Here is a 72,089-nt window from a genome sequence, read left to right as displayed (position 1 = left end):
GTTGAAGTTCGTCATACTGGGGGTATTTACACCAAAACAATGGACAAACTACAAATCAGGGCCCTCCCCTGACCCAGCCCTGGTTCAAGAGAGCTGGTGGTTAAGCATTTACTAGCCACTATTGCTTAGCTACTATTTAGCATATTGCAACCACAATATAAATGTTAGCTATTTTTACTCTTACTCTTAAGCCCTCTCAATTCATCTGGGAAAACGACTCTAGATTTTATTCTTCCCTTTCCCAATTGTATATCAATTATTCAGTTTCCATTTCTCCTTAAGACCTGCCATTGACGTCTAAGTGCCCCTACTTTTAACCACTCCCTCCTCTATCTTTCACTCTTCAGTCATATTAATTATTGTATAATGCAAATCTAATCCTGCTACTCCCATATTTAATATTTTGCAATGCCTTGTCATTCCTTATGGTATAAATCTGAACTCCTTCATACAGTATTATGGGCCTTTCAGCCTCATTCCAGAGTACCCTGCAATTCAGAGACCCTCTATTCAGATATCTATACTATATCTATTCTATTGCTCTTGTTACTTTATATTCTCCCTCCTCCCTGTCAAACTAATTTGTGGTATTACTCAATGTTAGGAAAAGCAAACTTTGTCATCATTTTACTGACCCCCTTTTTTTTTTTTTTTTGCATGTCCCTAGACCTTAGCTTTCAAAATCAAAAGCCAACCATTTCAATGTTTTTGTTCTGAAGAGTCACATTTTTTTTTTCTTTTTTTTTTGGCGGTACGCAGGCCTCTCACTGTTGTGGCCTCTCCCGTTGTGGAGCACAGGCCTCCGGACTCACAGGCTCAGCGGCCATGGCTCACGGGCCCAGCCGCTCTGCGGCATGTGGGATCCTCCCGGACCAGGGCACGAACCTGTGTCCCCCGCATCGGCAGGCGGACTCTCAACCACTGCACCACCAGGGAAGCCCCCTAGAGTCACATTTTTTATATGAAAGAAGTGAACACAGAATTTTCCAAATACCTCCTAAATAAAAAGGAAGGTCACAACAGTTAATATGTCAAAATTTCGTTGCCTTGTATGTAGCAATTTGAACATCTTTACATTCTAAATTCTACAATGTGAATTATCTCTACTAAATGCTTTATATAATTTATATTTTTCAAACAGTACATTACAGAAGCCCAATAATTGTTAAGTATAATAATTGGCATAGACAGAAAAATATTGGACAGTGTGTTCATATGAAGCTCAAAATCATTTGGAACAAATTCTATTTAAACTACAGCATTATTATAAAATCTAAATACTTACAGGCATCAGCTAACATACAATTTATTTGCAGCAACATTCAAAAGAAAACAAAGGAAAACATTTCCACTATGACTTTCATAAATGTTATGCCTTATGAATTCCCAGCCATATACTTAAGACTACAAAAATAAAGACAGACTTTTAAAAAGTATTTTCCACCACAGGATTTCACTACTTAAAATTGCTATAATTAAGTGAAGCAGAGGAAGCCATGTGCAGCATTTTTAGTAAATGTATCATTCTCCTCCACTAGAATATTTTTTGAATTAACTTTTTTAACCAAGCACATCAAATTCAAAGCACAACAGGAAACTGTACCCTGACTGGAAACATAAATGTAAGAACTTATGTAGTGGCTATCACATGAAAAAGATACCAAAAGCCTAGCCTGCACTAGCCCCTATCAGGAACTTATGATTTTCAATCATCAAACATTTAATTGAGCATCATAAAATGCCAGGGTGGAAAAATGAATAATACATTGCCTCTGTCCTTGAGGCTATCACAGGCTACAGAAAAGATGTCTTGTAAACTGGAAGAAAAAAAAATGAATGGACAATTTACAGAAGAGAAAACAATAAATGACCAAGAGGATATGCAGTTAGTGGAAAATAAATTAAAAGCACAGTGAGATACTATGTCACATCCATTAAATTATGAAAAATAAAATATCTAGCAACACCGAATGATGGCAAACATATGGAGCCATGGGAACTTTTATGCATTGTTAGTTGGATAAAATTGGAACACCTCCTTGGAAAACAACTTGGCAGTATATAAAAATTAAGGTAAAATATGCATGTCCTAGATGCTAACAATTCCACTTCTTAGTGTGAGGCCTAGAGAAAGTAATGCACATATATGTACAAAGATGTTGGAGCAACAGATTTTGTAACAGCAAAAAAAATTACAGACATCCAAAATGGCTGTTATCAGGATAACAATTAAATAAGTTACATCTATGCCATACAAAGATACCACAAATTTCCTCATAAATATATACACCACAAATTTATTGAACCTCTTTTCCAAAAAAGTCAGTTGTAGAAGAAAGAACACACAAACACACGTACATACACATATATTATATATATTAATACATACATATTAATACATACATAGAGAATATTAATTTAAAACTTTAAGACATGCAAATAATATATATATATATTATATATTTGTATATCTCTATATATTTAAGGATATAAAATGTAATAAAAACATAAAATATCTATAAAAACAACAAATACCAATATTAAGATAATCGTTAACTCTGAGAAGAAGGTGGCCTCTATTTTACTGATAATATTTTGTTTCTTACAATAGCTTGTGTGAGCATGATTCTCTCAAATTATTGTTTATGCTTTTGAATATCAGAAATATTTAATAGTACATGTCAAGTGTGAGTAATACAGTGGGAGCACAGAGAAGGAAATGACAAATTTGTCTGGAAAAGTTAAAGAAGACTTAACAGAGTGCAATTTTGGGCAGTCTATTAAAGAATAAACAATGATTTTTCTAGAGTGGAAGGAAAGGGTGCTGAAAAATCATTGAAGACAAGGAGAGAGGAGAGTTAGCTAAGACTAAGAAGCATAAAGAATGAAATGTTTAGGAACCAATGAATACAAACTTCATTGGGTTATTTACCTAGAGGCCCTGGAACAGGAAATAGTGGTTAATGGTGAACCTGGACAAGAAAGTAGAAAACATATTGATAGACTTCTAGAATAATATTTGACCAGCTATCTAGGTACCTAGCCAAGTTGACATAGAAAATTTGTCATCACACCCAATAATTCAGCTTTTGGATTAGTCATTGCAATTTAAATCGTGAAAATTCATTTTAGTACCATATAGGTATAGTTGACTACTCAAAAGTTTTCCAGGAAATAACAATGTAACACTTACCTGTGATGGACTTTAAACATTAATTTCAAAAAAATTATAGATTTTTATTTGGGCATGTTAATCAATAAGTTTCATGTCTGAAATATCTCATTTTGTAATTTCTATAAAAATCTAATTCATAAAATGAGATGGTAACTATATATATTTTAATTTGTAGCATTTGGAATGCTGTTAAAATATTCAATCTCTGACTCTTAATATTATCCCAATATGTAAATAGTCACAGTGCAGTATACTCTATTATGTTGTTGTCTAATTGAGTTCATTTTTCAAAATGCATAACTTTTGTATTTTTTTTCTAATATTTGTGCCCCAGTGTCATGTTGAAATTTAGAAGAAATGGTATGGCCAATTTTTGTTTGCTTATTTATTTATTATACTACATCAAATAAGTGATTTATATAGTCAGATTTATAGTAGAAAGAAAAATGAATCAGAGAACTAGGTGTGGATTCTAGGTATGACTAAGCAACCACTATATGTTTGACTTTAGAAGAGTGGTTTAATTTCTTGGAGCCTAAATATCCTTATTTGTCCAACTATAGAAAAGATTAGCTTAAATATATTGATAAATATATAAATATCAAAACATTATTTAAAGATATAAATACCTTATTATCAATTAAAATGAGATAATAGAAATCAAAGGATTTATAACCATAGTAGTAAATGATACTTTAGTATATTAACACAATGTCTTTTATGCTTTTGGTAATTACTTTTTGCCCCATAGCCTTTTCCCCAGCCAATTTATCACTACATGCAGGACGGAATTCCACCCTAAAAAAACAGAAGAGAAAATGATTATGCGGGAGTCACCACACCACAGCCAGAGGGGGCTGCAACAGCTGCTGCCCTCTTCCCTGCCGCCAACTCTCTGGTCCCTTCTGTGATTACCTCTCCGGTTGCTGGGAATGGGCGAGAAGGGGAGGAGGGTGAGAAACTCCCACCCACCCAAAGAGGTCCCCAAACTTCACGAAGACAGGAGCTCCTTTGTTCAGGACCCCGCCTTATGTGTCTCTTCATCTGGCTGTTGGAAAACAGCTGTCAGGCAAGGAGTCTCCTCCATTCTACCTTATTATAATTAACCAAAAATCTATTTCATGCAAGCCATCTAAAGACCAGAATCAAATGGTTCCTGGACCAGCATTTGTATCCAGAGTTCAATTCGAATGGCACTGCTTTAGTTGATAATTTCCATCACAGCTCTACATAATTGTCTTTCTCACACTTCAGTTCATGATTCCTGGGAGAGCTGTGAAAAAAAGAGAACCTTGTTTTCATATATACTGCTAATAAAGAAAATTAAGAATATGAATACTTTCTGGGTGGCCTCTCAATATGTTGAGTTTATGAGTTTGAAAACAGCATCAGGTTAAAGATGTGTTGGGACCTCAGCAGTGCCCCTTGGGTTATTAAAAATTCATCTGATGGAGCATGATGCAGCGAGGCTGGTTTCACAGAGACACACAAAGCCAGATCACCCAGGCCAGAACACCTGATTCTCAGATGTTATAGGGAAGGACCTTCAAGTTGGTGGAGGAGTAAGACGTGGAGAACAACTCCCTTCCAATGGACAAATACATCAAAAATACATATATATGTGGAAAATTACAGAACAACACTGAAAGAAGACCTGAGACTTCTCAAAAGACAAGAAACTCCCAACGTACCTGGCCGTGTGGCTGACAGGGCCTTGGTGCTACAGCCAGGGGTCAGGCCTGAGGCTCTGAGGTGGGAGAGCTGAGTTCAAGACATTGGACCACCAGAGACCTCCCGGCCCCATATAATATCAATCAGCAAAAGCTCTCCCAGAGTTCTCCATCTCAAAGTTAAGACCCAACTCCACTCAACATTGGAGTTGGAAAGAACCCATAAGTTTAACAGCTGATCTTTAAGCAGAAACTCTGTATGCCAGAGGGGAGTGGCTGGACATATTTAAAGTGATGAAAGGGAAAAAACTACAACCATGATTATTCTATCCAGCAAGGATCTTATTCAGATTTGAAAGATAAATTAAAATATTTACAGACAAGCAAAAGCTAAGAGAATTCGGCACCACCAAACCAGCTTTACAACAAATGCTAACGGAACTTCTCTAGGTAAGAAACACAAAAGAAGGAAAAGACCTACAAAAATAAACCCAAACAATTAAGAAAATGGTAATAGGAACATAGATATTGATAGTTACCTTAACTGTAAATGGATACAAAAACAAGAACCACATATATATATGCTGTCTACAAGACCACTTCAGACCAAGGGACACATACAGACTGAAAGTGAGGGGATGGAAAAAGATATTCCATGCAAATGGAAGTCAAAAGAAAGCTGGAGAGCCAATTCTCATATCAAACAAAATAGACTAAAATAAAGACTATTACAAGAGGCAAAGAAGGACATTACATAATGATCATTGGATCAATCCAAGAAAATATAACAATTGTAAATATTTATGCATACAACATAGGAGCACCTCAATACATAAGGCAAATGCCAACAGCCATAAAAGGGGAAATCAAGAGTAACACAATAATAGTAGGGGATTTTAACACCCCATTTTCACCAATGGACAGATCATCAAAAATGAAAATACATAAGGAAACACAAGCTTTAAATGACACATTAAACAAGATGGACTTAATTGCTATTTATAGGACATCCCATACAAAAAAACAGAATACACATTCTTCGCAAGTGCTCATGGAACATGCTCCAGGATAGATCATATCTTGGGTAACAAATAAATCCTTGGTAAATTAAAGAAAATTGAAATCATATCAAGTATCATTTCTGACCATAGTGCTACAAGACTAGATATCAATTACAGGAAAAAAAAAACTGTAAAAATTACAAACACATGGAGGCTAAACAATACACTACCAAATAACCAAGAGATCACTGAAGAAATCAAAGAGGAAATCAAAAAAATACCTAGAAACAAATGACAATGAAAACACAACAACCCAAAACCTAAAGGATGCAGCAAAAGCAGTTCTAAGAGGGAAGTTTACAGCAATACAATCTTACCTCAAGAAACAACAAACATCTCAAATAAACAACCTAGCCTTACACCTAAAGCAATTAGAGAAAGAGAGACAAACACACCCCAAAGTTAGCAGCAGGAAAGAAATCATAAAGATCAGATCAGAAATAAATGAAAAAGAAATGAAGGAAATGATAGCAAAGATCAATAAAAATAAAAGCTGGTTCTTTGAGAAGATAAAAAAATTGATAAACCATTAGCCAGTCTCATCAAGAAAAAAGGGAAAAGACTCAAGTCAATAGAATTAGAAAGGAAAAGGAGAAGTAACAACTGACACTGCAGAAATACAAAGGTTCACGAGAGATTACCACAAGCAACTATATGCCAGTAAAATGGACAACATGGGAGAAATAGACAAATTCTTAAAAAGCAGAACCTTCTGAGACTGAACCAGGAAGAAATAGGAAATATAAACAGACCAATCATAAGCACTGAAACTGAAACTGTGATTAAAAATCTTCCAACAAAAACATCCAGGACCAGATGGCTTCACAGGCGATTTCTATCAAACACTAGAGACGAGCTAACACCTATCACTCTCAAACTCTTCCAAAATATAGCAGAGGGAGGAACACTCCCAAACTCATTCTACAAGGCCAACAACACTCTGATACAAAAATCAGACAAAGACGTCACAAAAAAGAAAACTACAGGCCAATATCATTGATGAATATAGATGTAAAAATCCTCGACAAAATACTAGCAAACAGAATCCAACAGCACATTAAAAGGATCATACACCATGATCAAGTGGGGTTTATTTCAGGAATGCAAGGATTCTTAAATATACACAAATCAACCCATGTGATAAACCATATTAAAAAATTGAAGGAGAAACACCATATGATCATCTCAGTGGATGCAGAAAAAGCTTTTGACAAAATTCAATACCAATTTATGATAAAAACCCTCCAGAAAGTGGGCATAGGGGGAACTTACTTCAACATAATAAAGACCATATATGACAAACCCACAGCCAACATCGTTCTCAATGGTGAAAACTGCAACCATTTCCACTAAGATCAGGAACAAGACAAGGTTCCCCACTCTCACCACTATTACTAAACATAGTTTTGGAAGTTTTAGCCACAAGTATCAGAGAAGAAAAAGGAATAAAAGGAATCCAAATCAGAAAAGAAGAAGTAAAACTGTCTCTGTTTTCAGATTACATGATACTATACATAGAGAATCCTAAATATGCTACCAGAAAACTACTAGAGCTAATCAATGAATGTGGTAAAGTAGCAGGTTACAAAATTAATGCACAGAAATCTCGTGCAGTTGTATATGATAATAATGAAAATTCTGAAAGAGAAATGAATGAAACAATCCCATTTACCATTACAGCAAAAAGATTAAATACCCAGGAATAATCCTATGTAAGGAGATGAAAGACCTGTATGCAGAAAACTATAAGACACTGAGGAAAGTAATTAAAGATGATACAAAGGGATGGAGAGATATACCATGTTCTTGAATTGGAAGAATCAACATTGTGAATATGACTATACTTCCCAAAGCAATCTACAGTTCCAGTGCAATCCCTATCAAAATACAAATAGCATTTTTCACAGAACTAGAACAAAAAAAATTCACAGTTTTTATGGAAACACAAAAGACCCAGAATAGCCAAAGCAATCTTGAGAAAGAAATTGGAGCTATACGAATCAGGCTCCCTGGCTTCAGACTATACTACAAAGCTACAGTAATCAAGACAGTATGATGCTGGCACATAAATAGAACTATAGATCAATGGAACAGGATAGAAAACCCAGAGTTAAACCCACACAATATGGTCACCTTATCTTTGATAAAGGATGCAAGAATATACAATGGAGAAAAAACAGCCTCTTCAGTAACTGGTGCGGGGAAAACTGGAAAGCTACATGTAAAAGAATGAAATTAGAACACTCCCTAACACCATATAAAATAATAAACTCAAAATGGATTAAAGACATAAGTGTAAGGCCAGACACTATCAAACTCTTAGAGGAAAATATAGGCAGAACACTCTTTGACATAAATCACAGCAAGATCCTTTTTGACCCACCTCCTAGAGAAATGGAAATAAAAACAAAAATAAACAAATGGGACCTAATGAAACTTAAAAGCTTTTGCACAGCAAAGGAAACCATAAACAAGACCAAAAGACAACCCTCAGAATGGGAGAAAATATTTGCAAATGAAGCAACTGACAAAGGGTTAATCACCAAAATATACAAGCAGCTCATGCAGCTCAATATCAACAAAACAAACAATCCAATCCAAAAAAGTACAGAAGAAATCAATGGACATTTCCCCAAGGAAGATATACAGATTGCCAACAAGCACATGAATGGATGCTCAACATCACTAATCATTAAAGAAATGCAAATCAAAACTACAGTGAGGTATCACCTCACACCAGTCAGAATGACCATCATCAAAAAATCTACAAACAATAAATGCTGGAGAAGGTGTGGAGCAAAGGGAACCATCTTGCACTGTTGGTGGGAATGTAAATTGATACAGCCACTATGGAGAACAGTATGGAGGTTCCTTAAAAAACTGAAAATAGAACTACCATATGACAAAGCAATCCCACTACTGGGCATATACCCTGAGAAAACCATAATTCAAAATGAGTCATGTACCACAATGTTCAGTGCAGCTCTATTTACAATAGCCAGGACATGGAAGCAACATAAGTGTCCAGTGCGAGATGAATGGATAAAGAAGATGTGGCACATATATACAATGGAATATTACTCAGCCATAAAAAGAAACGAAATTGATTTATTTTTAGTAAGGTGGATGGACCTAGAGTCTGTCATACAGAGTGAAGTAAGGTAGAAAGACAAAAACAAGTACTGTATGCTAACACATACATATGGAATCTAAAAAAAAAAATGGTTATGAAGAACCTAGGGGCAGGACAGGAATAAAGATGCAGACATGGAGAATGGACTTGAGGACACGGGGAGGGGGAATGGTAAGCTGAGACAAAGTGAGAGAATGGCATAAATATATATACACTACCAAATGTAAAATAGATAGGTAGTGGGAAGCAGCCACATAGCACAGGGAGTTCAGCTCGGTGCTTTGTGACCACCTAGAGGGGTGGGATAAGGAGGGTGGGAGGTAGATGGAAGAGCCAGGGAATATGGAGATATATGTGTACATATAGCTGATTCACTTTGTTATACAGCAGACTCTAACACAACATTGTAAAGCAGTTAAACTCCAATAAAGATGTTAATAATTAATAAATAAATAAATAAATAAATAAAATCTCCCCAATTAAAAGAAAAAAAAATGATTCTGAGTATGAAATGCCTATGGTTTCATGTTGTTTTGTCCTGCAATGTTACTTTACAATCCTTGAGGGTAGTCGAGCATAAATTATATTCCATGGATACTATGGATATTCAAAAATACACCATGACATAACAGCCAGTTTTTTTGTTTTTTTTTTTTGATACACAGGCCTCTCACTGTTATGGCCTCTCCTATTGTGGAGCACAGGCTCCGGACACGCAGGCTCAGTGGCCATGGCTCAAGGGCCTAGCTGCTCTGAGGCATGTGGGATCCTCCCAGACCTGGGCACAAACCCCTGTCCCTTGCATCGGCAGGCGAACTCTCAACCACTGCACCACCAGGGAAGCCCCCAAGAGCCAGGTTTTTAACTTTCCCTGACACCATAATGGATATTCTCCTCTTGCCTCTCCAGATGCATTCTTCATATTCTTCGCGTGCTGTGTGTCTCTGACTCTGCACAGTATTGAATGTATCAATGACTTCCCCTGCCCTCTGGAAGAGTATCAGAGTCAAGGAAGAGAATACAGCCAGGGTATGTATTCTCCATTCCCCTAGAGACATATTGGTATTGATCAACTTTGGTTGGCTGCATCCAGTATCTGAAGTGCACAGCTCTTGGACCTTCCATCAGGTATCCTTTCCATACAGTTACTTTTTCTTATTTCCAGACGGTATTATTTCCTTGGTTACTCTGACCTAGGGCTGCTAATATTTTACCATTGTTTTTAGTTCTGGGAATAGCAACATCCTGTATTGGTCAAACCAGCCGCCATTTGAAAATGTCTCTTTATTGAAGTCTCCTTAATTGCTGTATTTGAATGTGCCTTCTTTTCCTGCCAGAACACTGGTGCAGTTCCAAATGATTTAAATATTTATAGACTGTTGTTGGAGGATAAAAGGAGAGAAATAATCTAGGTGTAAATATATTTTGGAAGACATTGCTCAAATAAATCCAGGCTCTTCCTTTGTGCTGAGTTTAATTCCACCCTGAAATTGGCCTTCTCTGCTGAATTACCTGCAGGGCACTGAATGCTGATCGAGGCATGAAACATATTGATTAAATAGTGTTGGTTGGTAGCCATAGGTCTATGGAGTTTGGAGATGGTTTGTATCAGCTTGTCAGCATTCTTCTATTGATAACAGTGAGATTGATGATTTGCACCTGCTATCTGTGAGGTTTCTGGGACAATTTGCAGTTGGGTCTGATTAGGTAGAATATGCTTACATAACCATCAGAAACCTCAAGGGAGTCCCCATTTTGGGTTCTGTTTCTGAGGTATTTTGTATACATATAATGGTCCCGATCTGAGAGGGAAAATCTGTTTGATAAACCCTACAGAAGCAGGGCAATTGTGGCTCACACCTGGCTTCTTTGGACACTTTCCTATGAGGCATCCTTCATCTGTGATACATATCCTTACTTTAATGCTGTCATCATATTGTATTTTTTCCTGCAATAGACTATGAGTATGTAAGTATTTTTATTTTGGGTCATATGATTCTTCTTTATCAATCAGACCTTTCTAACTGACACTGTTAATGTAGCCTTGCTTTCTTTATGTTGCCTGAGAAGTTGGCACACCTCATTGCATTTATGGCATCCAGCATAGTTCAGACGTCATAGGATAGAAACACTAGCAAGAGCTCTTTAGTCAGAGGGGCCTGAGAAAGTGTTGTTAGGTTTTTATGTACCAGTATGAGTAACATTATGTTTCAGTTGTGCCCAAGAAAGGTGTGGACATGGTGTTGACAACCAGGTTTAGAGAAGTCTTGTGATTGGGAGAAGGAGGCCTCAACAACACTTTATATGGTCTGACTCTGTGAGACTTGGTGAGGATGGAGATGACTCAGCAGATGCCAGTGAGGTGAGGTGACTATACCCAAAGAACTTATAATCTCACCCTCCAAGTAGGTTACTACCTAAGCCCCAGATAATAGAACTCACTATGGGGTGAAAGAGCCCTGTTTTGACTGGGGAAACACATAATGGGTTGAGATTTTCATTATTGATTGAATAATGTTTCTCTATCATGTAATGTAATAAAGCTCATTTATAAATTAAGTTCTTTAATAGAAAAGTGAAGTTACATTTGTAATACCTGAGGTTATAGCCTGAGATTGATATCCATTTAGAATACTGACTTTTTCCCCCAGGCCACACAGAACACTCATAAATTAACAGCCTCCAGAGAGTCTTACCCAGTACACCATATTTAACAAATATTTATTGAATGTGTGGTAGGAAATGAATAATATTATGAACAAAATCCAAAAAGAGTGTTGTTGAAAATAACATGACAATCAAATCATTACAAATAAATGTATAATTTATTACTTAATAAATCTTCTGAATTATGAATACAAAGGACATGGTCCTAGGTATCTGTTTAAAGCACGGTCCTAGTATTGGAGGGGTGGGCCAATGAAGCTGTCTCTGCTGAAAAGACATTCGTGTTAAAGTGTGAAAGATCAAAAGAAGATAAATAGGCAAGTTTGAGTGTACTAAGACAGGAAGGATATCTGAGAATGAAAAACATTAAATATACATTAAGGTAATAGATGGGTGTTCCTAAATATCTCTGAAAAGAAATCCTGATACTATCTCACCTGCAATTGAGAATCTCTACACTGAGGGTGTGTATGGGAGTGTGTGTATGTGTTTGTGTGTGTGTAAACGTGTGTTTCAAAAACAACTGCAATTATAATATAATTTTTTAACAAGAGTGAAAGAGGCTGTTTTTTGTAAACTTTGACTTTAGCCAAATGTTATAACTTAAATCATACTAGAAAATGGTAAACTGCAGAGCTCATGCTCATCTCGAATGGAGAGTTATTAATAATAGCACTGTTGAATAATCAACCCAGGCTTAGGACGATACCAAGTATGATGTGCTAATAATGGTGCTAAAAACTACAACCGTGCAGGGAGGCGATTAACATCATGTCCCTTCTTTAATGATGAGGAAGCTAAATCTAATAAAGTTAACTCTTTAATATTCATCCAGTTTTTAAAAGTATTGATCTTCCACAATGAAACATATGATACCCATATGCATGTTTATATTTATTGTGCTGTGTAAGTCTGAGATAGGAACATTTATTTACTTTTACTAAACAGGGTAAGGAGTGAGTCTGTTTGGTATCCATGTTGCTTCTTCTCAGTGTATAAATGTTGCTTTCTCCTTTTGTAAGAGAAACCTGATTGATGCACATATGCTTCCTCAAGATCTCAACCCATGTGTTTCAAGGGAAACTGATTGATGTGTTCAAAACAGTCTAATCTAATCCTGGTAAACGCATTCCCCCTTGCAAGTTTCTGACATACAAAAGGGCAAGCCTAAGCAAATTTGGTCAGTTAACCTGAGAAGAATTTGATACAGTCTTCATGGAAAGAAGCTTCCTTACCATTAAAATACAACCCGAGGAAGACAGGTTCCCTTGCTCACAGCTATGCATGAGGAAGCATAGCCCAAATAGCTGTTGCAGTTATGAAGGGTCCAGTCTCAGGATGTAGCAAACATGCTGGGGACAGAGCAAAGCCAGGATTTTAGCAAAACAATTTGTCCTTGCTTTAATCATCTACCTGCCTTCTCTTTAAGACTCTGGTTCTGTAAATTAACGAGTGTATATGTGTGTGTGTATGTGTGTGTGTGTGTGTGTGTTTTAAGTCAATTTAAGTTTTAATTTACTTCATTTATTTAACTAACTTACTAATAATGTAGGCAATGTCAAAAGTTAAAGAAACAGTATTTGGAAGAGAGTTTTCAAGCACACAGGAAAGGAAAAGGGATTTTAGGAAGATGAAAAGGATGGAAAGGAAAGAAAAGCATGTCAAGTGGCCTGGGACCAAAGGAGTTTCAGTATGATTAAAGCGGAAGTTAAAATTAGGATGGAGATATGTTAAAATTTAGAAAAATAGAAATAAAGTAGAAAAAAATACAAAAATCTCAAATTGCTGCTCGGTTAGGGAATTCTAAGGAAAAGCATTTACAAATGTAAATATACATGTACTTTAATAACTATGTACATTTAAAGAGCAAGGAATAAATAAAATCTAAAGAGTTATAGCAGTTATGAAAATAAAAATATACATTCCTATAAACAAACACAACACTAAATATTTTATGAGGATGGATATATACCCAAGGACAGAATTGAAATATATTAGAGTATGTGCATTTGGTGAGAGAGGACAATGATACTGGAGGTCAGGGATAATGTGGAGAAGAATATCTCTTTAGGATGGTGATTTTATTTCATTGGATATATACCCAGAATTGAAATTGTTGAATCATTTGATAGTCTTATTTTTAAGTTTTTGAGGAAACTCCATACTGTTTTCCATACGGCTGTACCAACTTACATTGCCACCAATGGAGTACAAAAGTTCCTTTTTTTCACATCATCACCAATACTTTTTTTTTCACTTTTTGGAAATGACCGTCTACCAGGTGTGAGGTGATATCTCAATGTGGTTCTGATTTGCATTTCTCTGAAATACTAGTATGTTGAGCATCTTTTCATATACCTTTTGGCCCTTTGTATGTGTTTTGGAAAAATGTCTATTTAGGTTCTTGCTGAATTTTTAAGCAGATTGCATTTTTTGGTTTTCTTTTTTTTTTTTTTTTCTGTTGAGTAAATGTGTTCCTTATATATTTTGGATATTAACCCCTTATCTGATACATCATTTGAAAATATTGTCTCCCATACCATAGGTTGCCTCTTCATTTTGTTGATTGCTTCTTTTGCTGTGCAGAAGCTTTATAGTTTGATGCTGTCCCATTTGTCTATTTTTGCTTTTGTTGCCTGTGCTTTCAGTATCAAATTTTTAAAAAATTGCCAAGACCAATGTCAAGGAGTTTGTCCCCTTTGTTTCCTTCTAAAAGTTTTATAGTTTCAGGTCTTACGTTTAAGTCTTTACTTCATTTTAAGTTGGTTTTTGTGTATGATGTAAGATAATGGTACAATGTAATTATTTTCCATGTTGATATCCAGTTTTCCCAGCATCATTTCTGAAGATACTATTCTTTCTTCCCTGGGTCTTCTTGGCTATCTTTGTTGAAGTTTGGTTGGCTGTATATGTGTGGTTTATTTCTGGGCTCTCTATTCTGCTCCATTGATCCATGTGTCTGTTTTTTGCCAATACCATACTATTTTGATTACTATAGTTTTGTAATATAGTTTGAAATCATGACATGTGCTGCCTCCAACTTTGTTCATCTTTTTCAAGATTCTCAAGATTAATTCTCAAGATTAATCTGTATATTCAGGATATTTTTTGGTTCTATATGAATTTTAGAATTGCTTTTTGTACTTCTATGAAATATGCCATTGGAATTTTGATGGGGATTGCTTTTACTTTACAAATCACTTTGGGTAGTATGGGTAATTTCCAATAATTTGTCTTTGAGTTTACAGATTCTTTCTTATGCTTCAAGTCTGCTGTTGACACTCTACATTGCAGTTTTAAATTTTTTCATTCATTTTATTCTTCAACTCCATAATTTCTGTTTGGTTCTTTGTTATGGTTTTAATTATACTTCTTTTAACAATTGTAAATGACTTATGTCTCTCCTTCTTTAAAATAGAATTATCTCATTGTTTTTCATTAGGCATTTATCCAGATGAATTATGCATGTTTATCTACATTAGTATACCCTAATTGAAGATATCATTTTTGAAATAATTGTTGAGCTTTCTTAAACTACAAAAACGATAGTGCTCATAAAATAGATGCATTTGGTTCAGAGTCATACAAGTGCATATTTTTCTGTAGGAAATATGACAATACTTGTGCTTTCATAGTAAAGGTTATTCTCTGAATTTAACAAGGCATTATTAAATATAAATCAACTTTACACTTTTTCAAAAGATGAAAATATGACAAAGTGTTTTGTCCTATTAATCTAAAGAATGAAAATATGTGGAACTTCATTCAGAAGAGACTGAATTTGGGGGGAGAAACAAACATGAAAAATAAATAATTCAAATACAGTTCTCTAACTGATATATTAAAAGCAGGTACAAAATGCTGAGAGATGATATAGGAGATAAGAGATAATAAATGTGCTCATGTATATACATGTTCTTTCATAGGTTCAATTTCTTTCCAAGTTTAATTCTTCCTTAGAATGTAGTGAGTTGTAATCATCAAATCAAATTATTCCCAGTGCCCAAGCAGTTTCATTGATAACAACTCTCAATAGGTCATAAAGGTAATTTTGAAATATAGAATTGGCTTACTATTTTATAATGAAAATAACCTAAAATATGTATAAAAGTACATTATATATTATAGAATCTATAATTTTAGTCAATTACTATATTTAGTTGTCGACTTTAGTATTTTCAGAAGGAAGGGAAAGAAGTAAAGAAGTTGTAGTGGTGGTGGTAGTGAGGGTATTATCATTGTATCTTACAACAAACACAAATCCTAGACATATACCATCTCAGGAAAGCAAAACTATGTTCTGTCCATGTTTGCAGTTTTCAGTCTAATGTTTGTCAACTTCAGTGCCTTTGCTTAAAATCTTTTATCTCCCCTTTTTGTCCCCATATCTATGTGTTCAAGTTTTACTTATTTGTCAAGACCTATTTCTCCTACAAGGCTTGCTAGATTGTACAAGTTAAAATTAATTACTCCTTTATAGCATTCTTAAATCCCAAGTGTGTATTAATACTATTCATTATAATCTGTAATGTGTTTCTTTTACGGTCTTATCACATTCATCTTTGTAGTGCCCCATGGCCAACATGAGTCACAAATGTTCACTATAAATGGCTGTGACTAGGTTTAAGAATTAATTTTGCCTATGGTAAGAGATAATGACAAATTGTGATTAGATTTCAGATAGATTGTAAAAATATTTAAAAATAGAAATCAAATTAAATCAACCTCAGGTAGCATGACATAATGTGTAAAATAACATGGCTTTGGAACCATACAGCTTTACATTATAGACCTAGCTCACTAACTTAGTTCTGTTATATAGGTCAAGCTATTACCCTTGAACTGTAGTGCCCTTCTTATTTGTATAATAGGGATAATATTTTATAACATTCACAATAGGTCTGATAATTATAAATCATAAATGTGAATAGCTGGAATAGCATCTCTTACAAATGTTCAAAAATTGGTGGCTAGTACCAGGAGAAGTAATCACAGTCAGTATTATCGGTCATCTAAAGACTGGCTAGACGAAAGCACCAATAAGTCTATCATATTGGAATTAAGATAACTATCAATCTGGTTAAGTCATCAACACAAAATATTTGTGGTAGTGTACTTATAAATCTAAATTAAGTGTCTGATAGAGCTTATATAATGTTTGTCAAACATTAGATCCTACCAGCACAGAAGAAGCTTCAAATAATAGACAGGTGTAGCTTGATCAGATGTTTTGTGGTTTTGAGGTAATGAAAACGTTAAAATATGTAGTCACAGTTGATATGAAGATGTATGCTATTAACTGACAATATAAGCTTGTTTCTCTTAATTGATAGAGCTAAAATACTTAATTGTTTGGAAGCTATCCATGTTGCTTTGTATAACTGGAAATGCAATTATATAAATATCCCAAATATCAGATACATGAATATATGTATCCAACTCTTTGAGTTCTACCTTATTTCTTTATTTGGGAAAAAATGTTTTATATCTCTATGGTGTGTGTGTGTGTGTGTGTGTGTGTGTGTGTGTGTGTGTGTGTGAAAGAGAGAGAGAGAGAGAGAGAGAAAAGAAAGGAGAGAATGAGAAAGTGTACCAGGTAGAAATATATTTTTTTAAAATAATGAAATAAAATAAAATAAAATGAATTGCAGAGACTACATCAAAAAATTATCACTAAGAAATAGAATATAATACTAATGGAAAACAACTGTTGTCTTTCCCTGAGATTTACATTTTGAGGGGACTTTTATAAAATATTCTCATAGTAATAGTTCTCAAAACATAGTGCATACTTACTTAAAAACTACATAAGTATACTTAAAAATGCTCTGATTTTCATGACTCATTTCTAAAGTAATTGTTTTCTAAAAGCTCCTCTTGTGCTGTCAGAATGGAGTTAGCATTCACACTCTTACATTCAATTCCTCGGAAGCATAAATCCTTCCAAATGCAAGAGGATCCTAAAAATAGTCACTGGCCAGTAAGGATTAATCAGACTCTGCTCACGTTATCGTTATTTATGTACCATTTTCCCAACTGAGCATCCCTACCGCCATAATGACCTGAATGCATGCAGTGCTCAGCTGCCAGAGGAGAGCTTACAAGCAGATTTTATTGCTTTAGACACGTTGAACAAAACAAGAGCCCATCAGCACAGGAACATTAGGATGCCAGAAGTGTGTTCCAATCATTTGCAATAGGAAATCACTCTACAGTATGAATATATATCAAACCTTGTGTATCTTTTTTCAAAATCTATAACACCCAATAAACTATACCTTAGCAGCAGTGATAAATGCATTCTCCTGAATTGCAAATGATATTTCTTTTTTTTAATTGAAGTATAGTTGATGTACAATGTCGTGTTAGTTTTGTAAATGGTATCTTAATTTGATATTTAAGATAAATTATCATCACTCCCCACAAATGGTTTTATAGTTAACCTCTTTGCCTTTTTGGCACTACTGAAATTTGGAGGCATATTGAATTGTCTTCTACCAAATAAAAACAATAATCTTCATATCTATGATACAGAATAGTACTGTTATTTTTTGGGTTGGGTCCCAGACCTTGCATAGAGTATTCCTATTCATATACCATAGTAATTTAATTTGTGTTCACTGTGAGTCATTGAATTAGACAGTTATTTATATCTTATTCATCTGTCCTTGAAAAATAAAAGGGCTTTTAAGTGTGTGTATATATATGTATATATATATATATATATATATATATATATATATATATATATATATATATATATGTATCTGTAGTATATCCATTCCAGAAGTCAAAGTAAAGATGGGATAATTATCTCTACTTCACAGACTTACATCTAAAGATTTTCCTCTTAGAAATTTCACATATGCCAATTTATAGTCAATATGCTTGATGATTGCATATTGTGAGGCCCTTATCTTATGCAAAATATAACATATATTTAATTCCATACCATACTAGGATGCTGATAGAATTAGAAACTGTCAAAAAAAGTATCACTGTAAGCAATTATTTTGATATCACTATGTATTTTCTTACAACATAAAATCTCAGATTGGCAAAATCTAAATTACTTATTCATTGTCATAGCTTCATTGCAGATGATAAAACTATAATAAAATTTTAGTTATTTTGAATCAAGCAGAACACCTATTGTGTTTAATTTTATGTTGATGACCAGCAAGAATCAAAAGCTTTCAAATATTTGACAAAGCAATTACAAATGAGTAAATCAAAAAATAAATTTTAAAAACGTCAACTTTCTTCCATTTTTGCATTGTCATGATGATAAACACCTCTATATATTTAATTCATGAAATTTGTCATTGTCCATAGCTTTTTTTCAGATAATAATGTGAAGTTGTTTATCTGAGCCTATTACCATAACTTTATCAATTTACTAATACAAATGCAAATAGTCTCATTTCTATCTTAATTATTTAATATTAAATTGCAAGAAATAACTGATAGAAATAAATATGGTGAACGGTATGGTCTGTTCAAATGCTTGTTTTCCTAATAAGGAGTGCAGCTCAAATAAACACATTAAGCATAAATCTGAGTGGTTGTAAATGATAGAGCAATACCTAATTGAGAAATACTCTGAGTCATGAATTGTCAGAGCATCTAGCAGAGTTCATGGCTTATAGCATGTGCTTAATAAAATATTCTTGCTGAATTAACAGTACATTATAAACTGATGTTTAGAACACATTAGAGAAAATACTACATAAATACATTTAAGGGTCTTATGGACTTGTCAAATCAATTACAATTATAATAGTTAATTAACATTTAAATATTTAAGTGTGTTTTTTTTAACCTTGGACTTTTAATAGAATTAAACCAATTTAAAATAGTTCAAAATAATTTAGAGTGAAATAATATTTGGAAGTATTCTCTTAGGCAACAAAATTGTACTAGATGCAGAGATGGAAGTGATGGTATGATTTAGGGAATGGGCAACGAATGTCAGGCAAAGTGAAGTTTGGGGGTAGGGTGCCCAAATCAATAGAATTAAAGGGCCAAAGAATAAAATCATTTGTAAAACCCAATATGCAATTGATTTTAACATTCAGTTTAGAGGATGGTGTGACCAAAGGTGGATGGTAGTTAAATATATTTTCTCACTGTGATCTTGTGTCATGTTGACCAGGACTCTTGGGCATTTCTCTTTTAAAAATCTTGGGTGATCCAGGAGAAAGACCTGAATAGCCTATCACTGCAGAAAACATCAACTGTTAATTGGATAAATAACAGAGTAACTATAGTTTAAAAAGAGATTAATGATTTTGTCTAAAAAAAATAAGATGAACTATTGTATGCAAAACCCCTAATGGAAAAAAAATGGTGAAACAATTATATAATCTGTAGGAACTATAAAACAGAGATATTCCCCTGTGGAAACATTAATGAATGTCATTTTGCCATCAGCGTTTGGTGAGTGATAGGTAAAAGAGATAGAATGAAATTATAAAAAATATTCAATTAATCCAAAGAGGTTAGAAAAATGAGGAAAAATGAACTAAAACATATGGGACAAATATAAAGGAAATGTCAAAAGAACAGACCTAAACTGAAAACTATAACATATACATAATAATGTTAAATATAGAGTATCCAAACACCCCAGTAAATGGCAGAAATTGTCAGATTGGAGCAAAAAGGAAGGCACGACTCTGTGCTACCTACTAGAAACCTACTTTAAATATAAATAAACAAATAGATTAAAAGTAAAAGGATATAAAATGACACACATGCTCACACTAATTGAAAGAAAAAGTTGGAGTGACTACATTAATATCAAACAAAGTAGGTTTCAGATGATAAAATAATGATAAAAGCACTAAAGAATCTTATTTCATAATGTTAAAGTATTCAATTTATCAAAACTTATCTTCCTGAATGTATTCTATGTACATAATGGAAATTAAACATTAATAACTTGAATGCATACCTTGCCTCATATATAAATTCAAATGGAAATTCAAAATGGATCATAGACATAAGTCTATACCTAAAAGTATAGAACTCCAACAATAAAATGAGAAAATATCTGTTACTTTCAGTGACCAAGATTTTTTAGTTTCAGTACAAAAAACACAATCCAGAATAGGAAAAAAAATATAAATTTTGAATTTCATCATTGAAAGACATTTTTTATTTTAAATGATGTCAAATGAAAGAAAAGACAAATAATATTCATAGAATGATAGAAAATATTTCCAAATCATTTATCTGATAAAGGACTTTGATCCACAATATGCAAAATTTCTGAAAAAATCAGTAAAGGAACCAGAAAGCTCAAAAATGAGAAAAGTATTTGATATTTAGATGTTAAATCATATCCTATTTGGATGTCAAGTGATATTTGGGTCTCATAAAAGCTCCTTCCGAGATTCTCAACAAATACTTGTAAGGAAAATGCAAAATAAAGCCACAATAGGATACACGAAAACACCTATTAGAATATTTATAATGAAACGGATTGACCATATTAAGTATTGGTTGAGAATTGGAGAAACTGCTCCAATTAGAAAATAAGATCCATGCTTATAAAATGGTGGTAGGAAATGTAAAATTACACATTTTGGAAAACAGTTTGTAGTTTCCTTAAAAGTCCATTATTGTCCACACAAAAAAACTGCTCAAGGGTGTTTATAGCAGTTTTATTCATAATTGCCCAAACTTGAAAACAACCAAATGCCATTCAGTAAGTAGGTAAAGAGATAGCCTGTGGAATATCCATAAAATGGAATATTATTCAGCAGTAAAACGGAATGAGCTATCAAGCATGAAATGACGTGGAGGAAATTTAAATGCACACATGCTAAGTAAAATAAGCCCATCTGAAAAGGCTACATACTGTGTCATTCCAACTCTGTGACATTCTGGAAAAGGCAAATCTATGGAGACAGTAAAAAGATCAGTGGTTGCCAGGGATTAGGGGGAGAAAGAGATGAAGCGGAGCACAGAGGATTTTTAGGGCAGTGAAAATACGCTGTATGATTCTATAATAGTGAGTATATGTCATTATACATTTGTCCAAACCTATAGAATGTGCAACACCAAGAGTGAACCCGAATGTAAACTAAGGGCTTTGGGTGACAAAGATATGTCAATGTAGATTCGTCAGTTGTAGCAAATGTACTGCTTTGGTGGAGACTCTTGATAATAGGGAAGGCTATGTTTGTTTGGGGGCGGGAAGTATATGGAAAATCTCTGTACTTTCTGCTCAGTTTTGCTGTGAATGTGAAATTGCTCTAAATATTAAAAAAAATTTTTTTGCATGTTTTCCTGCCTAAAATGGCTGACTGAAAAAAAAATTTAAAGCCAATGTTAGTGGTAAAATAAACAGATCAGCAATTATCTTTGGAAATTGTCCTGATTCTGGGCAAGTCACTTACTCTTCTCAGATATTGAGGTTTTGTTTTGTTTAGTTTGTTTCCCTTTGTAAAATGAGGGCTTAGGAATCTGTGATCATCAAGAGTTGTTCTTGCTTTAAATTCTAGGACCCCATGGTCTTGTCTCTTTTTGTGTTGTTTTCCTTGCTCATCTGATTCATAACAGATGATAATTCCTATGAAAGCAAGTAGGTATAAAGCTGACTCCTCATTTTAAATCTAAGATTAAAACACGACTAGACACTGAAAAGGAAAGTCAGTCACTCATCTGCTATGAGACCTAGCCATTCCATTTCTAGATATTTATTTATCTGGAAAATTGAATGCTTATATCTACACAAAGACTTTTGCACAGATGTTCATAGAAGCCTATTTTTCTGTTTTAGCCCCAAACTGGAAACAACTCAAATAGCTATAAGTAGTAGGATGGATAAACAAATTGTGGCAAATCTGACAGATGAATTATACTGTTTGGCAATATAGAGGAGGAGACTGTTAATACAACAGTATGGATGAAGCTCAAAACAATTATGGTGAGTGAAAGAATCCAGATGAAAAGAATGCATATTATAGAATTGCACTTATATAAAATCTTATACATGCAAACTAACATATATTAACAGAAAGCAGACCACTTACTACAAGACTTCAACTGTGGAAAAGGTCAGGAAGGAAGGATTAAAATGAGGCATGAGGAATCTTTTGGGGGTGATGGGTATGTTTATTATCTTGATTGAGGTGATAGTTCACAGTTCTATGTATATGTCAAAACATCAAATTTTACACTTTTTCCATGTGGACTTTATAGTATGTCAGTTTTACCTCAATAAAGCTGTTACAAAGTAAGTGTAATTCATTCCAAAAGAAAGAAAGCTGAGACAATTCATTACAACAAATATATTTCTGAGGGTTGAACTACTGGCTAATGCATGGCATAAAAATGAGTAATTTAAATTGGTAGAATCAGTGAAACTCCTGAATAATAAATTATGAGAACATATAGAAGTCAAAGAAATGTGCTACTGATAAAAAATAGATCCAACAACTTAGTGACATTCATAGCCCCAAATAATCCTTAATACACTTACTATGCATATAAAATTAATTTATGACAAGTCGATTTACAAATCAATGAAGAAAGGAAGAATTATCCAACAAATGATGTTCAGATAAGATGCTAACACTTGGATAAATAAATCAATATAGATGCTCAGATCAATTTCAAATTTTATGTAATTAAAATATAATAAATACCAAAAACTGTCTAAAACTAGAAGAAAATAACTTTTATCAAATACACAAAGTCATTAGAAATTGCTGAAGGAAAGAGAAAAGAGGTAAAGAGAAATTCTCTTGTCTACATGAAAATGAAAAACTATTAATCAAAGAAGAAATACCTTAAAAAATGGCCAAAAATGAAACAGGAAAATATATTTGTAATAAATGATTTAAAAGGATATTTCAGTGAATTTGTCTGTATTTTGTGGTGGAGCTTAACCAATGACTTAGGCCTAAGATTGAGGGAATGAGGGCAATCCATCTCTCAGGCCATACGTATCAATTCACAGATGAATATATTTCTCCAGCCAACCCAAGGGATCATCTTCAGGAAGTATGCTACAACGGCTTTCTAAGAAATGGTCTGAGTTTGATGGTATAATTGACTGTGTGGATCATGGAATCCAGAGCTGCTGAGGGCCATTTTTACTACCACAAAGAGAGAGACTGGTTGAAAATGAACAACATAAAAATAAGACTACATTTGAAAGATAAAATGGAAGATTCTTAAAATATCGCTTGAACATTTGAGTCTATGTCTGGAATTTTTAAATGCCTGGCCCTTCTGGCTCTATGAATTGGTAAGTTCCATTTTAGCTTCAGTCGAGAAACTTTTTGTCATTTGAAAATAACAGTTATGAATCATACTAATATCATATTTTAAAAATGAAGAACTCATACAAATCGATGAGTGGAAATCCCCGTAATGAATATATGATGAACAGATAATACATGCACACTCATATACACTTCTATTTATCATCAATTGAAAAACTGTTGAAATTCATTTACAATTGAATCTAGAAAACTACACCAAATTTCTTAATTGAGGTATAATTGAAATACAACATTATATAACTTTCAAGTGTACACTATACTGATTTGATATTTGTATACACTGTGAAATGATCACCAAAATAAGTCTAGTTAACATCCGTTACCATTCATAGTTATAAATTTTCTTTATTTGTTTTGATGAGGACTTTTAAGATCTACTCTCTTAGTAACTTTCAAATATGCAGTGCAGTATTATTAAGTATAATCACCATGCTGTACATTACATTGCCATGACTTATTTATAACTGGAAGTTTGTACATTTGACCTCATTTTGTACATCAAATCTTAACTGATTAAAATAAAATTTGTTTTAGTCGTGATTTGGACTGCAGTTTGGAAAGTCCTTGAAAAGGAAAGCTAGGCTCTGCTGCCCCAGGAGCAGCTGGAAGGCTGCTGCTTGCTGTAATCATCTGATGAGTTGTTTACTCATGTGTCTGGGACCTGGACTAGGAGGCTTTAGAGTTGGGCCTCCTTGACCATTTTCCTCTATCTCTGTTCAGTCTTTCCTTGCGTCTGTCCAACATGGAATCTTTAAGGTAGTGGTTTTGTTTTGTTTTGTTTTGTTTTTTATGCATTAGTTCATCTATCCTGAGGTGAAACTGCATTGCCTTTTAGGACCTAGAACTCAGTAGCTATGCAGTATCGCTTCTGCTCCATTCTATTCATTGTCAGTTTCAAATACAATAGCAGGTTCAAGGGAGAGGAAATGGACTCTACCTTTTGAGAGAGTAACAAGTTTCTGAAAGATCATGTGAGACTACAAATGCTCTTATGGTCATTTTTGGAAAATATAATGTACCACAAGTAGATCAGTGCTAGAAGCTTTCACTATAAAATCCTCCCGGAGATTCTCTCCTCCCAAAACACTTTGATACATTTCCTTTATGACATGGTCTCATCACTGAATGAATGTGATTTTAGTAATTTTGCATGTATCTGTCTCTCCAGATAGACCCTTTGTTTCTTGACAATAAAGACCATATCTCATTCATTTATATGTGCACATGTATGACAATAGTTGGAGATTATATCTGTATCTATATCTATATCTATATCTATCTGCCATATTGTGGCAGTTAGAAAATGTACCTTGTGATGGATTAACTATAATTGAACTAAGGTACTACTAGTGCTATGGGTCTTATTTCATTTCCTCTGGGTGCAAGAGTTAGTAGATTGGTAGAGTTAGTGTGCCATGTTGGGTCCTCTAAGAAGTAGAAGCATGGAGAGAATTAAACATGAATGGGATTTATTAAGGTTAATGTCTAGGAAAGGTGAAGAGGAGAAGGATCAGGGGTTGGCAAGAAAAACTTTCAACGAACATCTGATAGCTGTGAAACAAGAAGGGGAAGAAAAGGAAAGTAGATAGTAGGAAGCACTTTAGACTCCAGCTATAGTACTTCTAGTACATTTGCCATGCTTAGACATTGGCTGGGGGCAGCCCAGAGAGAATGTGGCCTTGGTGCTACAGTGAATTCAAAAGAAATATATAGAAGCTGGAGGCTGTTGTCTATAGTTCTCAGATCAGTCTCTCACTTGAAGGGAGATCTGGGTGGCACACTTATTAGCCTGTATAGCTGACTTCTTACACCTCTTGAGCTGCATCAATCCTCCACATTTTTTTTTAGCACAGAATTCTCCAGGTTTTCTGTAGCCTGTCATCTGAGGAGAAACTTAGAAGAGGGAAGTTAGCTGGACAAATTATAGCTCATGTCACTAGTGATGGTCTTAGGGCTGCAAATGTTAATCATCTTCTTCCCCGCACTATTCATTCTAAATTCCCCTTATTCAGAGCTATCACCTCTGTAGGTCTTTATTAATACTTTCCTGGTAATGTTATCCAAACTTTTATTCACTAATCCTCTGAGCCTTAGATAATATTATGCTTCTAAAGGCCAGGGTTGCTGTATTTGTTTACTCACCGTAGCTATTAGGCAAGAGAGAATCAAATGGCAAACAGGTAAATCACTGGGGTTCTATACTTTCTGGCTCCAACTGTGTCAAAACAGTAGGCTTCTCCTGTTGATAAGAATCAATTATTCCTGCCAAAAGGGTGACTCTTCCCACCCACTAATCAATGGATTCAAAGAATTCAAAGTGCCCAGATAGCAGCTATAATATACATTTCAATAGGATACTTGCTATGTCCCCTGGCAAGAGTGTGGCCTTTATGGAAACCAGCACTCCTAATCATTCAGAGCTTAGACTTTCAGGGACAGGAGGCCAAAGTTCTCTAGTAGGAGGTCATGGGTAGGGATGGTACCAGAGTATTTCCTCTGGTACTTGAGTATATTCTCTGGCTGACGCTACAGTTTTGTCTCCCATAGGTCATTCCAAAGATTTATCAGGCCGATTGCTTCTTGATAGTGTGTCATATGATACAACCAGCAGATCAAAAAGTCATGTTCCCACTCTGTATCTCCACTGTTGTGAATGTCTCCTAGCTGGATGCTAAGGTCTATAAGATTCTATGGCTATGGGTCAAACACATGGTAGGGACCCATTCAGTGTTGCTAGATGAAACTCTGCAAATAAGAAAAGGAAACCCATACCCAGAAAATGTATCAGTCCCTGTGAGGATGAACCCCTGGCTCTTCTAGTAGGGAAGAGGCCCAAAGATATCAACTTGCAACCAAGTGGCTGGTTATTCTCCTTGAGGAATAGTGCCATAGTGGGGAAATCTGTATTAATCTCTGCCAGACTAAACATTCACATGAGGCGGTAGCTAGACTGACCTTGGTAAGGAGTCTATGCTTTGGGGTCCAAATATAGCCTCTATATCTGCCACTGTGATCATTCCATTCCTGTGGCCATCATTCCATTATGGCTAATAACAAAGGCTGGCTGATACTGATTAGCCAGTTCATTTTTGTATTCTTGGTTTTCCAGTGTGTCTTCCATGGTGGATATTATCTGGTGGGCCTTAACATTAATACATAAATGCTCACACTTTTTGTCTAATCCCATATGTACATGTACATGATTCTATTCCACCTCTTTGTCTCAGATCTTCTAGACATTGTTATTCTAGAACCTGACCAGAAGTCTATGTCATGAGCCACTGCCCAGAATTCTGTATCTCATGGAAGTGGATGATCAGTGCACTTCTTGAAACTTTTCATTCATTGAATGAACTTTTTGTTCATTGCTAAGAGTTTATCTCAGTATTACCTCTCAAGGAAAACCCTGAATGCCCCTGTAATGTAGCTGCCATCCTTCAGCTACATGCACCCACTGAGCAGACCTATCAACATAGCTCAAGATTTTCTTCCTCATTCAGCTAGTTGAATGGGAACCAGCCCCCTTCTTTGTAGCCATATATGTAAGCTAAGGACCCTTTTTTATACCATGGAGTTTCATGCAAGTCTGAGCTACTTGCTTGTATTGTTTACTCATGCTCTCTGGTCTTCTTGGGGCTTGACACTATATGTACCATTTCCATCATATGATGGACTAATGCTGAGCTGGTCCATCTTCATGTCTTGGGAGGTCCAATAGAATTTAGCTCATAATGAGCAGTTCCAAATGAATGGGCACTTAGTAACACAGAGTCAAACATTTGTCTCTATCAGAACTACTAACATACTAAAACCTATTTCTTGAAAGGGGTAATACTCCAGTACAGGTAGCATGGCTTTGTTCCAAAGGTCCAGTGGCTCACATTGTGATTCTGCCACTGGGTCTGGCCATCCATTCCATACTGGGTCATATCCCACCAATGATACCTCTAACAACATAAGGTCTCCAATTGTGTAGCCCAAAGGGGTAAGGCTATTTGTATTGTACCCTAACTTAGAGAAGAGCCCTTTCTTACATTTGACTCCACTGAAATCAGGCAGACTTCCATGTCACAGAGAACAGGGGCAGTTGCGTAAAATGTATTACCTCCAAAATGTAAAGAGGCTTATCATGCAGTGTGGCTCCTTTGCAGTAGATGATGCAAAATGCAGCAAAGTGACTTTTACTTTGGAGGGAATTTCTTGCTGTATTCCGTCTGATGTATCCTTAAATATTTTACAGAAGTTGCAGATTCTTCAATCTTCAAAATGTTTATCTGTCACTGTATGGAGTGCATGTAGCTTACAAAAGCCTTCAGCAGGGTAGCTATCTCATGTTTATCCGGCTTGATCAACATGATGTTATTGATAGAATGATTCAGAGTGATATTCTATGGGATTTCCAGATGGTCTAGAGCACTTTGAACAGAGGAAAGGAAATATAACATAGGCCTGGGGCAAAACTGTAAATGAATATTGTTGTACAGTCCAGGGGGTATGGAATGATTTGGAACTTCTTCTCTGTTGAGATAAAAATAAATGTATTTTCCAAATCAACAGCTGTATACCATGAATCTGAGGTCTATTTAATCTATGGCAACAATAAATATGTCCAGAATGGCAGCTGCAACTGTGGCTATTATTTGTTTGAGTTGCAATGGCCACCAAGATCTATCAGATTTTGGCAGAGGACACACTGATAAATTGAATGGAATTACATTAGGACCACAAAGTTTGAATACTTTAGAACTTCAAAGATTGCACCATTATTTACCATTACTCACTCTCTACCCCCATTCCTTCATGAGATGCATTATTGTTTTGACTTACTCTCTTGCCTGAAAGTGAACAATTTCAGAGGTTTTTATTTGGTCTTTCCCTCTATTACACCTTTACCCTGTAGGTGAAGGACTTAAATTGCTAAGGATGTCAGTTCCAATTATAACACTCAGGGGCTGGGGAAATAATAACACAAGTTTAGTTAATATTTCACTTAATACCTGGCCCCTGCATACCTCCACTTAAATATGGGGCCTTTATGCACTTTAGGTTTCTAGGTATAAATCTCAATTATGACCCTATATCCAACAGTCCTCAAATATCTGGGTGTTTGCCTTCATGTGGTTTGCAGTCACCTGGGTAAATATCCATAGGCTCTTTTGGGGAAGAACTGGAGAAATCATTTCAGTACATACTGACTTAAGTCAACAAGTTCTAGATCTGAAAATTGGTTCATGTCTGAGAACTGAGAAAGCGATCATAAGTATTTTTGGGGAAACCACCTTCAAATTCCTACTGTTCCATTCATGCTTTCTTCTGATTATAGATATTGAAGAGCATCTTCATTCCCTGCTTGATTTGCCCCAGTAATGTTGTGTTCTATTAACTAACTTAACTCCTTCTCAGTAAAGTTCTCTTTACCATTCACCAACCTTGAACTTTTCAGCAATCTGTGACTCTCTGGCATCAGGTGGTTAAGCAACAACACCTGGCCTTTATTATTCTGAAGACCCATTCTTTCCTTTTTATTAACACACAAGTTTTGTGGCTACATCTTCTACCGTTAGCTCCAGCCTGTGGAGGAGAGCCTCCTCTCAGTGATGCTAGTGTCCCTTTCACCACTGCAGTTATTAACTCTTTGACTAAATGTGAGTTCTCTGGGCCTTCCTATGGCACATGCTCTTTTGTGGGTCCTCTGGCCTTACATTACATAATTATTTTATACACATGCCCCTTGAGTGTTTTTATTCCTTTATCTAGCATCTGCCAAGGTAACTCAGGCACTTCAACCTCACTAGGGGTCATCACTTTTTCTAGGTTTTATAATTGTCACCCTAGCAGCTCATTTGCATAATCCCTAGGGTCCTTGCCAGGGAGTTAAATATTCTGTTCCATAAAAGTGCCCCTAAGTCAATGAATTCTTGCTTTTTAGTTCCTATTCCAGGTCCCTTGAAATACAGCAGTAGAGGCCAGTGGTGCTACTTAACCACTGTAAAAATCAGCAAGGTCAGAGGAACAGCCAAGAGGGCTTTACTGACAGGAATCGGATGAGTTAGTTAATAAAACATAGTGTTGCTAGGGACAACATCCAATACCGGGAATACTCCCTTGGATCCTGTTGTTACATGCTAGCTAATTTTTACAGCTCCTTTGGGTTGTAATCTTTTTTCTCTATATTGAAGTTAGCATATTGCCAGCTTGGTTATGCCGAGATTTAGCTGCAATTATCATCCTGGGACAGCTCCTGAGGGGAATACCTATTAGTCCACAGTATCTCCTCAAGCAAGGGAAGTGCAAGTTCTTAATACATTAGATGGGCCACCTCTACAAGCACCGAGTGTTCAGAGAAGTCTGAGGAGCCTCGGTGATCAGGGGAACCCATCTTGATGTCTTCATTCCTTGTTTCCATGTCTTAGGTAAGAGACCTTCCTTGGCTGGGAATTTAGTCATCTCTGGATCTCTATGGAGACAACCAAAGATCTGAGTATAACATCTGCATGGCTACCATACTGGATAATAGTATAATAAAAGATTTTTTTCCTGATTCAGGTGCATTAATGTTGAAGAACCAATATCATTTACCTTACAAATTTATATGCCCACAAAAAATGCACTGATCCATGTTTCTAGGGTTTATGCAAACAATCAGAATTGGTAAGCGTTGGTGAATTTAAATTTGCAAACTATTTGCTACAGTAATTTTTTCCCCTTCTCCCCAAAGAAGATCAAGATTCCCCAAGACATATGTTTAATTTATCTACTGACCTTTGATTAGAGGGAAAACAGAATTTAGACTAAAAGTTTAATTTTTCAGAAGACCACATTAATAGATGAAGTGAAATAATACATTCATATTAGAGTTTCATTTTTAAAATTATGTTTTGTCTTCACTTTCCAGTGACATAAGTTTAATTTATTAGAAATGATTTATATGAACTGGTTAACCACTTCTTGGTAGAAATTAGGAGTATTTTGAGATTGAAACTTGGAATGCTTACTGACATTTTGTATGCCAAACTTTCTGAGAGATTAAAGTTTCTATAATTTTCTCCTTTCTTTGGAAGAAAATAAGCTCCCTTTAATTAAAGAAGTTCCCACTGGTTTATTCTTTAATTGTCTATAATATTAATAAATAAACTATATAAATTATTAATATAATTGGATGACACATTTTAAAAGTAGAAAATAAACAAATTTGAAATACTATAGCTAGCAGAGAAAACTGTATTCTTAAATGAACTATTTGATACTTACTATATTATAAATATAATTCAATTTTAAAGATTCAAAAACTGAACATTTCTTAAACAGAATGGTATAAAATGAAAAATATAGGAACCAAGTGAAAAAACGAATCAGAAAACCTGAATGAATTGGGCTCCATTAATCCATCAATTTGATAGCTTTCTCTGGGAGCCTTGGATCTCATTCCCTTATTCTATCACACTAGAGATGGCTAATCAGATTTTAGTAGAGAAAACCTATACATTATCTATTATGAAACAAATATAATATACATATATATTCTTTTATTTCTAAAAATATTTATCTAAAAATTGATCCTATATCTAGTACAAGACATGATAGGGCATGGGAAAACCAGATTTTTACTAATTAAGCCATAACAATTTCCTCCAATAACATGAAGTATAAAATAAATTTCTATTTATTCAATGACACATAAAATCAAACCTCCCCACCTCATCCACATATAGATAACATTTCTTTGTTTAAGATGATTTTCTATAGTGTCATTCACATTCTGGCTAAAGTGAAAAAGACAAGATTTAGATGGATGAAAAACATGACTTTTATATATATTCATCTCTAACATTGCTTTGTGTTTATGTATTATAGTGTTCATTTCTATTCTATATTGACTTATAGACCTATCTATAAGTTTATGAAAATTATGTTATAATCAAAATACAAATTGTGTTATATTTTTGAAATTTTAGGTTAATTTCCAAGATAACACAGGTGAAAACAGAATTTGGTTTGCTGTTACATTGTTCAGCTAATATCAATCTCTGATCCAAAGAAAAAGGATCATAAGAAATAATGGTTGTTGTCATTATAAAAATGTCAAATGCATGTGGGATTACTTCACTTTTTAGAACCTTCTAAATCATTTGCAGAATCTCCCATTTACAAGCCATTTTGCATATACATATATCTCTCTCTTCATGCAAATGTTTCAAGGCTGATGGCTTACCAGAAAAGTCATAGAAAATGAAATGGTAAAACAAAAATAGAAAATCGTAGTCAAAGAAGAAAATAGCAAAGGTACCAAGCATGCATAATTTGTCCTTAAATCACAGGTACAGACATATGAAAGGAGGTGATGGTCCTAATGAAGAGATAGGTACAGCATGAGGAATGAGAAGGATGGAAGGAGTGAAGGATTAAAAATAGGGGAAAAAAGTCAACAAAATAAAGGAAGCGTCAAAATGAATGAAGGTCAAGAAAAAAGAAGTAGATCTTGACAGGAAGAAAAGAGACAAACCTAGTAACATCAAAGAAAGGGACAACATGAAACAGATTTTACTCACCACTGCTGCACTTATAGCATGGGACAAACTCTGAGTAAATTTCATATCCTGAGCTTTCTAATATACCTAATTCACTGAAACAGCAGAAACAGATCCAAAATAACTTCAGCTATTGCAATTACCTGAATTAAATATAAAATAAATATGTTTGGTACATTTGCTGCATTAGAAGATAAGACTAAAATTGTTAGCTTGGGAGAAGAATATTTGAAGAAAAAATGAAATGAATATATAATAGGGTAGTTCAAATTTCAACCTCAATGATGGATCAGCTAGCATATTAAACACAGCTAAAGAAACAAAGACTGAAAAACATAAATTGTATAGAATGTAGTCTAGGTAGACAGATGGAAAATATGAGAGAAGGTTAAATAGTATGAAGGATAGTATGAGATTGCTGAACACATACCTGATTAAGTGGAATATAGAGAATGGGAAAGAAGAGATGCTCAAATAATGGCTGATTTTTTTCATTTTTGTTAAAAGACAATAACTCCCAAATCCAGAGGCAACCCAAGGATTTAAGGCATACCATGTTGGCATCTAGGGACAAAAGAAGGTGTATATATCCTCATGGTAGAAAGAGTGATTGATCATTTGTACAGTCTTTTTCTGTTGCCTGCTCACTCCACTGTGAGTCCATTTCCTGGATTCATTTCAATGCTTTCTATTGCTGCTTCTCCTAATAAAAATTATTTATAGTTAATGTATGGTCTCTTATCTGGATGTAGTCAGGGCCCACTATCTTCCAGTCTGTCCCCTGCACTTCTCCCTGGTTCTGCAAATACCAGATTCTTAACTATGTCCTCTATATGGTCCTTGCCTAAACTATACATTCCACAGATTCTAATTCAAGGTCTCTTCACTCAACTACACCACCCTTTGAAGGTCAGGGCTCTCTCCCAAATCTCAGCTATGTTTGACCTTCCTCCCTAGAACCTTTGGATCCCTTCTGTGCCACATAGGACTCGAAGAAAGGTGAGGTACCATAATCTCTGAACCAATCCCTGCCTACTTGTATTCTGCTTCTATTTCTACAATACTAAAATTACACTATATTCATGTGGGTTCTGAGGATTCCAACAGAAAATACCTCCTGAGTCTCCTCTGCTTGCCTTTGCACTCATTCTATTTGGCTTCCATTCTCTCATAGACCACCTTCGGCATCACTCAAGGTCTAGAGTGGCAGAGAATGTGCATACATGAGGTAATGGGTTAAAGCTCCATGATTTAGTCCTATTGTTAAAGGTTGCAAAGAAGGGAAAAAGAAGCTGATTTCCAAAAGAGGAAACATAAAGAGGAATGTGACAACTACTTTCCCTATGAGAAAAAAAATTCCATGAGCAACCACTTCTTTCTTTCTTATTTAAATGTGTATTTTACAAAGCTTGTTTTTAATTTAAAGCCAATAAAAATAACTTTCAAATTATCAGAATTTTCATAAAGGGTATGTACAGTAATTGTTTCCTTATGACTTAATCATTAATATGGTATTAATTAAGACAAATATTTTGTAAGGGAAAGAAGAAAAAGAGACACTTTAATTAATTCCAAAAAATTTACTATGTAATCATTACATTTGATTGGGTTCTTGATAAGTAACAAGCAATGTTCATATATTTATGATGTTTTCACTAACTTATGAAATGGCATCTTATTTATATGATATAAAATTTAATGATAATCCATTATTGATCTCAAAAAGGACAGGCCAATAATATTTTATGTTATCTAAAGACTAAAATATTTTAATAATAGATGCATAATAATTTACATATTATTAAATAAAATATGAGGTCTATCTGTTATTACAAAGAATCAAGTTGCATTAAATCCTATTATATCATTTTATCAGAAAACTAAGATATAATTATTAATAAAAACTTGTGACATAATGATTCAAATATATTAGAAATTAACCCCTTGGAAAATCTATGAAATTTATAATTATTTTAAATGCTATTAACCTTCATAAGCAGCAACTATTTTGCATATATCAAAATATCTTCATTTTTCAAACATCTTAAGGTCATTATTAGGCAAAAGACATTCTAAACCCAAACAACTTCATCAGTTTCATGAAAATCACATATTTTTGTTATTAAAGCTATAATCCCAGAATCCTGACGTGGCTTTGAGGTAAATATTCATCATTTTCCCATTTAATATTTTATTTTAATGAAAAATTCCTGTGATGCGGGAAATATCTTATATCAAATTCCAGATAGTGTGAGGGGGATATAATACAAATCATATATATTTAGAACTTATTTAGAACTTGTCACTGAAAAGAAATAATAAAACTTGATCAGATTTTCAGCAAATTTATGACAATGTTGGAGAGTCCTACAATTTCAGATATGATCCCTTTCTAACAGTATTAGCAACAAATCTCAGTAATGTTTTATCAATTCTCAATAAATGGATACTTTACAAAAAGGCCTCTCCCTACTACAAATTATGGTTACTTTTAATTGGGAGTGGGCCATTGTGAGCAAGGATGTGGAAAGGGGAAGGGGGACTGGATAAGAGGATACAGAGGAGAATTAAATACAATTTTGTGTTATCCCAGAAGCCTTGAAGAAGAAGCGCATTCACGCCTTCTGCTTGTAGTGTAGTGTGGAACGTTTAGGCAACGTGGGCTGGTTCTTTGCAGGAAGGTGGGCGCCCGCGACGTTGCAGGCCTTGGGGAGCTGCAGATTTGGTCTTTTTTCACTGATATAAGAGCTCGGGGGTGGGCCGCGCAGCGCCCTGACCCGTCCTCACCATGTTGGTGCTGTTTGAAACGTCCGTCGGCTACGTCATCTTTAAGGTAGGTGGTAGATTGAGCCGTTGCAGGTGGAAGGCGGGTGTTGGGTAGGAGAGGAGAGGGAAAGACGTAAGGAGAAGACGACAGTGCTCAGGATCGCGTGGGTGCCTTTTCTGTCCCCCTGCTCTGAAAGGAAGGGGGAGGCTTTGGGCCTGGGAGGCGCATGTTTTGGTGAACACGTGGCCGTGCCGTTTGGGGTGCTGGGTTCAGTAAGATGATTTGGCCCATTTAGAGAGTTGGGCAGGAGCCCTTTTAGAATTTTACAGGTTCTGATAGGAGTTTGGGCTTTGTTCTGAGAGTTTTGAGGAATGATTGAAAGATTTTAACAGAGGAATGACCTGATCTAACTCTGTCTATTTTTTTTTTTTTGGTATGCGGGCCTCTCACCACTGTGGCCTCTCCCGTTGTGGAGCACAGGCTCCGGACACGCAGGCTCAGCGGCCATGGCTCATGGGCCCAGCCACTCCAAGGCACGTGGGATCCTCCCGGACCGGGGCATGAACTCGTGTCCCCTGCATCGGCAGGCGGACTCCCAACCACTGTGCCACCAGGGAAGCCCTAACTCTGTCTTTTAATGAAGTTGTTTTGCTCCGTGCAGAATAGATTATGGGGGATGGGGTGAAAGAAGGGAAGAAGGATATTTTTGCATTAATCTAAATGAATGAAGTTGCTTGGGTTAAGGCTGGCATGGAGGGAAAGAAATATAGGGAGAAAATTAGAAGGTAGAACTGACAGGATTGGCTGGTTGAAGAATGCGAGGTTTTGGTTTAAGTAAGTGGGTTTGTGGTGGTAGGGAAGGGAAGAGAAGGTTTAGGGATTTGGGGGCTGGGAATGGGGAGGATACTAAAGAATTGCAGTTTGGGCTGTGTGAATCTTTCGATGTCTGTTAGACGTGGAAATACAGTGGTCATTTCAAATTTGAAGCCCCGGGGAGAAATCTGAGCTGGATATAACCAATTTGAGTTTTGGTTTTTTTAATAGGGAAAGTTTGAAATTAACTTCAAGTCCATCAGCAAGGAAATAATTGAACAATGGGACATTCGTGTAATAGGGTGCTGTTGAGATGTTAGGAAGCCTGAGGTAAACTGAGTTCTATCTACGTGTCAGGGACTCTTGCGTTCAATGAATATAGCAACGAAAAACAAATTTTTCATATGTACTGACAAGTCAAAAAATTCTAGATAAGCTATATATAGTGTGATTCTAGTTATAAATCAAAAACCTATGTGGTATTGGTGCAGAGACTCAGGAAGGGTACGTACCAAAACGTTTATTTGGGAAAGTTTTTCATTTTATTTTCCAACTTTCTCTTTTGACGTTTGAAAATATACTTCCATTTGCATGTTACATTAAATACTTGTTATTTTTAAGAAAACCAATAAGATAATTAAAAACCAAAAGGTGATTTTGCTCATTTTTCCTCTCATTAGAGTTGTCTGAGATTGTAGTATTAGCAATTTTAAGGGACTAAAGGGGTTTAGAGCCAGGGAACAGGTCTATTAGACTTTCCACAGCTTTTTGCAGTCTTTTCTAAATTCTTTTTTTTTTAAATATTTATTTATTTATTTGGTTGCAGCAGGTCTTAGTTACAGCAGGCAAGCTCCTTAGTTGCGGCTCTCAGGCTCCTTAGTTGTGGCATGTGAACTCTTGGTTGTGGAATGCATGTGGGATCTAGTTCCCTGACCAAGGATTGAACCCAGGCCCCCTGCATTGGGAGTGCAGAGCCTTAACTACTGCACCACAGGGGAGGTCCCTCTAAATTCTTAAATAGAGTTCTGCACATTCTCTTAGCCAGCGAAGTCTTTCATATTTTGAATCAGTATCTGTGGATGAATTTCATACAAATTGATGTTATGTATATTGTCCTGACCTGGATGCTAAGAGGAGAGGGGTAACTTTGTACTGTCCAGTGATTGCTTCTAATAGTGGGAAGGAGTTAGTTTAGCAATTGAATGGTTTTTACTAGACCTGGGTCATAAAGTATAAAGTCATATGATGAATTATTGATTTCTACTAATAAAGAGTATTCTCCATTAAAAACAGAAAATACAATTTTATGACGGATATTTTATTATTAACATCTCCATAAATCAAAAGATCATGTATTTTTTTTTCTTTATAGTAATTAAGTGACAGACTGGAGTTCTATCTGTTACAGAGTTTCACAGCAGTTGTGATTCAATCTGAGGAGATACTTGCTTTTATATGGGAAAGGACCTTTTGTAACCTGAGTAATTTCATTGGGTGACTGTAATTTGAGACTAACGTATATGTAATAGCCTCAGTTTCTCTCTATTCTTTTCACTCACAAAAACACTGAAAATATTCTACATAAAAAAAATAATTAAAAGTCGATTTCTCAGCCTGTAAATCTAGAGGCTCTTATCAATTATCTCATATATTTGAAAATTCAAAGCATGATTTATGACCATAAATTCTCATGAGAGTCTTTATGTGATCTTATTATTTAATACTTAAACTATTTCTTTTTATTAAGAGATATAAAAATAGCCATAATTACATATCTATATGCTATGGAAAATATTTAAATTTGACATATCTATGTAGCTATATTAAGAAATATGCAGACAAAAGAAATAGCTTGAAAATTAAAGAGTTTTTTTTAGTCAAATTGTGTATTAAATCAGTAGAATGTAAGCACTAAAGTAAACAACAACAAAAAAATAATAGTATTTATATTGCATGAAGACCCATGTGGGCAAAATGGTGACACTGAGGATGAAATGCCTATTTTCTCTAATACCATCATCTCTTGCCTTTCAGCTCTCCTCTCTCCCCTTCCCTTCTCTCTCTCTCTCTCTTTCTACCTGTGGAAATAGAGATTTATGTTAAACACATGTACTTTAATTTCCAGTTCCAATTTTTAATTTAAAACATTATTAATTAATTGTATGGGTAGCCTCAAATGAAGCATATTTAATATACAGCTTGTTTGTGTTTGTATGCATTTGATGCTCAGATTTCCAATAGATAGGTAGATGGTATTATAGGTTTAATTGAGTGTGTGCCCTGTGACTGGTGCTTTACATTCTCAAAGTCTGGAAACTAAAACTCAGAACTGAAACTTTGTTATCATCCACCTTACACTTATGCAGTCACACGAAGACTTCCCCTCCAGGAATATATCTGCTCTGACTACATAACAAATACCTGGATCTAATGTTTAAATCACAATATTTAATTCCTTCCTCCAGGAAATTTGGACTTAATAAATCTGAGAGTTTCTCTAAATTTGTTTTCATTTTGTTCCTCAAACCCAAGAAATTCTGTTAAAAGTTTCAGGTTTGGGAGCTCAAACAAATGTCAACCAACCAGAGTTGGTACTTCCTGCCCCTCCTTCAGAATCTATGAAACTAGTTCACCCTCACCTTGCTGACAATGATACAGTATCATTTAGATTTCTTTGCTTCCAAGCCACAAGACTGATTCTTGATAACTGAATCAAAACCCATAACTATACATATTTTTGCCTGACGAGTATTGGCTGCAAATATGTGTGTGTACATCTGTACATGCACATAAGAATACTGTTGATAGTATTTCCTTATAGTCCTTTTTATTTCTGGAAGGTCAGTAATAATGTTCCCACTTTCATTCCTGAGTTTAAGAATTTAAGGCTTCTCTTTTTCCTGGTTAGTCTAGCTAAAGGTTTGTCCTTTTTTATCTCTTCAAATAACTACATATAGAGAGATAAAGACTGATGTACATTTGTTAAATATAACTACATAATATCTATCTGTCATCTATCTTCTATGTATGTATGTATCTATCTATCTAAAAGATTGGGGATTTGCAATCATTCACAGAGTCTACTAGAAGGATAAAGAGCAAGTCTCAGAGAGTTTATGAACTATGATAATACTTGGTATCATGTTATTTGGACAAAGAATACATGTTGATTTTTTAATCTCCCAAACTTAGACTGAAACCATCACTGATACTAAAAAAATGTTTAGGCGACTGTATGGTAGCCTGTGAAAAGCATCATTAATGAATCCTTTTGAAACTTAGATGAAATAATAATAGCATCACATTGTCAAAACCTTTAACTTATGCATTAAAACGATTTAGAAAAACATTTTGATTAGCATAAACTTTTACTTGACAAGGCTTGACTACAAATCACACAGACCACTTTAGCAAAGTTAACTGTATTAAGCTATGAACTTTTTTGAAATCCAACATACTAATTTAATCTTTCTCTAACAGACTCCATCTTTTTTGACATTTGAAGCTTCCTGTAGGAAATAACATGTTCTCCACTGGGAGTCATTAATTGGAGGATTTGAACAATAACTTTTGTCTAAAAGTATAGCCTATGTTATTAATATACTCTGCAATATCATTTAAAATTATGTTTGGAAAAATTTTATTAGTGTTATTGGTGCATATATTGATTGTATAAAACTCCCATTTTGAAAACAGCTTAATTTTAACCTATGTAAATACAATTTCACATTCTACTTACTTGTGACAGGAAATAACTCTTGGCAGTAGTGGTCTTCATTAATGTCAACGGCCAAAAGACAAATACAACCTACTGCCCTCTAAATCTATTAGGCACACAGGCACGAAAAATAAATAAATAAATAAAATAAAGCAAAAACAAAGAAATGAAAAACTGGGGAAAATGTGAGTATATAAGTTAATAATAATTTAAAAATAATTTAAAATAATAATTTAATAATTTAAAGGAAATTAATAAGTAATATTATTTCCTTTTACCTTCCTCAAAGGACCTAAAAACATTTATTAGAATAACATATTTTTTCTCTGTTTTAAATAATGCCTGTCATATTCCTTAATTCTTTTTAATCCTTAAATCATGGTATGCCTTTTTATTGGATTGCCTTCTTTTTTTCTTTTCTTGAATTGTAGGAGTTCTAACATTAACCAGTATAAGATCTCAAATGACTCTTATTAATACTAGATTTACTAGAGAATAATGGCTCATTGAAAAGATTAATTTTGTTTTCTGTGTTCAAATAAATTCTTTTTGCAGTCAAATTCTTTTATTTAGAAAAATCTTATCACTTTTTATAAAGCTAAATTTAAGTGGTTAAGTGAAATGTTTAAATATATCAGGGAAAGTTGATGAAGATAGGTTTAATTTTTTTTAATGGAGCGATTTTTCCCCTAATTACCTTAAAAGTATTTCTTTTGTTCCTTAGCTTGATATCTCAAACTTTAAAATCTTTAAAACCTGCTTATAGTTGGATTAAGATATCTAACTCCAAGACTTGCAAAATTACTATTTTTGGACTAATACTTCTATTCCCTTTCACCCACCCCAGAAAGTCATTAATGATGAAAGGTGCTGTATTTATATTTAACACATATTATAAAGGTTATTAATTTGCTTCCCCACCTGTTATATACACATGTGGTAATACAGAATAATATATATAGTCAAAAAAAATTCTTGCTTTTTGATCCAATACTGAATACTCACTGGGGTGATTAATAGGCACAGACAAAGACTTCTTATTTTGTAATGAATATATGTATTTCTAAATTAAATTTTCTATCACACATGGAAAACTTTTTGATAATTATGTTACACGCATAGCCATATAAAAGCTACTATGTTATTCCTATTTATATATTTAGTTCTCACTATTTCTTAGGCACAGATTAACTAGCTAATTCAGAAAAACCAGTTTCCCTTTTCTTCCTGTCTCCCTTGAGCTTAGTTACGACCAAATGACTAAGCCTTGGCCAGTGAATTATAAAGAGCAGTGATGCACACCTCTTCCATGCCATTTCTATACGAAACTTGCCGCATGACTTCAACAGTCTCTTTGTCCTTCTCAATCCTTGCTGAATTGAGGGTGACTCTCAAGGAAATTTTAGTAGCCAAATGTAAAAGCATATTTTCTAACTCCTAAGTCACTAAACACCTAAAGGACTATGAGGCACAGTGACAGTTCTTACCATCAACAATCAGAATAGTGAAAAAGAAATAAACTTATATTACATTAAACTATTATTTTGGGGTTATCTGTATAGGAACTTCTATTACCATAACTAATACAAATTCTAAATTATCATTAACTTATTTGCATCTATATTCCTTTGGTATCTTATGGTTTTCATGGACATTATTTTATTAGCCAATTAATCTAAAAATAATGGTAAGTCATTTATGTTATGGCCTTATCTAAAAATAGAGATAGAAAGGACAGAATTGATTGTGAATATAATCATTGTTGAAGTGGTGGGTGTAACCATTATTTTTCATTTACTCATACTTTGGAAAAATGGATTATAATAGAGGAAAACAAGAAAAACAAACCCGTATTTACCGAACACCTATTATGGGAAGCTACAGTGTGCCATTTGGTTTGCCTGTTATCATACATTGATTACCTCATTTCATTATCATAGGAGTCCACTTATATATGATATAGCTGAGGTTTAGAAACATAAACTAAATTGTAAATGGATATGCTAGAACTAGAATTACAACAAAGTCCTAGTTATGTTATTATTGTTTTAAAATCTAAAAAGACATGTTAAGGGTTCATAATATTGTTTTACTGTTATTTTATAAAATTTAAAATGTATTCTGGTGCTTTTACCTTTAAAAGTTTCTTTTCTTACTTTTATTTTCCTATTCTAAAAACACAAAAGAGTCATAGATATTTTCCTTTTTTCATAATATTTGTAAAGTACCCTTCCTTTAAATATCTTGCTGCTTTCTGCAAAGCTTGACTATTCTTAATTGCTGACTGCCATCATTCAGCTGATAAACTGTTTCAGCAACATCATTTGGCTTGGTAATCATTTTTTTTCTTTTCGGGATTGCAGAAAACATGGAATTTGTAAAGCTCATTTTGCAAAATGATACATTCATGGGAATTTTAATTCACATTACTCATTTATTTTGTATCTAGCACAAGGACCTGAGAACATACATTTCATATATTCTATAGATCAGGAGACATATTTTCAGTGATTATTTTAATAGTTTTAATTAATATGCACATAGATAAAATATTTCATGCATGGAATATATATCATGGGAGATTCACTAAAGAGAATATTGGAATTCAGTTTCAATATCTGATTGCAGCTTAGCACTTAATTTTTAGTCAACCACCTATATCTATAGTTATTGTCTACATATAAGAGAAAGGACACTAGTAAATATTTATTTGACAGTAATTCTGAAATTCAGGTGGAGGTCCTAAGGACCTTCGTATTAGAGTCTATCCTTATCTTCCTACTCCAGCATCTCCCCATTACCATTTAGAAATATTAGGTCATTCAGTAAATAAGGTAAATGCTTAAAAGCTTGACACGATCCATACTAATGACTTCAGTTGCGTATTGGAATCCACTTGAATTGATGTTTCCTTAGTGTTGATATTGCTCTACAAAACTTAGAGGCCTGGCTGCTGAATTTCCAAGTAGGTCATGCTTCTTCTCCATCTGTTTCAGATTCTCTGTCATAATTAGAAAACGAAGAGAGAAGAGAGGCTCAGCAAATTGAATGAACTAATTAAAAGGCAAATGTAGAGATGATTTTCCTTCATACATGTTACATGACCAAATTCTTTTAAAAAGTGCAATTGCTTGAATGAGAGCAAGAGTATAAGACAACAGATTGTTCAAACACATGATCTTGGATTTTTAGTTGTCTTTGACTATTTTGGAGAAAGTTTAAGGCAGTTTCATTCTCATGAAGAATTTCCTTCCTATGTATTTAGACATAACTAAAAGTCATTACAGTGTCCAGAGATGACAACTACTTAAAAGTTGAGAAAAATTTAGCACAGGTACACACCTTGAGAAAATGCTGTTTCAGAATAAACCAGTTTTCATAAATGTGGACTCAGTCCATGTATGAAGAGAGCAGCAACTAGATTAGAAACTTTCATTGAATCAAATAATTCAAGAAATATTTAATGAATAGAGTTTCATAATGTACCTTTCAATATATAGATATACATCACCTTTTATTTCAGGAAAGTTTTCTTCTATTAGCTAATTACCTGCCCTGAACTCTTGAGTTGGCTTTCCTTTGCAAAGATCCCAACTATACTTGTTGCACCCTCTTTAATTATGCTCTGCATTTATTGCTTCCTTTCAAATCATTTTTTTCTTTTAAATTTTAATAACACAATTTCCTTTTCTATTTTCTAGTTTATTTATTGTGCTTTTTGTGGTGTATATTTTAATCTTATTTTTCTCCTAATTTAAACTTCATTTCTAAAATGAGTCTTATTTCTTAATCCTTCTTGATTTTTATCAGTTCTCAAATTTTTCAACATCTGATTGAGATGTCTCAATCCAAGACATCCTATTTCTGACTTTTTAAATTATTTTGAGGCCTATATATGTTTTGGGGTTTTTTTTAAGTTTATTTCCAGTTTACAATTCTGGCCTGATGCATCTTTTTTTTTTAACATCTTTATTGGAGTATAATTGCTTTACAATGATATGTTAGTTTCTGCTTTATAACAAAGTGAATCAGCTATACATATACCCCCATATCTCATCCCTCTTGCATCTCCCTCCCACACTTACTAATTTATTTTATTTCATTTAAACATATTAGATAATGGTTTCATATGGTCTGTAGTCCCTATTTTCCTAATGACTTTATTTTATCATAAACAAAATTTAATTCAACTTCATTTTTCTCATAATAACCTTTTTGCTCCCCATATGTGAATAACTATAGTTCACTGTGAAGAGGGTAGTAAAGCCAGTGTACTTTACAAAGTTTCACAATTCATTATTTCCTCATCTATTATCATCATGGAGTAGTCAAAATGTGACCGGTGTAACCACTTCATAGCTTTACATCCACTCAGAATATTTTTGTTGTTTTATATATGCTTTCTTGTTTCCAGATATTCCTAAATCTCTATAGGTATTGCCTTTCTAGAAAGTGCTCTCAAATTTATAGGTTGTATTTTACTGTCACTGTACTTTCTTTCTACCCCTTCTACCTTCTAAATTAACTTCATTTTTCTTTTTTCCGAGACTTTCTTCTGCCTTGCTATATTTGAATTTTGCATGCAGGGTGGATTTCTTTGCAAAAGAAATTTGATGGATATTTCTGAGATCCTTTACATCTCTGACCACCACAGCCCTGTTTGATCACTTGCTGACTCTGCAAGCATTTTTTTTGTTTGTTTTGTTTTGTCCTTACCCACAACTCCAGAACTATAATTTCTTTTTCTGGTACTTAAAATAATTCACATACTCAATTCCTGCTTTTCTCACTCAGAGAATCCTCTCCTTTTGGGCATGAATTACTTGTTGGAGGGTTTATTATTCCAAGCTCTTAACACTTGGTAGCATCTTTTGACCAGCTCTTGCACAAAGCTGCTGATGCTGCCCATATTCTGCTTTTTGGGATGGTAGTTTGGGCAAGCACCGCTAGATATAAGTAGTATTTTGTGTTGAGTAATTGTATAATAAAGGAGTCCCCATCTCATAACTTCTACTGTCTCTATAAATCAGCAGAGTAATCTGAGAATGAAGGGAAGAGTTAGAAATTTCAGACTGAAAAGAAAAAATTTGATTTAGTCATTGTACAGAGAATGATTAGAGAGATGGTAATACTGCTTAGTCTTTCTAATGGCTTATTATTTTTTGTTTTTTCACAGATTTATGGAAGAAACAATTTGTCTCTTAGTATGATTTTTTTCCTAGAAGTACTAGTTTGCTTAAATGTCAGTGTAGAGAATATCCAGAATTAGGTTCATTCAATATTGGGATTTTTTTAAACAAGGTTCGAAAAAATTTAGGCCAGCAAAGAATCTTTGTGATTTAGCAATCTAAGCTGGATAATGAGAAAATTAAAAATAAGAGGATAATTATAAATAATGTTAATGGAGTGGGAAAAAGTAGAGAAATGGATTGCACATCTTGACAAGGTTGAAAAGAAGTCCCAGAGAAATGAGCAAGCTGGGAGTAGCCAAGAGTTTTTTCAGAGTGGGATGACTGAATCATATTAGGAATTGGATTGACTTAATTTGTTGACAGGGCTCCAGGTGTGAGCGTGGTAATGACTGGTTGAAGTGGGAAAGATTAGAAGGTCAGTGGTTATGAATAGGCTAAGGACTTCACCGAACAGAGAGATTGATGGAATATTCAGCTGCTCATAGAAGTTGCACAGAAACAAAGCAGGACTTGGAATTTAAGGAGAATAAATCTCATGCCAGTTGATGAACTGTTTGTAGCAGGAATAAATGAGGGCAACCACAAGGATGTGAGAAGAACATGGCAGGTGTCTTAGTCCATTTGGGCTGCTATAACAAAATACCACAAACTGGGGAACTCATATAGAGCAGAAATTCATTTCTCATGGTTTTGGAGGCTGGAAGTCTAAGAAAAGGATACCAGCATGGTTAGGTTCTGGTTAAGGCCCTCTGTTGCATTGCAGACTTCTAATTGTGTCCTCCACATAGTGAAAGTGGCCAGGGAGTTCTGTGGGATCACTTTTATAAAAGCATTAATCCCATTCATGAGAGTACCACCTTCATGACTTAATCACCTCCTAAAGGCCCCACCTACTAATACCATCACACATCACTTTTGGAGGTTAGGATTTCAACATGGAAATTTTATGGGGACACAAACATTCAGACCATGGCAGCAGCGTTTCTTTAAAACTTTGGAATTAGCAATAATCTCTGAATATTATCTGCAGAGATAACAGAGGACACTGAAATAAACCCCAAAATCTCCAAAAAATCAGTCACTCAAGAACATTATTGAACAGCCACCAGTCCAGTGATATTCTCAATAATGATTCATTGAAAGAAAGAATGGAAGTAGATAGAACTTTTAGATGAGAGATTAAAGTTATTAGAGGATTTCTTAATTATGGTGCACAATTCTTGAGAGTACAATGAAAAAGTTTAGGATTCAGGTAATAAGGAAGATCAGAACACTTAGGGTGATAGAAGATAGGTGGTCAGGGCCATGTACACTTTAACATTAACTGGTACAGGCAGGAATAAGTGGTGTGGAGGACTTAGTCTGTTTTAGAAGAGTGGACCCTGAGCCATGTATCCAGAGGCTCTGCCCCAGTATAGAGTGATGAGTAATGATGTATTTTGAAATACATAGAGCATTTTACTAGTGCAGAGAACTATGTAAGCTTAGACAAGTTACTCAAATGATGAGTTTTAGTGTCTTCATCTAAAAACATGACTATAGTATCTATCACAAATAAAATCATATTAAAGCTTAATAATAAGTATTTATACTATTATTACCTGGTACTTACAATGTGCTTAATCTTTTATAATTATGCCATCAGTTCTTTTTTCTCAATATTTCATATCTTTAGTTTAAGACCTAACTCAAATTATATGGAAATAGTAGGTTCTTTATGTGAAAAGGGATAGCGTTTTATTTTTTATGCAACTATTTATTTTCAATATTGTACCCTTCAGGGATTATAAATCGTGTTAATTATATATTTTAAAGGGGGAATCTATGTTGTAGCGTGAAAGACAGATCAACGTGGACTTTCTGGATCATGAACTTAAGGTGTTAATCAAAGTATATACTCAGAAACATGATAATTTAATTGCTCAAGACATTAAGTGTATATATTGTCAAAACATTTGTGAGAGTGATTTTTAGGTCATGATACAATCAAACAATTCAAGGAAATTTTACTGACTCTACTAATAAATATTAAACAGTATAGTCATGAGGCTGCATATAAAAAATAACAAATTTGTTTTCTAACTCAAATTTATTAACCCCCTTTGGCAGCTCAGTTAAGAATTTTCCAAGCAGAAATGCTAATATAAAATGTATTAGCTTTTGTACTGAAAGCCACTCAGGGCCCTCTTGTAATGCCAGAGTTAATTTTTAGCAATACATTGGCAGAATTTTCCACTATTGTGAGGTGTGTAAAAAATGATCCACAAATATTTTCCAACTTTAGCATACCTAGAGAAGTTTCAATACATTGATTCATAGATAATACAGATGCATATGTTACTTCACATTTCTTTGCATGATAACAGCATTTATTCTGTTAAACCGATCACATGGCTTTCGAACAAAGGTACTATGAGTGGGAGGATGATGTGGGAATACTGTCAGTATGAGAAACTGACCTTGATTTTACAATAACTCATTTATTAGGGTGGAGGTCCAGAGCAAATAATGCAGAAATAATTTTACATGCCATAACACAGATTTACTCTTTAATTACAAGTTTTTCTCCCATGGTCATTGAGGCGTTTCTCCCTCCAGAAAAATATAGTCTTTTTATGCCTCAGTCATCAGCAGATTTTTAAAATTCAATTAATATCTAGTTGTTTGAAATATAAATATTGACTTCCAATTTATTTTACTTCTTTGGTATATTTTCTTCAAAAAATATCCATTGCCTAAATTTTGAATGGACAGATTTGTATTTGCTGCCTTTAGATTACAGGAAACTTTCTATATTTGCATTTAGGCCTTATACACACACATGAACGTGTGTGTGAACACACATACTTTTGAACTCTATGTTCATGTTTATGAAGAATGGTTAGTCAATGTTGTGTCTGTTTAGATTTAAAAAATCTTATTGACAGACTAATTTGAGATACACTAAATTGCCAACACTACATAATAGCACCTATAATGGCTAAAACCATACAACAAAGACACATAATATTGTAAAAATTCTAGGTGAGAAATCAGGAGAACATAGATCTTGATCTTGTTTTGCCAATTAACCATGTGATCCTGAACAGTTTTTCGTTCATTTTGTTTGGGACCTCTGTTTTCAAATTGGCAAATGAGAAAGATGGAATAGATGACCTCCAAGAGTGATTCAGTCCCTGAAATATTTTAATCTTTATTGGGAAGTTGGTTTGGCATATTGCACAGTCTCATCACTTCTTATTATAAGTTCCTCTGACTGTAAAAGACAGGTTACAAAATAAAAATCACTTTAAGATGTAAATGTATAAATATAAGTACATAGTATTATCCACTTCTTCAGGGAGGGAAAACAGTATACAGAAGTTAAAGTTGTTTAAAATTCTGGTTATTTTCATATGGATAAATAGTTACATATTAAAAATTTTATTCCCAAGTAATCTTGAAAGAGCCCACATGGATTTAGTCTAATAAAATTCTAGTCTCGCTCTCGGCCTTCAAGATGGTGAAGTAAAATGTGGAGATCACCTTCCTCCCCACAAATACATCAAAACTACATCTACATGTGGAACAACTCCTACAGAATACCTACTGAACGCTGGCAGAAGACCTCAGACTTCCCAAAAGGCAAGAAACTTCCCACATACGTGGGTAGGGCAAAAGAAAAAGGGAAAAACAAAGACAAAATAATAGGGACAGGACCTGCACCTTGGGGAGGGAGCTGTGAAGGAAGAAAAATTTCCACACACTAGGAAGCCCCTTCACTGGTGGAGACTGGGGTGGTGTGGGGGGGGGAAGCTTTGGAGCCATGGGGGAGAGCACAGCAACAGGGGTCCAGAGAGCAAAGCGGAGAGATTCCCACAGAGAGGATCCATGCCGAGGAAAACTCACCAGCCTGAGAGGCTTGTCTGCTCACCCGCTGGGGTGGGGGGTGGTGTAGGGGATGGGAGCTGAGGCTTGGGCTTCAGAGGTCAGATCCCAGGGAGGAGATTGGGGTTGGCTGTGTGAACACAGCCTGAAGGGGGCTAGTGCACAACAGCAAGCTGAGAGGGAGTCTGGGAAAAAGTCTGGACCTGCCTAAAAGGGAAGAGACCATTGTTTTGGGGTGCGTGAGGAGAAGGGATTCAGAGTACCACCTAAACGAGCTCCAGAGATGGGCACGAGCCGCGGCTATCAGCACGGACACCAGAGACAGGCATGAGATGCTAAGGCTGCTGCTACGGCCACCAAGAAGCCTGTGTGCAAGCACAGGTCATCATCCACGCCTCTCCTCCCGGGATCCTGTGCAGCCCACCACTGACAGGGTCCTGTGAACCAGGGACAACTTCCCCGGGAGAACACATGGTGCACCTCAGGCTGTTGAAATGTCATGCCGGCCTCTGCCACCACAGGCTGCCCCGCATTTTATACCCCTCCCTCCCCCCGACCTGAGTGAGTCAGAGACCCCTAACCAGCCGTTCCTTTAACCCCCTCCTGTCTGGGAGGGGAACAGACGCCCTCAGGCAACCTATACACAGAGGCAGGGCCAAATCAAAATTTGAAGCCCAGGAGGTATGCAAGCAAAGAAGAGAAAGGAAAATTTCCCCAGCAGCCTCAGGAGCAGCAGATTAAATCTCCACAATCACCTTGATGTACCCTGCATCTGTGGAATGCCTGAATAGACAACAAATCATCCCAAAATTGAGGTTGTACACTTTGGGAGCAACTATAGACTTGGGGTTTGCTTTCTGCATCTAATTTGTTTCTGGTTTTACGTTTATTGTGGTTTAGTATTAGAGCTTATTATCATTGGTAGATTTCTTTATTGATTTGGTTGCTCTCTTTTACATATATATTTTTTTTTCCTTTTTCTCTTTTTGTGAGTGTGTATGTTTCTTGGTGTGATTTTGTCTACATAGCTTTGTTTTTACCATTTGTCCTAGGGTTCTGACTGTCCTTTTTTTTTTTTTAGTATAGTTTTTAGCACTTGTCATCATTGGTGGATTTGTTTTATGGTTTGGTTGCTCTCTTCTTTCTTTCTCTCTTCCTTTAGTTATTACTTTTTTATTTTTAATAATTTTTTTCTATTTTAATAACTTTATTTTATTTATGTACTTTTTCTTTCTTTCTTTCTTTCATTTTCCTCCCATTCTTCTGAGCCGTGTGGCTGACAGGGTCTTGGTGCTGTGGCCAGGTGCCAGGCCTGAGCTTCTGAGGCGGGAGAGCCAAGATCAGGACACTGGACCACCAGAGACCTCCTGGCCCCACGTTATATCAAATGGTGGAAAGCTCTCTCAGAAAGCTCCATCTCAATTCTAAGACCCAGCTCCACTCAACGACCAGGCAAGCTACAGTGCTGGACCCCCTATGCCAAACAACTAGTAAGACAGGAACACAACCCCATCCATTAGCAGAGAGGCTCCCTAAAATCATCATAAGTTCACAGACACCCCAAAACACACCACAGGATGTGGTTCTGCCCACCAGAAAGACAAGATCCAGTCTCATACACCAGAATACAGGCACCAGTCCCCTCTGCCAGGAAGCCTACACAACCCACTGAACCAAACTTACCCACTGGGAGCAGACACCAAAAACAGAGGGAACTATGAACCAGCAGCCTGCAAAAAGGAGACTGCAAATGCAGTAAGTTAAGCAAAATGAGAAGACAGAGAAATACACAGCAGATGAAGGAGCGAGGTAAAAAACCACCAGACCACACAAATGAAGAGGAAAGAGGCAGTCTACCTGAAAAAGAATTCAGAGTAATGGTAGTAAAGATGATCCAAAATCTTGGAAATAGAATGGAGAAAATACAAGAAATGTTTAACAAAGACCGAGAAGAACTAAAGAGAAAAAAAAAAAAAAAAAAAAAAAAAACCCAATGATGAACAACACAATAAATGAAATTAAAAATTCTCTAGAAGCAATCAATAGCAGAATAACTGAGGGAGAAGAATGGAGAAGTGACCTGGAATATAAAATAGTGGAAATAACTACCACAGAGCAGAATAAAGAAAAAAGAATGAAAAGAATTGAGGACAATCTCAGAGACTTCTGGGACAATATTAAACACACCAAAATTCTAATTATAGAGGTCCCAGAAGAAGAAGAGAAAAAAAAAAAAGACTGAGAAAATATTTGAAGAGACTATAGTTGAAAACTTCCCTAATATGGATAAGGAAATAGTCAATCAAGTCCAGGAAGGGCATAGAGTCCCATACAGAATAAATCCAAGGAGAAACATGCCAAGACACATATTAGTCAAAATATCAAAAATTAAATAAAAAGAAAAAATGTTAAAAGCAGCAAGGGAAAAGCAACAATTAATACAAGGGAGTTCCCTTGCATTCCCATACAAGGGAGTACCCATAAAGTTAACCACTGATCTTTCAGCAGAAACTCTGCAAGCCAGAAGGGAGTGGCAGGACATATTTAAAGTGATGAAAGTGAGAAAACTACAACCAAGATTACTCTACCCAACAAGGATCTCATATAGATTCGACAGAGAAATTAAAACCTTTACAGACAAGGAAAAGCTTAGAGAATTCAGCACCACCAAACCAGCTTTACAACAAATGCTAAAGGAACTTCTCTAGGCAGGAAACACAAGAGAAGGAAGAGACTTACTATAACAAACCCAAAACAATAAAGAAAACTGTAATAGGAACAAATGTATTGATAACTCCCTTAAATATAAATGGATTAAATGCTCCAACCAAAGGACATAGACTGGCTGAAAGGATACAAAAACAAGACGTGTATATATGCTGTCTACAAGAGACCCACTTCAGATCTAGAACACATACGGACTGAAAGTGAGGGGATGGAAAAAATATTTCATGCAAATGGAAATAAAAAGAAAGCTGGAGTAGCAATTCTCATATTGGACAAAATAGACTCCAAAATAAAGACTATTAAAAGAGGAAAAGAAGAACACTCTATAATGATCAAGGGATCAATCCAAGAAGAAGATATAACAATTGTAAATATATATGAACCCAACATAAGAGCACCTCAATACATAAGGCAAATACTAACAACCATAACAGGGGAAATCGACAGTAACACATTCATAGTAGGGGACTTTATCACCCCACTTTCACCAATGTACAGATCATCAAAAATGTAAATAAATAAGGAAACACAAGCTTTAAATGATACATTAAACAAGATGTACTTAACTGAAATTTATAGGGCATTCAATCCAAAAACAGCAGATTACAATTTCCTCTCAAGTGCCAATGGGATATTCTCCAGGATAGATCATATCTTGGGTCACAAATCAAGCCTTGGCAAATTTAAGAAAATTGAAATCGTATCAAGTACCTTTTTTTGACCAAAACACTATGAGACTAGATATTAATTACAGGAAAAAAATCTATAAAAAATACAAACGCATCGAGGCTAAACAATACACTACTAAATAACCAAGAGATCACTGAAGAAATCAAAGAGGAAATCAAAAAATACAAGGAAATCAAAAAATACCTAGAAACAAATGACAATGAAAACACGATGACCAAAACCTATGGGATGCAACAAAAACAGTTCTAAGAGGGAAGTTTATAGCAATACATCCTACCTCAGGAAACAAGAAACATCTGAAATAAACAACCTAACCTTACACCTAAAGCAATTAGAGACAGAAGAACAACAACAACAACAACAAAAAGTTAACAGAAGGAAAGAAATCATAAAGGTCAAATCAGAAAGAAATGAAAAAGAAATGAAGGAAATGATAGCAAAGATCAATAAAACTAAATGCTGGTTCTTTGAGAAAAAAAAATTGATAAACCATTAGCCAGACTCATCAAGAAAAAAAGGGAGAAGACTCAAATCAATAGAATCAGAAATGAAAAAAAAAAAGGAAGTAAAAACAGACCATGCAGAAATACAAAGGATCATGAGAGATTACTACAAGTGACTCTATGCCAATATAATAGACAACCTGGAAGAAATGGACAAATTCTTAGAAAACCACCACCTTCTGAGACTGAACCAGGAAGAAATAGAAAATATAAATAGACCAATCACAAGCACTGAAATTGAAACTGTGAATAAAAATCTTCCAACAAACAAAATCCCAGGGCCAGATGGCTTGACAGGCGAATTCTATCAAACATTAAGAGAAGAGCCAACACCTATCCTTCTCAAACTCTTCCAAAATAAAACAGAGGGAGGAACACTCCCAAGCTCATTCTATAAGGCTACCATCACCATGATACAAAAGCAGACAAAGATGCCACAAAAAAAGAAAACTACAGGCCAATATCACTGATGAACATAGATGCAAAAATCCTCAACAAAATACTAGCAAACACAATCCAACAGAACATTAGAAGGGTCATACACCATGATAAAGTGGGGTTTATCCCAGGAATGCAAGGATTCCTTGGTATACACAAATCAATCAATGTGATAGACCATATTAACAAATTGAAGAAGAAAAACCGTACGATCATCTCAATAGATGCAGAAAAAGCTTTCAACAAAATTCAACACCCATTTATGATAAAAACCTTCCAGAATGTTGGGGTAGAGGGAACTTACCTCAACATAATAAAGGCCATACATGACAAACCCACAGCCAACATCATTGTCAATGGTGAAAAACTGAAGCCATTTCCACTAAGACCAGGAACAAGACAAGATTGCCCACTCTCAACACTATTATTCAACATAGTTTTGGAAGTTTTAGCCACAGCAATAAGAGAAGAAAAAGAAATAAAAGGACTCCAAATAGGAAAAGAAGTAAAAATGTCACTGTTTGCAGATGACATGATGCATTACATAGAGAATCCTAAAGATGCTACCAGAAAACTACTAGAGCTAATCAATGAATTTGGTAAAGCAGCAGGATACAAAATTAATGCACAGAAATCTCTTGCATCCCTATACACTAATGATGAAAATTCTGAAAGATAAATGAAGGAATCATTCCCATTTACCATTGCAAAAAAAAGAATAAAATACCTAGGAATAAACCTACCTAAGGAGACAAAAGACCTGTATGCAGAAAACTATAAGACACTGATGAAAGAAATTAAAGATGATACAAAGAGATCGAGATATATACCATGTTCTTGGATTGGAAGAATTAACACTGTGAAAATGACTCTACTACCCAAAGCAATCTACAGATTCAATGCAATCCCTATCAAACTACCAGTGTCATTTTTCACAGAACTAGAACAAAAAGTTTCACAATTTGTATGGAAACACAAAAGACCCCAAACAGCCAAAGCAATCTTGTGGGAAAAAAAGCAGAGCTGAAGAATCAGACTCCATGACCTCAGACTACCATAGTCAGGATAAAGCTACAGTAATCAAGACAATATGGTACTGGCACAAAAACAGAAATATAGATCAATGGAACAGGATAGAAAGCCCAGCAATAAACCCATGCACCTATGGTCAACTAATCTACGACAAAGGAGGCAAGGATATACTATGGAGAAAATACAGCCTTTTCAATAAGTGGTGCTGGGAAAACTGGACAGCTACATGTAAAAGAATGAAAGTAGAACCCTCCCTAACACCATACACAAAAATAAATTCCAAATGGATTAAAAACCAAAATCTAAGGCCAGACACTATAAAACTCTTAGAGGAAAATATAGGAAGAACACTCTGACATAAATCACAGCAAGATCTTTTTTGAGTCACCTCTTAGATTAATGGAAATAAAAACAAAAATAAACAAATGGGACGTAATGAAACTTAAAAGCTTTTGCACAGCAAAGGAAACTACAAACAAGATGGAAAGACAAACCTCAGAATGGGAGAAAATATTTGCAAATGAATCAATGGACAAAGAATTAATCTCCAAAATATATAAAAAGCACATGCAGCTCAATATTAAAAAAATAAACTGCCCAATCTAAACATGGGCAGAACACCTAAATAGACATTTCTCCAAAGAAGACAAATGGATGGCCAAGAGACAGATGAAAAGGTGCTCAACATCACCAATCATTAGAGAAATGCAAATCAAAACTACAACGAGGTGCTGGGAACTACAATCAAAACTACCTTACACCAGTTAGAATGGGCATCATCATAATATCTACAAACAGCATATGCTGGAGAGGATGTGGAGAAAAGGGAACCCTCTTACACTGTTGGTAGGAATGTAAATTGATACAGCCACTATGGAGAACAGTATGGAGGTTCCTTAAAAAACTAAAAATAGAGCTACCATATGAACCAGCAATCCCACTACTGGGCGTATACCCAGAGAAAACCATAATTCAATAAGACACATGCACCCCAATGTTCATTGCAGCACTATTTACAATAGCCAGGTCATGGAAGCAACCTAAATGCCCATTGACAGACAAATGGATAAAGAAGATGTGGTACATATATACAATGGAACACTACTCAGCCATAAAAATGAACGAAATTGGGTCATTTGTAGAGATGTGGATGGACCTAGAGGATGTCTTTCAAAATGAAGTAAGTCAGAAAGAGAAAAACAAATATCATATATTAACACATATATGTGGAATCTAGAAAAATGGTACAGATGAACTGCTCTGCAGGGCAGAAATAGAGACACAGATGTAGAGAACAAATGTTTGGATGCCAAGGTGGAAAGCAGGGGTGGGGGGGGATGAATTTGGAGATTGGGATTGACATATATACACCAATATGTATAAAATATATAACTAATAAGAACCTTCTGTATACAAAAATAAAATAAAATAAAATTCAAAAAAGAAACCAACAGAAATGCACATGTACTATTCATAAGAGTTAGTTTGGTGCACTCAATCTGAAGACAAATCTGTGAGTACTTAACCAAATTTAATACATTGTAATCTATGATCCAGATTTCCTATTCCAGAGAAAAAGCATATATATGTTCATAGGAGAGCATGTGTGAGGCTGTTCATCTTAGCACTCTTGTGGTTACGAGGATTCTGAGGCAATCTAGAAACATTAAACATCTATCTTGAAAGATCAATACATTTTTCATTTTCTTGTTATTTACTTTTCTTCTATTTTTTAAAACACTATAAAACAAGTAATCTGTAGCCTGTGGACACCTTTGGTAACCTACTCTAGTAACTTTTCATTTTCCTTCAAAACCTTATTTGTATTTAACTTTATATATGCTCTTGTATTCAAAACCATGTTTGCCTATACTAACATATGTGAGTTGAGGCAGAGATCAGAGAAATACATTACAATAATATTTTATATAATATAAATCAACTATACTTCTATAAAAAGATTAAATAGATTACTGCTTTACTCTTTTCTCTTTTTATACATATTTGTTTATTATACTATTACATATTATTTGTGGTATTGAATATGTAAATATTTTATCTTTTATCTTCTCAACTGTTAGCCACAAAGAACTTAAATTTATTTCCTTTCTTCCTTTCCCATACTTTTCTTGCTTCATCTCCTCACTTTCATCTCTCCTGCACTTCTTGATCATTGTATTCTTTGAAAGTATCACTTCTTAAGGGGATACAAATCTATTACAATTTAGAAGACGTTATTCAATGCCTTTATTGAAGTTACTAAAACAAAACCACAAAAAACAAACAACAAAAAAGGGAGCCAGTTATATAATAGCCACTTTTGGAACACTAGCAAAGAGAATTTTTGCTGAGGTGCAAGAAATGAACACAATTTGTTTACAGAACCTTCCCAGTATATCACATTCACTGTTACTTAAGTAAATAGATATTTCACAATAAATCAATTGTGAACTGGAATTAGGTTGGTAAACTCTCTGCATACAAATGTATGAATTAAATAGAAGTTGCCCTACATGTAAGGCAACAAGTATTTCCAAAGAGAAATAGAGAAAAAAAACCTTGCAAACATCTAGTTAATATAAAGGTCATTTTTTCTCCCTTTAGAAAAAATAAACTATACAAATCATCTAACACCTAATGCAATACAATGTAATTTTAAAATAGCTTAGGAGAGTAAATTATGTGTCAGAACTTTCTAAAAGTAACTAATCAAATTAGCTTTTAAAAGTAACATAGGAATGATGATTATAATTCTGAATATCTCCAGAAGGTGAAAAATCAATATCATAAAATTTAAAAATTAATTTTCTTACTAAAATTCAAGGAAATAATTTTTATTATATAACAGGAAATTATCACACACATACACATAAACCTACAGCAGATTGAGTGGAAATTAGTTCAGTTTATTGTATCAGCCAATCTTATCCATATGACCCCAAGTAATAGACTTTACTAATTGCACATTAGTTTATAGAAACCAGGAGAAACAAATCAAACCAATATTTTCATTTATGGATGGTTTTGTCTTATTTGTATATATCAATTAACAGAGGCTTTATACAAGTTGTCATTGGAAGGTAAATCAATTAAACATTTCTTTTCCATAATCTACCAATTATATCATGAAATTGATCATTATAATGATAATGAGATTTTGAACATTTATTTTCCTTCCAAAGACTATATTTTATACTTCATGTTTATTATTACACATAATAATTTTTGCTCAGAGCAACCCTTAAATAGGGTTATGTTTTTATCCCCATGTTACAGATGGGAGAAATGGGATGCAGCCCTTGCCTTACTTATCATTATAGAAGGTCCATACGAATAGCCAGTGTTTGAATCCTGGCCATATAAAAATACTATCTTGTGCTGTAATATAGGCCAATACACACTGTAAACCAATTTGGAAACAAGTTTGGCAATTCACTACCATGAAAATTGAAAACACATGTTCAACAGAGTTATATGCACATATGCATAGAAACTTTATTTATAGTAACCAAATATTGAAAAAAATACATGTCCTCAACAGAAGAATAGAAAAACAAATATGGTATATCTATACAGTTAAATACTACTCAGCAATAATAGGAACAAACTACTGCTACATTCAATATCATTTTACTGAATAAAAGAAGACAGAGAAAAGATTGTTCATCATATTATTACATTTCATAAAATTCTAGAATATGAAATCGATTCAATGGTGGCACAAATCTGATCAGTTTTTGCCTGGGGTTGGGATAGAGAGAAGGATGCATTAATAGGGCCACAGGAACCTGCAGGGTTTGATAGAAATATTTAGTACTTTGAATATGATGGTGATTTAATATTTTATGAATATATTTAAAAAACACCAAGATGTATAATTTAAATATAGGCAGCTTATTGTACATAAATTAAACCTCATTAAAGCTGTAAAAGGATTAAAGTGTTTAAGATTATATGCCATGGGCTTCCCTGGTGGCACAGTGGTTGGGAGTCCGCCTGCAGATGCAGGGGGCACGGGTTTGTGCCCCGGTCCCGGAGGATCCCACATGCCACGGAGCGGCTGGGCCCGTGAGCCATGGCTGCTGAGCCTGTGTTCCGCAATGGGAGAGGCCACAGCAGTGAGAGGCCCGCGTACTGCAAAAAAAAAAGATTATATGCCATCTGACATCTGTGACACATTAAAAGTTTCAAATTTTCTCTTTATTTTCTTGAAACTTTTCATTTATTGGGAACAAGAGGTAATGGAGACACTGTGCATTTCATGGCTATTATAGTAAAATAACTAGGCCTTTGAATCACAAAGACTTGATTAAGCGTTTAATTCCAAGTGCCATGTTTCCCCAACAGAGGGGTTACACAAATCCACCAGTAATTTGTCCTGCCACAGAAACATGTATGATATGGAAACATGACTCACAGTGAGGAATTCTAATGCTCTGCTGCAATGTAGCTCAGAGCCTAGGCTGGTTATGCGAGGTATCACATACAGTGACAATAGATGAGTATAGAGCCTGAAAAAGTGCCAGCTTATTCAAGGGAAAGGAGAGTGAAAGAAATGTCTATAATCAAATGGGTGTAAATAGAATGCCTGGGATGAGAAATCGGAGTTAGTTCTAACTGGTAAGAAATAAGGTGGTACTTCAGTGGAATTAGTAGCGAAGAATAATCACACTATGAGTAGAAGCATCTAAGTCATTGACTGCATATGGATCTGGCAAAAACAACAAAAATATACAATTTAAGTGAGCCGCCCCAAAACGGGGTACAAGGTTATCCTGGGTTAGTTATACAGTGAACATTTTACTCTAGAACAATTTAACTGAATCCTGATAGAAGTGTAGGATATACAGAGGAAAGGTATCTTCCAGGCAGATGAAAAACATGGCTATTGACCTGAAGGCATAATACAGTGTAGTATATTTTGGAAGTGGATGTAGCCAAATAGTACTATATTTTGAGAAGTGGGAAAAAAAACAATGGGGTAAAGATTGCAAAAGAAGGAGTAAATCATAAGGAATATTTTATTCCATTTCTAACTTAAGATCTATTTTGTGGTGAACAGAAACCGTTGAATGATTTTAAGCAGGGAAATAAAATAACTCAGTTTGCATTTTAGAGTACCTAGTTTGCAGTTGGGAAGAGACATTTGGTGGGGCATACCTGACCATGTGACTTTACATTATATTATACACTATGATACTAGATACTAATATCCAAGACACTGTGAGACCAGAAACTGCAGAGGTGGGAATAGTCTTTATATTAAGTTGAATATACAGAACCTGATGACATATGTATTTGAAAGAGGGGATAAAAGGTATAAGAGTAGTGTAAATTGCTTCAATAATTTCTGGTTTGAGCAATTTTTTAGCTTATGATGTTGTATGTTAATATTGGAAATAGTGAGGACAAACATTTTTCACATTCGGCATGTTTAGTTTCACATGTCTATAGGAGGGCTCAGAGAAGATGGATAGTACTGGAACCCAGGATAGTGACCTGGACTAGAGATACAGATTTAGGAGGCTTCAGAGTATGACTAGTAAACCAAGGAATTTATGAAATCATTGAGACAGTCATCTTAAATTGAGGAGACTGAGAGAGAGACAGAGAGACAAAGACAGGGAAAGAGACAGAGATACACAAAGAAGGAAAACAACAGGAGAGCAAAAGAGGAGAAGAGGAAAGAGATGTGTGGATTGAAAAGGAATGTTCATAATTAAACAATAAAAACTCTACAAAACTGGTTTTTCATAAGCAAAATAGGAGAAAATTTCCATGAAATTATGAATAATTGTTTACAATATACAAAGAACAAGTAAAACATAAAGATTGAAATAATTCACTAAAATGGGCAAATTTCAATGGTGAAAGATGCCAGATTAAAGTAGGCTGGATACTAACTAGAAAGTATGAGGCCATGATTTTCAGTTTGGCTTTGTCCTGTTTGATGTTGAGATATGAAGATGAAAAGAGGGGAGGGAAAATAAAACATAATCAGAAACTGGCACAGAGTAGAGACCAGAAATTTTACTTATCTAGTAGTTTAATTTTAAGTTCATAAGCATCCAATATTTACTCACTACTAGGCATTTATCTTCACTGAAGACACAAATCAACTGACCACATTTTTCATCCTATTCAGTAAGAACTGCTTGAATGGAATCTGAATTAGTTTATCCAGTTTCAGGATCAAAAGTTCTCTGTTCAGGGAGGGTATAGAATGACCAAAAAAACAAGAACTGAATTGGAAATGAGTAGGTACGTTAAAAACAAGTCTCAGAAAACAGGTTTTATTATTTTTGTTGAAAATAAAATAAAAAATACTCTAACTCATTATACTATCCTAGCCTTTCCTTATTTATCAACTTTATATTACAATTCTAGAACCTAAAATACATCATGAAAATAGGAAGAAAACTATATACAGAACCTCTAACATTTTATAAGAATTTATTAATATGATTTCCATCAATATATTGCTCTCTATTTCAAAAAAAATTTCCCTTTATAAAGGTCTTTCTTGTACTATCTCTTTCATCCTAAAGAAAAGTAGGTAATTAGAATACCATTTTGGGGGGGATTTTGTTTTAGGTGAAGTAATTGAAGTTTCAGGGGACCCAGGGAGGTGATTAAGATCTTTTATTCTGGAGCTTGAGGCTTGAAGATTATATAAGAACAATAAGGCTACAGACATTACTCATATAGACTCCTAATTTATTTAAGTTTGAGGGAAAAAAGAATGTAAGCAAAAACTATATTGGTATTCATCTTATTATGAATTTCCCAGTACACTCTCTTATTTGTTTAATGATTCTTTGAAAATGGACATTTAAAGCAGGAAACAGAAAAGATACACTGTAAGAAGACTATGGAGGAGTTATATATGGGGGTGGGCATGAATCATGCTCACCATGTAGAAAAGTGCTTGCTGAGCCTTTGAAATACTCTGCAATTTGTTTATAAGTGGCATTTGCAAAATTATTATTTGCCTTGCTCTTGTGTCTACATTTGTGCTTGTGCCCTCCAAGTTATGATTTGATATAAAAGATATTTTTATATATATTTAGTCTTAGAAAAATATGAATTTAAGTTTAGAATCAGTCCTCAGTATAGCCTATTTTTCTTCTGATATATGCCAACCTGTTAATTTAAGATGATGTTGAAAGAGGACTGGAATTATATTTAGGTTTTTCCCTTTCTGGATGTCACTTGTACCTCTTATTACATAAGCTTGGATAAGGCAGTTGAGTGCTTTGATCTTGATTATTTTTTTCTGTAATTTTGAGAATACAGTAGGATTTTTTAACTTTTTATTTTATATTGGAATATAGTTGATTAACAATGTTGTGTTAGTTTCAGGTGTACAAAAAAGTGATTCACTTATACATGTATCTATTCTTTTTTTTAGCTTATAAAAAACAGACATTTATTTTTCACAGTTCTGAAGGCTAGAAGTCCAAGGTCAGGGTGCCAGCATGGTTGGGTTTTAGTGAAGGTCCCTTTCTGGGTTGCAGACTGCCTATTTCTTGCTGTGTTCTCACCTGGTAGAAGGGGCTGGGGCTCCCTCTGGATCCTCTTTTATAAGGCACTAATCCCATTCAGGAGGGCTCCCCCCTCATGACTTAGACACTTCACACAGGCTCTACCTCCTAATACCATTCTAACTGGGGATTAGAATTTCAGCATATAAATTCTGGGGGAAACAAACATTCAGACCATAGCGTCTTCCCATTGGTTCTGTGACATCAACATGTATCTATTATTTTTCAAATTATTTTCCCAATTAGATTATTACAGAATGTTGAGCAGAGTCCTAAATACTTCACTGGGCTATACTAAAAATCAGATGAGCTAATGAATGCATAATTAATGGAACATATAGCTGAAGCAACATGGTATAATGGTAAACAATGCATGCTGAAGAACCAAATTCTGTGTTTAAATACTGATTTTGCCACTTTTCAGCTGTGTATGCTTATCGAGTAACTTAGCCTCTCTCTGCCTCAGTTTCCTTATCTGTAAAATCAGTACGATAATAATAGTTCTGACCTCATGTGACCGTGAGAATAAAAGGAAATAATCTATCCAATGCTCTTAGAGCTGTATCTAGAGTAGTAAGAATTATTCAAATATTTAATTATGATGATGGTGATGGTGATGATGATGATGACAATGTGCCAGGCACCAGGATACAGTGGTTAAGAAATCACAATCATTTCTTTCAGTAGGAAAGCTGAAGAGACACAGAAGCTTAAAATTATAGTGCTGAAACTCTATTAATAAAACCTACAATATTTCTGAAATTTAACTCATAAAGCCTACTAATAAATTTAAACTTACTCAAATGATTTGCATGTTAAATCATGTTGAACCACTTTTAGGTGTTTTCTTTTGACAGAATCCCTAGGAGACTATGGGTTGTGATGCAAAGTTCCAGGATATGTCTCATCCAACCTTGTGTTGAGATCTCCTCATTTATAAAATGAACTTGCTGAATAACATGTTTTCTTAGGTTTATTACAGGCTGAAATTTAATGCTCTAGTGATTCCTTTATGTATAATTCTACAATTGAGAATGCAATAATGATAATTATTGCTTTGCAAGCTACTAGTTTCATTGCAAATGTCATTACTTATAATAAATACAGGATAGTCACAAGAAGTACTTTCTAAAATATTATGTAAAATCAAAATGGGCATATATTTCTTTTAAAATAATTATTCTTGAAGTAGTAACATGTTTTATAAAAAAGTTCCAAAATAAAAATTTTGGAATTATCTCTACATACATATTCCAAGAGGCAAGCATTCTCAAGGACCATTATTGAATACTTAGAGATTAAAAAATAAAAAGGAATATAAGTCAAAACAATATTTAAAACAGTATTCTAAAAATTCATTTGTAGATTATGATATTATAAAGAAGAAAAAGAAAAAAAATTAACTACATCTCTTCTGGGGTATGTGTGACTCCCAGCTTGAATTTTTAAAAATTCTACTGAATACTCCAATTTTGTCAAAAACAAAACAACAATAAGAAACACATACACAAAACTACCACAGCACTCCCAAAACTGTACAGTGCTCCAGTGGCATATATTCTCACAGTTCACAAAGCATTTCCACAAACATTTCCTGGGACCCTCACCAAAAAACCCCGTGATTTAGACAAAATATGTCTCTCAATCTCTTTCCATACTCCTACATTTTCTCCAAATAGATTATGTGACAATGAGTGTCACTTCAATATCAGAAAAATAAACACATACAGCTACTATGTGTTACATCTAAAGAATGGCTTAATTATAACACTGTGGGTCAAAGATCTGACTTTTCCTTTTTCTACAGAAAAGCAGTGTTCACTCTGCCAAATATTTGGAGTATAAACCTTCAACATCTATAAAATATGAACAAAAAATAATTACCTCAATTGCTGCAAAAATTCAATAACGTGCTTAGAAATTTTCACATAATAATCTGCAGACAATAAATGCCTCTACATCTTAGTGCTTTTCTTCTCTTCTGAAAAAACACTAAGAGATTTCATTTGTACAGTAGAAATGGCTTAATGATCAAGAAATTGGGATTAACATTCTACCATGGACTATCATAATATGTTATTGAGTTTTTATGGCGAGTAAAATTCAAATAATACTACCTTCAGTGTTACTAACACTACTAGTAGTAAATATAATATTATCAACAGAAATAATACTAATAATTATAATAATAATGACTAGATTTTATATAGTGCTTTTTTTGTGTCTGATATTAGTCATTTCTATTTTCACGATAACCCTATATTATTATCCCATTTTAAATACGAAAAAACTAAGGGACTTGACTTGCCTAAGAGCAAAGTTCTTGTTACTAGTGAAGCTGAGATTTGAACCTATGAAATTTTCACCTTCCGGGCTCATGCTCTTTATAATTGTTCTATAGGTTATTTGTAATTTATAGAAGCTCTATAATAGAGTTATGATTATATTTTTAGAAAAATTGACTGCTTGGCTAAACATATGGAATTGCTTGCCAGTTTAAGCATTTTTCAGGCAGACGCAATGTGAAATAAATACCTTAAATAACATTCATATGAGCTTCTTTTTTGTTGTTGTTTTTTCCTATTTCCATGTAGTAGAAGTAGGATCTTATTTTTTGAAGAACAGAAATGTTAAAATTGACAAATAATTTGGAATAGATAATAGTGTGCCTTTTCAGTGCCTTAATTATGTAATGAACATTTGCTGTTTGTACATATTCTACTTTATTTTACCACTTCAAATAGCCAGTAGATATAAATAATGTAATAATTGTGAGGAGCTTTGCATTTCTGGAGAGGACATTACAAATAAAATGATCAACACAATAATTCAAAATTGTGTGAGGCATAATATTTTCCAAATTTTTAATATTCTATAATGTAACTATTTCCAGTGTCTTTCAAGATAATGAGAATCAATTTTTCTTGAAGATACAGATTAGGCAACTGCAAAGAAAAATTCAAGTGACCTAAGGATTTTCTCTCCTTAGTCATTCTTACACTGATTGTTCTAGCTTTCCACAGAAGGTAATAATATCTTTTGAATTACTGAACCATTAGTTCACTCTTAACCTTGATGAAAACTTCAAGAAATGTCTTATTACAAGAATAATTGTGAGGGAACATAAGGTGTTATTTTGGTTTGCACTTCATATTTATATTATAACAAATATAGCATTAACATTAACAAATATGCCATTATTGATGTTGGAATTTTTTTATTTAAGCTCTTGGCAAGTTTCCATACTTTTATTATAAAAACTACAAGCTTTTTCGAGAAAAACAGAAGCATAAAGAAGCAGAAGACTTTTAAAATACGTTCTAACCAAGGTGGCTGTTATCACATAACACACAAGATAAAATAATGAACTTTACTGACTTTTTTCTTGTTTCTAATTGTTTATTCTAATATTTTCCAAGATGTTCATTTTATATTTTGAATACCAAATTTTAAATTTATATTTATAGAAATATATGTTTAAGTTATGAATTTATGAATTTTTATGCAACTTGCATTTTTACTTAATTAATTCTGTAAATTTTTCCATATCAATAAATATTCCTAAAAATAAAATTGATAGAGCTTGTTATTTCCAAAATTTGCGTGTCAAGCTACAGTTGCCCTTTAGATCTTTTAACTGATTTTCACTCCCAGCGGCAGCTGTAAGGAGTCCCTCTCCTTACCTTGGTTAACGATGTGCTTCATCATCAATCTAAATATCTTAGTGTAGAAGAAAAAAATAAAGAATTTGCCCCACTTCTTCATAGTTATTTTTGAATCATAATATAAAGCAAAAGTTACAAAATAAAGGTAATTATATTTCAGGTATTAGAAATTCTTTAAATGAATATCTACAAAGAATTTGGTGTATACACCTTGCATTAAGAATTATTATAAATATTGTAACTATAATTTTAATACCAAGGATATTATAAACAAAACATTTAAGTGTATGCATATGTGTGTATATGTATTTGCACATATGTATAGGATGAATATAGAGTCTATGTTTATTCCTAGTTGCATTAGATGTGAACTCTCCCTTAATTTTACAAAAACTTATGTATAGATTTTTATGTGTATTCCTTTTTTATTGGGATTCGAGTTTTATAAACTATTGAAAAAACAAATAATTTGTTGATCAAGCAGAAATCTTGCTTTTTGTGGTGGAAATGGCCCTTTATCACATATCATCATCTGATGAACAAGACAATTCTGTTACATCTACTGTAATGGGAATTTCTCTTTGGTATGTGGTATGTTGAAGATCAGAAAAAAAAAAAAAAGTTGTCTAAGGTTCAACACTAATATGTGCCAGAACTTTTTCTGGATTCTATAAGTTTCAACCCAACATTTTATTTGCCATGTTCCACCAGAGTGAGAGCAGAGATTTTTTTTTTCACCACGCTATTCCATAAGCTCTTGAAGCTCATGATAAAGATGAAGATAGATAGATAGAGATAGATAGAGAGAGATAGGTAGAGGTAGAGATATAAGTAGAGAGATATATTAAATACTTAGTGTTAAAATCCGCAAAGGAAACCATAAAATCCCTAACAAACTTATCATTTGATTTTGTTTGATAATTAAGCTGTGCTGGAGCTCTATATGGAGTTAATTTTGAGGCTGTGAATTTTCCTTTGGTGATAGCCCGTAAGAGGATAAACTGTGGAATGGAGTATGAAATGAGGGAGGAGGACCACAGGGATGAGACCTAGGCACTCCAAAGCCTCAGAGGACTGCTTACCAACTCCAAGAAACAGGAGAACTTGAGGGACCTTGACCTGCAGATTCTAGCAAGAAGCCTTTCTTTTCACTTTGGGCAGACCTTATGATTCTGTTTTAACTTCATGAACTAAAAAAGAATAGCATAGGTATGCAATCACATCTCTGTAAGAAAAATATTTTAAAAAGTAACATCAAGGTAGCAACATGATCATATTTAAAATTAACAGTAATTACTTACTACCATCACATATTCACTCAGTATTCAAATTTTCAATTGGCTGATAATGTTTTTGAATCATAATCCAAATAAGATCCTCACGTTAGTTGGTGTCTCTTAAAGTCTATCTGTAGCCTCCACTTCTTTCTCTCTCCCTGCCTCCTCTTATAATTCATTTGTTGAGGACATAGATTTACCTGTCCTTAGAGTTTTCCATTGTCTGGATAATGTTGATTGCATCCCCATGGTATGATTTAACATACACCTCTGCCTTCTTTACATCCTGTAAATTCTTAGTTAGATCTAGAAGGCTTTTCCCTTTTGGACTATTATGTCATAAGGGCAGCTGTGTTCTTCCACAAAGAAAGTCATGAAGCACTACTGTCTTTTATTTTATCATGATAATAGTCATTGCTGATTAATATTAGGTATAGAAAAATAATGATATTTTAATTCTATAATTCTTTTTCATTTATTAAGTAGAATATTTCTATAAAAATTCATCTAATTTGCTGTATGTCTTGAATACACACACACACAACTTCTTTCTCATCATTTTACCTTTTTAGACATTTCTGGGCTTTTTTTCACTTTTATTTTCTAAATCCCATGTTATGTTTTTGATTGTATATATGCTCCATTGGACACCTTTGTCATTTAGCCTTCATTCCAGAGATTCTACTCTTTTATTCTCATTTCTTTAATTCATTCAATTCTTATTTTATATCCTTTTATTTGTCCATTTGTAGTCAGATTCTTTGTATTTCTGATTTGTGGTATTATTTCAATTCTGCAAATGCTTGTTTAATTACATTTAATTCATGTCAGAATGTTGTCTTACACTTTTCTTTTTTGTTCTTAGCTTAGTTTAGAGAAATTTTTGCCTAAAAATATTATGTTTATGTTCTTTTTTAATTATGGTAGCTCTGATGGGATCAGTGTTCACATTTTGTTGATGTTTTTAATTATTGTTTGAGTTTTCTGGGACTAACAGCAGAAAAATTATATAAAGGTGAGGTTTGGTGGAATACTTCATTTCTTAGTTCAAGAGAAACCTTTCCTGCTGTTACAGTGATTTCTTCAACAAATGGAAATAGAATCTCTTCTGTTCTAACACATTTTGATTCTTTGCTGTTTTCTAATTCCAGTAAGGTTTTGATTTTCAGCCATCTTTTTATTTCTGTTTACCACCAAGCCTCTAAATATTCTCTTCCTGAGGATCCTCCATTGCCTTCAGAGTTTTTGCTTGTATGACACTGCCATTTTTGGTATCACATAAATTAAATCCATTCTGTTTAATTCCCTATTAAATGTTCTCTGTGTTTTCTTACCATGGTTAGGACCCTCTGCATCTAAGTATAAATATTATTAGATGTTTTCTGCAGCCATCCCTACTAGAACCCTACAACACTCTTCTGTGTTCATCACAATTGCCTGTTTACCTCCTTTCAGGCGTGGGCTCCACTTAAATACAGGCTTTAAATACACTCTGTGGTCTTGGGTGGCTATGCACCATTAAAGTAAACTGAAGGTGTATTCTCTGTATCCTAGTTATGCTGTTAATATTAACTATGCAAGATTTTCTTATCTAACTTTGTTGATCAGCAATTTTTCCCTGGAGGATGTGTAGAGATTCAAATTTAAAATGCTCCCATTATCCTTGGGGTACTTGGAAATTCTACAATAATATTTTGAATGGAACAAAGGTGCCAGAGTTTAGAAAGAATTCTAAATCACAAAGTCCTCCCGAGAAGGAAGACAATTGTAATTTACAAAGCAAAGCGTTTATTCTTAGAATAATTCTTTCTCTCATTCAAAGACCTTTGAATAGGCAGAGTATGAAAATGAGAGTATTCTAAGTGAATAGTGCACTGGAATCTAAGCATGATGAATCTAAAAAAGATAAAGGAGAACTGGGAATACTTTATTTCATCAAAAAGCAGAACTTTCATGAGTTAAAATGCCTTTAAAACATAAATAGCTTAAGTTTAAATAGCTTTAGAACATTTTTAATATGTTGTTGAGAATAGATATTATATTAGAATTAAAGAAATAAGATAAAATATTGAGTTAGTTTATAACAATCTTTCTATAATTCTTCTTAACTAGTATACTTCAGAAAGCTTTTCAACAACTGGAAAAATTGGCCCCCAAATATCCCATATTTGCCAAAGTGCTCTGCTGGACTAGAATTACTTAGCAGGTATGAAGATACATAGGCTGCACTTCACAGAAGAACCAAAGAATGTGCCGGTGCTAGAGAGCTGGTGGATAGCAAGGTGGTTATGCTTTCAGCACACTGGGAGAAAAAGAAGACAGAGCTAAGAGTTACAGGTGCATCCTCAGCAACTTCCATGTTTAATATCAGATTTAGAATTTATGACAGCAAATCTGACATATTTAATGGCTAGTATTTAGGAGATAAAAACCAGCTTCTGGGGCTTCCCTGGTGGTGCAGTGGTTAAGAATCCACCTGCCAATGCAGGGGACAAGGATTCAATCCCTGGTCCGGGAAGATCATACATGCCGCGGGGCAACTAAACCCGTGCACCACAACTACTGAGCCTGTGCTCTAGTACCACAACTTCTGAAGCCCGTGGGATTAGATCCCGGGCTCTGCAACAAGAGAAGCCACCATGGTGAGAAGCCCGTGCACCACAACGAAAACCCAATGCAGCCAAAAATAAATTAATTAAATTAAAAAACAAAAAAGAAAAAACAGATGAGTTAACTGGGTAGGAAACACTTGTATTCTCTCAAGGATAACCCCTCCTCAGGCTCTCCAGATTTCAGGACTTTCATCTGAATTCCTCTCCAGTTTAAAAAAAAAAAAAAACACAAAAAAACCACCTGCTGAATCTGGAGGTTTTATGTGGGCAATAGAAAGATAAAACATAAGCAGTCCCAATAACTGGAAAATTACAGGAAAAATAAGAGGAATGAACTTGAGATCTTCAAAGTTGAACTAGCTGCAGAACACACCCAGAAGGTCTTGGAAATGGAGCATACCCAGCAAATGAGGCTGAAGGAGCAGCAGAAGGTTTTTGAGGAGGCCGTCTTGCAGGACGTGGAATAGTACCTTTCCACAGGTTACCTGCAGATAGCTGAGAGGTGAGGCAGTTGGGGATAAGTCCCCCTGTCAGCAGAGACTCTCCCTGGGTGTGCAGAAATAGTTTTAATGCCATGCTCCCTAGAATGGAAGGGGCATGGAATAAAGTCCTCATAAGTCCTGTTCTATTGTTAGACCCCCAAAATCAAAGAGGATGCATCATGCCATATTTGTCTTGACATTGTTTTGCCTCATTCTATAGTTCTAGGCTTTAGTTGAAGATATTTAGAAAATGCAGAATATGTTTTAAAAAAAGTTAAAAAGGCAAAGCAAATATACACATAATCCTACAGCACAGAATAATCCTTAATACTATTTTAGTGTAGCTCTTACCAGTTTGTGCATGTGAAAGAGTCAGTCTATTTGAGATGTTCTATTTATGTAGTTGGTATAAAAATGTATATATACATCTGACTTTGTATCTAAGTTTTCTTACATTATATGGGAATCTTTCCTTCTATATTATTAACATTCTTGAAATGCTAAAAAAAACATTATATCATTTCCATCTCTGTATAAACATTTTTATTTTTCATTTTGTAATAATTTTTGTATAAATTTGGATTAATTTCATTTATTAATAAATATATTAAAATAATCATACATAGTCAGCATTTTTCTTTAAATTATTCTTTAATTTTTAATCACATATGTTCAGCATTTTTATTTATCATGTTTCTAATTTTTGAAATATTAAAATATTTAGCTTCATTTTAATTAATTTAATTGTTTATTATTATTTTATTTATTTTATGAATTCCAAATAGTATGCAGGATAGCACTATTATTGTTTTGATATTCTGAGAACATATATATAAAACTTGCTTTATTATTTTCTTTCAGTATTTAAATCAATAAATAAGACATATGCTTTCTAACTTTAAATAGTACAAAACAAATTTAAATAATCCAACAAAATTTTAAAAAGAAAAATTAGACTACATGGGTGAGTTTCAAACATACAATAAACACTTGGAATAAATATAAGGACAAAAGAAACCACAATAAACATGCAAATGTTAAATTAAAAGATTCAAAATAGACATACCTACACTTTTATATAAAGCATATAAATGATGAATAATCAAAATATTCACTATATATACTTAAATTATACATACCTAAAGCTATCCCCAAAAGAATAAAAATAATGAAATTCATAGAAGGCACCAGGTAAATATTATTCAAAAACAAGGAAGTGTAATAAAAAATAATGTAAGTTTAAAATTCATAATGTAGCTCATATGCAGAAAATTTAACTTTCTTCCCAGACATATAATAAAGTTAACTTAGTTAACAACTTCCATTTCTACCTGTGGTAGAAAATTTAATCTTGCCAAATTCATTCTATTTTTTAAACAGTCTAATTTTGGGTAAATATTCTTAGAAGTTTAGGGTTCAGTTCTTTAATCTTTTACCAGTCCAATTATTTGCAGTAGTTTATATATATATTGTCCCAGGGGAGTAATGGAGAGTCACTCATCCACGTGCTTTACCCTTTCCTCTGGCCTCCACCTCTGTGTCACGGTTCCTGCCTGATCTCAGAGTTTTATGACATGGAATAATGTCCACGTGCATCAATACGAGCTCCACGCATGAAGTTCACTCTGTCTGCAAACTGTCTTTAGTCTTTTCCAGTTAATCAAACCTCCTAGAATTTCTACTATCATTGTAGTATTTTGGTCATTGAAATTTTGTTCTAAGATTCACATGTAGAGAAAGCCCTCAGCGATCACTATTCTATGTTACAGGAAACATGTCCAACATGGATATCTCCTAAGTGATTCAAAATCCTTTCTCCACATCATAAAAGTAAAACAAAATTCTCTTCTGCTTTCAGGTTTCCCTACAACTTCTCTGGACTTCTATTAAATTATCATAATAATTTCCATCATTGGGTGTAAATTCAGGGAGGTAATGTTTCTGGGCCCCTTTAAAACCTAAGTCATAATGACTTAGATTATCTTCTGCCATCTGGTTTTCAAAAGTTCATTTATATTTGTGTGGAAAAATGCTTCTTCTGTCATCACATAGTTGTCCCTATTCTATAGACCCAGGAATAAACTATGGTGGTCCAGGTGCTTAAATCTCTAGCTCCTTGGAATCTAAAATTTATCTCTTTCTCCATCAATTATTGGTCTTGCAAATGGAAACCTTGTTTTCATGGCTATTGTTCCTCCAAAGTGCTTCAACTATTATTAAAGATTTAAT

At 34.3% G+C, this 72,089-nt stretch overlaps 1 pseudogene across 1 annotated transcript; it reads left to right on the top strand.

Moving 5' to 3' along the window:
* Positions 1-35,321: 35,321 nt before the first annotated feature.
* LOC309805959 (dysbindin-like) lies at positions 35,322-69,884 on the top strand (annotated as a pseudogene). Its single transcript has 4 exons — positions 35,322-35,366; positions 45,387-45,438; positions 68,879-69,179; positions 69,597-69,884. The product of its transcript is annotated as a dysbindin-like (transcript).
* The last annotated feature ends 2,205 nt before the right edge of the window (positions 69,885-72,089 follow it).

Source organism: Mesoplodon mirus, assembly GCF_964341445.2.
Source record: "Mesoplodon mirus genome assembly, chromosome: 6".
NCBI lineage: Eukaryota > Metazoa > Chordata > Mammalia > Artiodactyla > Ziphiidae > Mesoplodon > Mesoplodon mirus.
Note: the sequence above shows the minus strand (reverse complement) of the source record. Positions and strands in the feature narration are given on the sequence as shown.